Below are 72,089 nucleotides of genomic sequence, written 5' to 3' on the forward strand. Positions count from 1 at the left end.
GTCCCTCGCCAGGCCCATATCTCTGCAGTTGAATTCACTTTAGAGAGGTAAATTGGAAAATTTTGTCTTCCTTGTCATTTGCCTTGATCTGACACATTATTATTAGGCCAAAGGCCATCTGAGCTATATACGTGTCAGCTCATTTTTCAGTTTTTTAAAATTCTCTTTTCTATAACTTTTAACGATGACTTGAGTGCAAGGCAAGAAAGTCCACTCTGCAGTACCAAAGGTAGATGAGAGAAGAGGCTGGACTCTGACATGAGACTGAAAATCACTGTGGCAACTAACTCCAGAGAGACAGCTGGGGTTGGCTGGGAAGTGAGAGGCTACTGTGTTTGTGCAGCAGACAGGAGTCCATGGGGTTCCCAACAGCTGACATTGGGAAAGGTTTCAGAAACAGCATGGGCTGCTGCTGGGCTGGGGCAGGGAACAAGGGAGGAGGACAGGCACCTGGAAGGCAAGGCAGAAGGGTCTCTAGCGATCAGACTGAGGATCAGGGCAGGGCTGCCATCCTGAAGGGGCTGGGGAAAAGTTAGAGTTAATAGTTAGAGTGAACAGGTCAGGACAAAGGAATAGGAACTGGGGCAGAGGCTAACATGGGTTTGGGGAATGGGAGAAAATAACATCGCTAATAGTTCATTTAACATGGATTTAGCAGAAAAATCACGATATTTCTTTACCATCCAGAGTAAATTATCCCAGGCACAGGAAGCAGATGAGATAGGAATGTTTCTTTTGGTGTCTCCCATGTCTACTTTCAGAGACTCCATTTAGCTCCCCATTCACCCCTCATCTCACGCCTCATCTCACCCCTCTCTCCCAGGCCCCCCTTCCCCTCTCTCCCACCCTCCCTCCCTCCCTTCCTTCTTCAAATGTTTATCAGGCACCCACTATGTGCCAAGGGTATAGCAGAAATTCTCTTCTCTTTTGGATCTTATATTCTAGCCAGGCGAGCCATACTACAAACCAACATAACCATAAAACACATCAAGGGGTGAAAAAGTGCTATGAAGGAAAATAAAGTAGGTTAAGGGTGGCCAGGAAAGACCTGATTACCAAGGTGACATTTGAGCAGTGCCATGGATGAAGTGAGGGAAAAAGCCATCCAGATTCATGGGGGCGAGATCAGGATGGGCAAAGGCCGGGAACTGGGAGCATGTTTGGCTGTTTGAGAATCAGCAAGAAGGCCCGAGTGGCTGCAGCCTAGTCAGAGTGAGAGGGGAGTGGGAAGAGATGAAGTCAGAGGTAACTAAAGGCCAGATCATGTGGTAATAGCTAGTTGCAACTAATTCAGCTTCAGGAATTTGTCTTCCCAGGGTAAATTTTCTTGGTGGCTTCTTAAATATTGAAGAAGATCAAAACTGAAGTGAATGAATCTAAAAAGAATAAAACTAAAAGGAATGAAGGTCCTTTCAAATCTGGGGGAGAAATTGAACAGGGGCCCCTCTCTTCAAACCCCACTATGAGTATCTGCCTTTCACAGCTTTGTTTCCCTTCGCCTCCCTAAAAGTTGTTTCGAGGCTGAGGCTGTGGGGGTGGCAGGAGAAGGGGGACTTCCTGGAGCAGGAACAGAAGACATCAGACTGTGTTCTCTGGCAATGGGCCTCTTCCCACCCAGTGGATGTCTCCAGGGAGGGCTGCAAGGCAGGCGGGAGGTGGATGACAGGCCAAAGGTGGCCTGGGTCCAGCTGTCCCTGCCCTCCTCATAGTAAGCCATATCTTCCAGGGCCTTGAAACCTGTCCAATGTCAACCAGTTATTCTTCCTAAAAGAAGGGCAAGCCTTGGGATTTTGGGAGCCTTAAAAAGAATGCGCTCACAGACTTTTGGTAAACTCATGGCTCCTACTTGCTCTCTGGAACTCTTTCACCTTACATCTGTGGAGTTGAATCACCAAAAGATTTTCAGCTACATTTGAATGTTGAAATGAATTATTGACCATTTTGTTTTTCTGCTGAGAACTGGGGAACCAAGGGGCCAAATGGCATTTAAAAAAATATGCATATAATCTGTGGAAAGAGAGAAAGTTTCTAGTTCCAAACAGACAAGTCATTTGGCAGTATTTAGTCAAAAAAGAGAGAGAGAGTTCACACTTTCTTTCCTTTCTATTTTTTAAAAAAATCAAATATTTGACTGAAAGTTCTGTTTTAGTGAGGAATGAGGGACTTTGTGAAAAGAAGGATCGGTTTTTCCCAATACTTTGTTCCTTGACTAATAAGCTATCTGAGAGCTTCTATCTGTCATTCTACTTATGTGTGTCTGAGTTTACAAAATCACACAAGAATCAGGGAAAGAAAACATCACATGAGGAGCAAGTATCTATCTATCTAATTTAATACAAAATGCCTCAAATCTGACTAGTTTAATAGTCAACAAGACCAACTTATCCAAGAATATTCTGCCTTGTGTTCCAGACTAACACATCCTTGTCCTTACTTGCCCCATGATACTTTTCTGTCCCTGACATCCACTCTATCTACTCCTTCTAATATCTGGGTTGTCCCTTGTATCTTTGTTCACCTTTAATTTTTTATCCCCAGACCATGTACTGGATTTCCGCCTTCGGAAGCCATCATCACTGTCTCTGTAGTAATTGGTGGCATCAACTCATTTCTGGCCACCAGTCATTGTTTCATACTTGGTCTTAACAATTACCTCCACTTCCCCAGGATTATCCTCTTCTATATCACCCCAAAGCATTTCCTGCTCTTAGAAACACTGACCCTGTTCCACCGAGACAATTATAGCCTAGTCCAGTCAAAGGCTTGACAATATAGTAGGGAATCCCTTGAAAACATAACTTCTCATGTTAGAAGTGAAGCATTAAAAAGCAAGTAAAGACCCAGGGCTTCTGATCCCCTTGATGACAGAACAATTTTGATGGGCTCTCATGGCTTACAGGTAGAAGGACAAACTGAGCCACCTGTACCAACAGTAGACATTTTTTGATTATGGTTTTTAGTTTATCTTGCTGGTACCAACATATCAATTTTAATATTCCAGTTCCATCTTTAAGGAAGAAGTAAAGAATTCTTCTTAGAAGCCTAATTGCAAGAGACCAACTTATTTTGTTTCTGTGTTACTTGATTTTCTTGCTGCCTTACCAGTTCCTTCCTCATCTTCCTCTGCTTAGATCATTTTTTAAAAAAGTAGAGATAGAGCTAGGTGAAATTATGGAAGAGAACCATGGAAGAGCATTTTTTATTCATTTATTCATTCAATTGTTCAATAAATATTTATTGAACACCTATACTATGCTTCATGCTGGAGATATGACTGAGCAAAAATGGATGTACTTTTTGATTTCACAGAGTTTAAAATTCAGCAGAGGTGTCATACATGAATGAAATAATCATGGAAACTAACATAAAACTATAACAGTTATAAGCATTACAAATGAGAGGTACATTGTGCCAATGTGAACAAAGAAGAGTGAGATTGGACTCAGTCAAGGAGTTTGGGGAAGACTTCTGGAAATGGACAACTGATTTCAGATCTGGAGGAGGAGAAGGAGTTAAACAGGCAATGAGAAAAGGAAAGAGCATTTCATACAGATGGAAGATCACAGGCAAAAACCAGAGGCAGGACAAAAGCTAAAGGGCTGAGACAGGACTGGGATGACAGAGAGGCACAGGGCAAGGAAGGCATGGTAAGATGAGTCAAGAAAGGGCCAGTCCATGTTAATAATTTTTGTTTTTATCCTAAAAGTAATGGAAAACAATTGAAGCCTTCTTTTAAACTGTGCGTGTGTGTGTATAGACAGGCCAGAGAGATCACGAGATTAGTTCTGAACTTATTAAGTTTGATGTACCATTGAAACAAGTAGAAGTTAGCCTGGAGCTCAGAGGAGAGGTCTCCACTAAATTTATATGGGTTTTGAATCATCAACATATAGGTGGTAATTGAAGCAGAGGGTATAGACGAGATTGCCAAGGGAGAAAAACATAGTGCGGTAAAAGAAAAGCATAAGAGTAAGCCATAAGAATTTCTAACATTTAAAGATCAAGTACCGGAGTAAGGAGTGTTAAAGAAGGTGGACAGAGTACCAAAGAAGTAGGAGAAGAACCCAGAGATTATTGTGCCACAGACGCCAAGAAAAGAAAGTTTCAAGTATCTACAATGCCCAGCATATGACAAGAAATTACTAGATATGTGAAATGGTAAGAAAATGTGGCCTTTATCCAGGAAAAAACATAACAGGAAAAAGAAACAGACTCAGAGATGAATTAACAAAGACTATAAAACAGCCATTATGAACATGTTTATAGGTTTAAAGAAAAAGAGAGACATAATGAATAGACAGATGGTAACTTCAGTAGAGAAATGGAAGTGATAAAAAGAGAACTAAATGGAAATTCTAAACTGAAAAATAAAATATCTAAAATGAAAAATTTCACTGGATGGGCTTAATAGCAGAGTGAATACTGTGAAAGAAAAGATCAGCGAACTTGAAGGCAGAGCAACAGACAGCATCTGAACTGAAGCTCAGAGAGAAAAAGGGCTGGAAAAAATGAAAAGAACAGAGCCTTTGTTATCCCTGAAACACTGTTAAATGCTCAAACATAAACGTAATTGGTGCCCCAGAAAAAGAAGAGAGAGAGATTGAGATAAAAAATCTTAAAGAAATAATAGTCAGATTTTTTCCAAATTTTATGAAAAATAAAAACATAGAGATTCAACAAGTTCAATGAATGAACACCAAACAGGAAAAACCCAAACAGACGAAGAAAACCACATCTAGGAACATCATAATCAACTTATTGAAAAGCAAAAATAAAAAGAAAATCTTAAAAGCAGCCAGAGACTAAAGAAATACACTAAGTACAGAGGAATAAAGACAAGAATAACCCCAGACATTTCATCAGACGCAATGAAAGCTGAAGACTGGTATAACATCTTTACAGTGCTGAAAGGACAACTCTCAACTCAGAATTTTATACCTAGGAAAAATATCTTTCAAAAATGGAGGGAAACCAAAACTAAGAGACTTCATTGTGCATGGGTGTACACTAAAAGAAATGTTTAAACAAAAAAGTTCTTAAAGCTGAGGAAAAATGATGCCAAATGGAAACTCACATTTACACAAAGGAATAAAAAGCACTGGAAATGGAAATATGTAAGTCTTTTATTTTCTGTTTCTTAACTTATAACTTACTGACTTCCAGGTGTGGAAAACAATAGCTGCCTAACTTTGAATCTCCCATACAACTCCAAAAAAGAAAATAAATAAATAACCAAAGCCCCCAAAACACCAACCCATAAAATAAATAAGGAGAGAAGACAGAAAACACCCTGCCTACAGCATTACTAAGAATCAGAGAATATTATAAGCTTAAAATTATCTGCAAGTAGAAAAATTGACCCAAATTCCAACAGAGTTGCCTTTTGCCACAGCTTCAAGCCTGTGGTATAGACAGTGGAGAAGGGGAATTAAGGGACTAAATGAAAAGAGCAGAGGGACATTAAGGATTTACATGAAATATAGACAGTCTCTAGCCCAAAAAGAGAAAGGCCAACTAAGTTAAAAAATACTGAACACAGTTTGGAACCTGGTAGTCCACAGGAACAGCTACAGGGAAAGGAAATGGAAATGAGTGAGACCAGAAGCAGCAGCCTTGGAGACGTATTGCTTCTTGGGGAGAATAAGAGAGTGGTGGTATCCTTTGGACACACAGCAGTGAAAGGAAAGAAGGCAGTAAGAGGATAAAACTAAAGATCTTGAGGGAAAAAAGATACATTAAACCCCTTTCCTTCTTCCCACCCTCACTATCAACATCTTGCGTAAAAGAATCTTCACAGAAAAGGGCAGAATTAGTAGCAGATGCTGCCCTTATACTGAACCTCTCGCCACAAGATGAATAGGAATAGGACAAAAGAGATCATATCCAAACAAAATGGGTGTTTAAAAAACTGTGGCTCAAAGTAACTCAGCTGAAGAAAATACCCTCCTCACAAAAAACCCCGTGAAACTAAAGAAAACTGAGCAAAATACTCCAATAAAAATTAGTTATCTTTAAAGGTGAGTTTGGAGATATATTAGAAAGGAAACATTTTGAATGAGAAATATAAAACCTAACAACACAATTGGAAAGGAAGGAGGAGGAAATAAAATCACGGTTATTGAACTTAGAAAAGATACAAAAGGAAAAGACAAAATCATACCAGAAATGAAAACTAAATTACAAACCCCAAGGAAGAATACGTTTAAAAAGAAATTTAACAAAAAGCATTGAGGAAAAGCAGGAAAACAACCAAGAGAGTAAAAATGAGATAAAGAAAGGGGCTGTCTTATCGGCGTAGTGGTTAAGTTTGCAGGCTCTGCTTCAGTGGCCCAGGATTCATAGATTCAGATCCTGGGTGCAGACCTAGCACAGCTCATCTAGTTGTGCTGTGGCAGCATTCCGCATAAAATAGAGGAAGATTGGCACAGATGATAGCTCAGCCACAATCTTCCTCCCGCACATACAAACACACAGAACCACAAAGAAAAAAAATGAGATAAAGAAAGAAGTAAAAAGGGTCAGAGGAAAGTAATTGAAATGGAAGTCAGGCAAAGCACGTCCAATTGGAGTTCCTGAGCAAGGATATCAGAACAATGGAACACAACTAATATTAAAATTATAATCCAAGAAAAGTTCCCAGAAATAAATCACAAACTGAATCTACACAGTGAAAGGGTTCACTTGGTAAAATTGACCTGGAATGATCATCTCAGAGACATATCCTAGTAAAATTGCTTGGCTTTAAAGAGGAAGAAAAAAAACCCTTAGGGCCTCCTGATGAAAATATGAAATAGCTAGAAAGGAGGAGAGGATTGGACTGGTATCAGATTTCTGAAAAACAACATATAAAGCAGGACAAGGATGGAGCAGCATTTTCAAGAAACTTAAGAAAATACAAACCAAGAACTTCATATCCAGCTAAGCTGTTCTTCAAGTATCAAGGATGTAGAAAAACGACTGTGAACGTGCAAGAACACAGGAATACTGTGCACATGAGGTCTTCCTGAGGAATCCACAAGAGAATGAGCTTCATTCAACCAAGAGATGAGTGGAGACACTTCAGCAAAAGGACTGAGAGTGAGCATTTCATATATTTAATTGTAGAGCTAGGACTAATACAAGGTTGGAGACATGGGTATAAGAATGATAAGTCAACATTGTATATTCTGACAGAGTAGAAAATATGCAGTTTTTAAAAATGGGAGAAGGGGATGAGAAAGGAGGAAGTAGAATAAGATTATTGACTTTACACCTGTAAGTAAAAGGTTGGAGTCAAAAGATACCATTTAAAACTGACAGACCAGATAGTAAAAGATTAAAAAAAAAAAGAAAAACTGGTTAAGAATACTGCAAAGGTAACCACAGAAAAAAATTTAAAATTTTCCTAAACACCAAAGCAATTTTCCAAAAAGTAAAGAAGGTATATCAAATAGAAAAATGAACTCAGTAAATATGACATAATGCTCATAGTAATGACAACATAAGATAATATAGCAAAATTGGGTCCCAAAATATCAGTCACATCAATAAATATGAAAAAGCTTAATTCATCTATTGAAAGGAAAACAGAGATTTGCATTTCCAGCCATAATGGAGGAAGAGGGACTGAAATGATCCTCCTGCCTTGAGTTATTAGAATACTGGATGAATATATGAGATAAAGGTTTTTAGACATTGGACAGCAGGCACAATTTGCACAGTTGCATCACCAGAGGGCAGTGATTAAGAGGAGGAAGACAAGTGAAGTGAACTCTGATTGCCCCTGCTTACTGCCAGGAGGCCATTTGGGATTGCAGCACAGAGGGAGAGCCTAAGCAGAGCTCTGCCATCTTACTGGGATGAAGAGACACCCACTGAAGTGTGGTGAAGCCAGGGAGTATTATCAGATATGTTTTTTAAAAGAACATTTCATGATGATAAAAGAGCTGATCAAGAAGATGTAACAACTCTAAAGGTACATGCTCCTAATAACAGAGCTTCCAAATACATTAAGCAAATCGGACAGAACTTAAAGGAGAAATAGACACCAGGCCAGAGCGAGGGCAGTGACCAAGCAGCCAGGAAGAAGGGAGATTCGGAAGGAGCATGAGAGAATCACGGATGTGCAGGCACCAGGGCAGAGGCAACAATCTGCCTTGTAGTGGCAGATGTTCTTGTCTTTCATCTTTGATCACTCTTCCAGTTGTGTAGATGGTGAATGTGGTCGCTGTCTAAGGTCAAGCGGCAACTTGGAGACCTTAAAATACATGTTATCACCTTCTGTAATAGTGAACAAAAGGTGTCTAAATGCTTGTCGCCCAGAAGAGTATGCCCTATGACATAGGGTCCCTAAACCCAAGGATTCCATGGGGGTTTTTTTGCTGAAGTCACCACTGATAGGCCTCACAGAGAAGGACCAACCTCAAAGCCCCACATAGAAGGAGAGGAATTAAAGACAGAAATTATGGACAATAGGAGTGTTATGGACTGAATGTTTGTGTCTCCCTGAAATTCATATGTTGAAACCCTACCCCCCACCCATGTGATGGTTTTAGGAAGTGGGGCCTTTGGGAGGTTAGGATTAGATGAGGTCATGAGGGTTGAGCCCTCATGGATGGGATTAGTGCCCTTATGAGTCACGAGAAAGATTGCTTCCTCTGTTTGCTCTCCGCCACGTGAGGAAACAATGAGAAGTCAGCAGTCTGCAACCCGAAGACGGCCCTCACAAGAACCCAGCTGTGCTGGCACCCTGATCCCAGACTTCCAGCTTCCAGAACTGTGAGACATAAATTTCTGTTGTTGATAATGCGCTTTGTTTATGGTATTTAGTTATAGCAGGCCCAAGTTGACTAAGACAAGGAGTTTGGCTATAAAGAGGGGTAGAGATATGGAGCAAAACCCAAACACGTTCTCTCATAATTTGTGTTTAGTGTGAAAGAAAAGGGCAGATAAGCTGGCATCTGTGGCCACATTTTGTTTTTAAAAGAGAAAGTCCAGAGGGCTGCTGAAGAATAATTGAGAATGACTCTTTACCATGAATCACAAAAACTAAGGAAAGAGAAAAGTTAGTGAGTTAGGGTACCACTGACCCTCTGGGGCCCGTCCCCAAGGAGCTACCACGGGACGAATAGATTTTCACTGAGCCCTTCCTTTCTCCTCCTGCCTCCCACCGCAAATCCACATTTCTGAAAAAAAAATAACTTATATGCCCCAAATTTCCAGTGTGACTAGTCTCAAACCAAAGAGAGTGGGTTTTTTTGGAAATTATGTTTGGCCATTTCCATGTTACAAAGAACATTTAAAAAATAATTTTGGAGATAAAATTCTGCCAAAAACAAAGGAGCTGATTTTTTTAGTTGCTTTTGTACAAAACAAGAAAATTAAACACAAGTGGTAGGCTCCCACACACCAAGCGATTAACTTAGAAAATTAAAATACTCCTGGAAAACAACTTTTGCTCAGAGAACAGCCGAATAGTCCCAATAGTACATCAGCTCTAGGTGAGGCCTTAAACTGAATGAAAACCTAAGAAAACTGACAGTAGCTACTTTGCACCAGTTTCCACTATGTCCAGCTGCCTGCTGGCCACTTTATAGTAAGACTTCATGGCAACTCAGAAGCAGGCTGTTTTTTTGAGGAAGATTCGCCCTGAGCTAACATCTGCCACCAACCCTCCTCTTTTTGCTGAGGAAGACTGGCCCTAATCTAACATCCATGCCCATTTTCCTCTACTTTATATGTGGGATGCTTGCCACTGCATGGCTTGCCAAGTGGTGCCATGTCCGCATCTGGGATCCGAACCGGCGAACCCGGGGCCGCTGAAGCAGAACGTGCGAACTTAACCACTGCGCCACTGGGCCGGCCCCATCAGAAGCAGGCATTGTTTTTATAGATAAGCAAATTGAGACTCAGTGAATTTAACAATTAGAATTAGGCCATTTCAATAAGTGGCAGAAGCAAGCTTTAAATATAAACGTGTTTGACCCCAAGGCAGCACATCTTTGCCACTTTGTGGTAGCACCTTGTTTTTCTTCATCTCTTTCCTTCATCTGGCTATAGCCCAGAATAGCGGCCATTTTTGAGCAGCTCACCTCTACAGGTCTTCGCAGCGTTGAGCGAGATTGTGAATTTGCCTGTAGCTAACTCCGTGGAAGAGTTTAGTCCATCAACTCTGAAGAAATCAAGATTCCCAGAAGAAGCCCACTTGCCTCCCCCTTCCTCAGATGCCCATCAAATCAGAGACCTCACTGGACAATTGGACAGGACAGCAGCAGAGCTCTGAAATCCCTGCCAGCAGCTCCGGGCTTCAAACTCTGCAGCACAATGAGAGAGAGTAAAGCATATTCTGGGCCTCCGACAGCCCCACTATTGTGCCATGACACTGTGGTGAATCAGATCCAATTAAATGAGGACCAGGGCAGTTTGGAAGGGGCTCTTTGGCCACAAGTTGGGGAGAGGAAGCAGGAAGGCCATGGGACCTTTGGTAGGAAGACTGCACAGCCTGAGTTATGGAACCCAGCTCCCTTCTGCTTTCCAGATGATTCTGGGGCATCAGATCTATGGCAGCATTAGGGTGTATTCTGAAAGCATCCCCCTCACTCCCCAGTATCTCTGATTTCTTCTGGCTTCTTGATGATATCACACCAAGAGAATATGACTATCCCCTTATAGCAAATGCTGTACTTCTAAAATAGGTCACCTATAGACCCACGTTCCCTTGAAAACCAAGAAAATGGAAGAGGAGAAGGCATTACAAGTCGGGTCTCCAAAAGAGGTTTGACAATCGCACCATTTAAAGGACCTCAGGAAGTCTCATGCTACGTCGTTCCTAGAACAGGGCGCCTGACCTCAGTGCTCCAGTGAACTCATTTCTTTTACCCAACTCCCCACTGCCTGAAGTCTTGAGCTCCTCGGCCTGTGAGACCCTGTTGAATATTATAGGCAGATTGGCACTCCTGGCCCCTTTCTGCTGACATCACCCTGCTTCTTTGGAGACCCCAGGCCCTCAGCTGGAGAGGATTCAGCTCAGACTCACGTTTCTCAAGCACGCTGCTCTGCATGCAATGCTCTGCTCCCTGAACTCTGAGACTCCTGTGGATTTTTGTCTTGCTCCCCCCAACAGTAGGCCACTCCATCCTCTGTGGCCTCTGCACAGCCTGATGGAGGCCCCAACATGTGTGCCACAAACCAGACAGGCCCCCAGAGTTTGGCAAAGTGTCCCGCACACACTAACTTCTGCGTCAGTGGCGCCCGCCTATGCCCCCCACGCCCAGCATCTGCAGTGTCTTGGCGACTGCTAATGAACTAATGTATCTTACGTATTCATGATTCTGGTGAATATGAGCTCAAAGAAGCTTATTTTGTGTATTTTCCAATTTGTGCTTCCACAGACGCCCTGCTGCAGGCGTTTACATTTACCGCCATCAGAAGGGCAGCCAGCCAGAGGAAGGACGGGTCAGTACGTTCCTGTCCTTGGGTTCTGCACAAACAGTACCTTCAGAGTAAATAATAAGCTTAAAAAAAACAGAACTTAGAGGGTAATTTCCAACCTCTTTCACCTCTCCTCTAATACTGTACATGTTCACTGTATTTATTGCATCTCCAGGCAGAGTTCATATACTACCTGCCTGGATTCTGTTTATTTTAACTGTTTGGAAAAAGAAGCACATTGAGGGATGCCTCTGAGCTCATTATAACTCCTGACTTAGTTTTAAGGCCTTCCCTGCAGCAATAACTAAAGAGATTCAATGAAAACTTGCTGAAAATGTTTTGAAACACGGAAGCCTTCAGGACATTCTGTAAGAGGATATATGCCAAGCTGGCACACACACTCGCTTTTTTGTTGCTTTTCTGAACAGAGGGGGAATGTGAACTGCTGGAAGAGAGTCCCAAACAAGGGGTGCTCCCCCAGCCCACATAGGAGCGAGGGAGGCAGCCTGGGCACAGGTCCTGGGTGGAGCTAGGTAGACAGATAACAGGACTCTTGGAGATAAGTGGTCAGGAGAGCACAGGTCACTGCTGGCGGAGCCAGTGTCAGGCAGGTTGAAGGAGAGATCCAGAAAAGGACAGCTACCTGTCTGTCATAACGTCAAGATCACACCCCGAAAGCTTCTGTCTGACTCAGCATTGGCAGGAAGAGGCTCATAGTGTTTCTCTTTAGAAGAGGACGATGATACACGGGACTGTGGATGCCACCACTCACTGCTACTGCCAGCCCCACCCCAGAGCCAGGGGCCCCAGCCTGGCAGGGTGTCTGTGGCTCCCATGCCTCAGGCCAGAGAACTTAGGGGATTAGGATCTGTTGTTGTGCCAATCTGGAAGGTGAGGCTGTGGAGGGCACTGGGTACCCACACTCTGACTCCCACTCCCCTCGCCCTTTTCTCCCCAGGCCAACACGTGGCTGGTACCCAAGACCCTCCTGGAGACCAACACTGACACAAGTCATTTAGGAGGCACGCAATATCAGCTGTATGAAGCTTGCCTTCCCCTATTTTCTGGACCAATTTTCAAGCATAGAACTCGCTAGTTCATAAAGGGCTTGTCTCTTGCAGGGGCTGGCAAACTACGGCCTGTGGGTCACAGGCCAAATCTGACCATGTCCTTTCATACAAATATATTCTCTAATGACTGCTTACAAATGGCAGAGTTCAGTAACAGACACTGAAAGGCTCGCAAAGGCAAAAAGTATTTAATATCTGGCCCTTTAAAGTACAGTTTGCTGGACCCTGCTTCAGAGTAAGACCAGTTCTGGAGGCCAGGGACTGTCCTTGCTCCTGGCCAATGCCAGTGGTATGGGTGGGAGAGGGAAGCCATCTCTCCAGTTGATTCTGATGAGCAAAACCAGAGTGGTCCGACTGGGACCTGTAACGCTTTCGGCATTGGGATCTGCATCTTGCACACCCAATCACTCCACAGAGCTGGAATAGAAGTTCCTCACAGTAGGGAATCTTGACTGCTTGGGGGCCACTCTAAAATAAAAACAAAAAGAACAAGGGGTTCATGTTTGTGTTTCATATAAAATGAACCCAGTTCCCAATACTGTTAAGTCTATCACCAATCTCTTCGACACGGATACAGCTGTGATCACATCTGAGCATCTGTGGTTCGGAATTTCCGTACAGCAGGCCTGTCTTCAATCAGAGGGAGCCCAAAGGACAAAAGCGCGAACCCGTTCCACCTAGAGTGGCTCGGGAGATATCAAATAACCTTACCCCGTTAAGCTCCTGCCTATTTACCATGCCTGAACCTGGACACAAAACCTAAAGCAAGATTATCACAGCAATTGCCATTATCGTATCGTATTTTCCCCAAAGAATCATGTGTTAGAAGAGGATGATTGATTTCTCAGTAGTCATCAGTGCCAGTTCCTGTGTTAGCAACGAGTCTGGGTCAGAGCTTCAGACTGGCGTGGGAAGATATTTTCAAATGCAGCTCTGTGCCTTTGCGTGATTATACAACAGCCTCCAGAGAGGGAACCAATATAATCGTCTGCTTTTCTCTCATACTGATGAGGCATTTTATATTCCGGAGGAAGGCGGTTGGTTGAAGACAGGCAAAATGGAGAAGAGAGACATTTTAACAAAATTTTCATATTTATTTGGTCTCAACATGAAGCCTTCATATTTTTTTCCAAAGAATATTTTAGCAATGAATATTTCTTGGTGTGCTAAAAAGTGGTATATTGACTGAATTATTTGTAAGTTAGGAATAACGCTAATGTAACAACATTATTTTGAAGTTCACTGGGATCAAAAGATCCTTTATCACCAGGCAGATAGTTTCCTCTTTTATGGATAAGGAAATGAGCATCACAGAAGCTATGTAACTGCTTAAGGACCCACTATATCCTCTCCTACCATTTACCACCAAATCCTTAGTCTAGTTGCAGAAAATGGAAAAGATTTCTCATAAGCCAACTTTGCTAGACTATATTGACTCTATGAAAAGAATTCCAGAATCAACTATCAGATTCAACTTTTTCTGCTTATTGCCACCACCATGTTCTACAGCCGTGTGACGAGAGTAATGTGCAGAAGGAAGAAAAAACAGAAATGGACTACAACAGCCTTTCTATGCCCTTCCTGCCCTCACCCCCATTGGTGGCCTTCATGGTGGTTAGTGGCCACATTAAATAGTTGCCCATCTCCAGAGGTGCCCATGGCCATTGCTGCTGGAATTACTTATCCTTCTCCATCTGTAGCCCAGGTTTTTCCCCTCTTTTTAACTTCCACAAGAATGCAATTATAGAGCAGAGCTTCCTCTAGTGGACAGGACCATAGTCCATCCCGGAAATGTCCTGGATCTGGTATAAATCCCTTCACAGGTGAAAACAAAATCCAGTTAGAGATAACATCAAGGGCAAACTCGAAGGGGAACAAGGGTCACAGAGCAGTATGATTATGCGAACTGGACTAGTTACATCAGTCATTTCCTCCCTCCCACATTCCCTTCTTCTAGAAGCTTATCTTGCCCACTGTTTCTGAGGCGAAATCATATGACTGACACCCTTGGCCATCAATAATCAAACCAGAAGTGGACATCTGACTCGCTTTGAGCCAATCAGATCTCTCGATCTAGAACCTGGAGTTGGGACACCAAGAGCCTGAGGCTGTTAGTAGTCTGTGGGCGCTGGACCCATAAGATCCTGTGGGCTCCAGGTGTGAGGCAGGCAGTTATCTTAAGTCATGCGCAAGTGAAGGAAGCTGGACTAGAGGGAGGAAGCGGAGCAGATGCTCAGAGACAAAGAAAATCAAGAGAAAGGGAGCAGGAAAAGTAGCTGCCTGGGGACTGTAGCTCTTTGGTGCCCCAGGAGTAGTTCTCACAATTGGGTTTCATAATATTCCCTTATAAATGTACAAGGAATTCCCATTTACTTAAGTTATTCTGGGTGGGTTTCTAGCCATAGAAACTGAATGCTCCCCCACCCTAAAATGAAATGGCTGGGGTAGAGGTGGGGGCTAGTGAGTGAAGAAGCCAGGAAGAAGATAACTCTGGGCACTTTTCTGGGGACAGCAATTCTTAGCATCTAAGTACATGCACAACATCCACACGTTCAAATTTTATGAGACAGCCCTGTTTCCATTGTGTCAGCTTACCCAAATTTCTGTTTAGAGAAATATGATCTATCTGTTTAGATATATAATCTTCGCATTGAGAAGGCCTTCCTAAGCAAGATACAAACCTGGAAACCATAACGAAAAGATCGACAGATTAGACTACCCATCCTCAAATTTTAAACAGCCTTTGATAAAAGATATCATGAACAAAAGTAAAAACGAAGGATCTACATTCTAAATGACAGCTGGGGACCACCCGCACAGTTCCAGACTCCCTCCCACTGAAGGTCAGACAGTCCCTCAAGGCTGCTAGATGGGGTCCAACCCTGGCTGCCATGACAACTGAGAGTGTTGCAACTGTGGGCAGCAAGATCACAACCTCTCACTGTCCCAAAATGAGGAAATGAAAGGGAAGAAAGAGGAAACGGGATGAAATGAAAAATGAATGAGAACAACAGAGGGAAAGTAAGAAACACTGAGAAAGATGAAAGAAATGAGCTGTTTATCTCTCCTCGGCTTCTGGGTCTTCTCATTTGTGATACCCTGGTCATGCATTGACTCACTGAGCTGTTGTTATCTCAGTCATGGCCTCACTTTAGAAAGGGAGTTGTGGGAACTAACAGTCACTGAGTGGTCATAATGGTGGCTTAGGAATTCAGCCCACTCCTTCTGACCCCAAGGTGTGCTTGGGTAAATTAAATCCATGGATTATCAGAAAGGCTTCTGAGCAAAACGGTTAGGTCTAATATTCCTTCCAATTCTTATCATTTCCTCTTCCCATAAACTGAATTCCCTTTATTTTTAGCACTCACCAGAATGGAGAATTGAAATTAGTTTCTTTTACTTAATAGCTTGCCAAACTATAAACAACTCTTTCAAACTAAGCCACATCTCATCTAGGGAGAGGGCAATAAAAATAATGATCTATGTGGTCAAGAGTCCAATAAGACATCTTTATAGCATCACAGATGGTTTTCCAAATTGCAGAGCCGCTTTATTTCTTTCTGTATGTCTCAACTCCTCAGAGCCTAACTTGAAAATAATAATAGCTGCCCCCTGCCTACTTCTCAGGTCAATTGGTTAGATCACGAGGGTTGCTATATAAAAGCACTTTGAATCTTAGAGAGAAGATGGGAAAATCATATGGAAACCTCATATAATGAGAAGGCTAGGCATATTGCACTGTTTTGGAGGAAATGATCTGGCCTGGAGAACACTTAACTCCATGCCGTATCAAGTTGCTTAGGAGGACTCGAGTCTAAACGGTGCACCATCATTTCAGATACATCTTCAATAGCTCTAAAGTAACTACTGGATGGGCCTGTGGGGTGGGATGGTAAGAAAAATGAGATTTGCATTAATCTAGTCATCTTATCAATTTTAAAAACAAATTTGCTTGACTTCAGTGTTCATCATGGTGCCCGTCTGGCTATGGCCTCAGCCCTGGCTCTGCACACAGTCTCTTACAACGGCAGCCCTAGGCGTACATCAGATCTGTTCTCAGGATATCTCCGATCCCTTTCCCCTCTGGCCAAACCAGGGGTGCTAGGTCTCTGAAATTTGACAACTCAGATCAGAGGCAGAACCTACAGTGATGAGAAACACAGCCCCTAGAGCAAGGCTGCCTGGATGTGAATCCCAATGCCCCTCTCTGACCTGGCCCCTCTCCTCACCTGTAAAATGAGCATGGCACTAATATACCTACTCACAGGGCTATTGGGATGATGAAATGAGACAGGGTCCAAAAAGCACTTAGCACACTGCTTGGTATAATAAACGGCAACTCTCATTCTTTTAGGCGTATTGTGAAAAATGTGAGATGGGCAGCTTAAAATAATTGGATTGGCCACTGTAGAAAAGAGTATGGAGATTCCTCAAAAAGTTAAAAATAGAATGACCATATGATCCAGCAACCCCGCTCTGGGCATAGACTCAAAAGAACTGAAAGCAGGGTCTTGAAGAGATATTTGTACATCCATGTTCACAGCAGCACTGGAGGCAACCCAAGTGTCCATCAATGTATGAATGAATAAGCAAAATGTGGTATATACATATAATGGAATATTATTCAGCCTTTAAAAGGAAGGAAATTCGGACATATGCAATAATACAGATGAACCTTGAGGACATTACGTTAAGTGAAATAAACCAATCACAAAAACACAAATACTGTGTGATTCCGCTTATAGGAGGTACTTAAAGCAGCCAAAATCAGAAAGTAGAATGGTGGTTTCCAGGAGCTGGGGGGATGAATAATAGGGAGTTACTGTTTAATGGGTATAGAGCTTCAGCTTTACAAGACGAAAAAGAGTTCTGGAGATGGAAGGTGGTGACGGCTGTGTAACAGTATGAATGTACTTAATGCCACTGAGCTGTACACGTCAACGGTCCAGATGCTAAGTTTTGGGTTCTGCGTATTTTGCCACAATAAAAAAAATTTTGAAAAAAAATTCAATTAGCGGTTCTTCCACAGACAGCATTCAACATTTTTCTTTGCTTTTATTTATTTTTTTCTTCAAGGAAATTTCCTCTTTTAAATTGTGGCCAAACAAATAGAATTATTACTTATGGCTTTACAATTTACATGACTGAATGAACATACTTTTGATAGTTCTATTGTGTTTCTGATTGTCACAAAAAAATTTCTTTTTTCAACTTCCGGGATTCAGGGCATGACAGTGGAAAATAGGTATTAAATTGATATGGGCCAGGGGCCATGGCATCTATCCTCTAAACCCATTTTCTCCACACTCTTACATTATATTTACATTAACCCATATCCTTGAACTTGGGACCAATCATCAGATGCTACGTCTGAGGATTCCTAGAAAAAGAATATAGTAACTAAATATGAATTGAACATTGTCTATGAGTGTGTATTGGACTAAGTGTTTTCCATGCACTATTTAATTCAATTCTCAACCCTATGAGGTAAGTACTATCATTAGCCCCATTTTACAGATGTAGAAACTAAGCCTTAGAAAAGTAAGTAATTGCCATACGTCCCACATCGAGGAAATGATGGAGTCAAAATTTGAATCCAGGGCGTCTGGATCCAGAGCTCATGTTTGAGCAACTTGCTGTGGCTTTACTGTATCAGAATGTGGCCCTGCAGGCCTGCATGGACTAGTCTTGGACTTTGTTGCTCCATCATCCCACAGTGGTGACAGGTTCATGTGAGGCCACTGGCAGCTGGTGCCAAACTACCAGGTGCGATATCTACTCTGAGTCTGAAGGTGGTAAGAAAATCAATGACACATGGAAGAGATGAAGAAAGATTATATCAGATGGAATGTGCATGTCCAGACTATATGTATACATTTAAAAACATGCAATGTCTAATACTTAAACTCCACAGGCAGAGAAAATGCACATGCATTTCCCTAAGTGGGAATGTAAGTTAGCTAATTCATTCCTTCTCTTTGATAAATTGGTTAGAATTTGCTAGAATTGCCTTTCATCATAAAATAGAAATTATCAGCATTAATCTTCTCATTCACCACCTACTCTGATTCTTTTCTTCTTCCTTGAATTCTCATCCATCCCTGCTCTTTCTTTGCCTCTTCTCTCACTCTACGCCTTCCCAAGAATTTAAACAGCTCATTTAAAGGTTGAGTCAAATGTCCTTCCTGTTGGGTAGAGATCACTTCCTTCCCCCCATGACCGGCTGGGCGTGTTATCTTTAAGTAAGAATTTTGCCACAGATGTTGGAGAAAAGAGGGATGGCATTTTCTCTTGGAAATCCAGCCTGTGTGACATTTACCATCTCATGATGGTTTTATGAAGCATGCTGACTCTCCAGAATAGGGGCCCACACAGCTCATCTTTACTGAGTGCTCACTAGGTACTAGGCATGGCGAAATTTTTGCCCAAGGTGATGTCTATGTGGCAGATTCAGGATTCGACTCAGGTGTGTCTGACTCCAGAGTCTACACTCTTCACTGCTATACTGTATTCTCTTTCTAGCCAAGGTCAGGCTCAATATGTTCCTCTGAGGTAACTTTCCCTAGCAGTGTAGACAATCATGGTAGAGCCACTGGGTGTCACTCGCTATAGCTAGCTCTTAGAGGCGGCAGCAGGCTGTGGCTGGGCTTTGTGTTCCTAGGGCAAAGAGGAATGAGGGTGATGTGGAAGTTTCCATATGTATAGGCTGGAGAAGATAAAAATCCCCAAGATTTAGAGAGAGGAATGTAGTCAAGTATGGGGCATCTGATCATAGTATTTTAGAGCTGAACTGATTTTAATGATGATCTCCTCTAACTCCTTTATTTGCAGTTGAGGAAGTTGAAGATCTGAGAAGTCAAATGACTTGTCTAAGGACACACAGCCAGTTAGCTAGATGCAGTGCCAAGAACTATTTTTTTTTATTCAGAATAAACTGCTTTTTCCATTCCTCCTTCACTCTGCTTGGGGTTTACTTGTTATTAAGAAGTCTCAAAGATTAGAAAATTAAATAGCTTTTAGCAATATAATTTCATATTATACAGTTCTGCTGAAAGTAATTATAATAAGAATGCAAGCAGAGATCTCTCAAATCCAGGGGTTCCAAGATGTTTCCGTCTTCTGCTAAGCTAATGTATAGACATCGAAGGCCATATTTATACTGCATAAAATTTCCAAAGAGCTGGGCAATTTCCTATAAAAACTCAGTTGTGGCCTGATTGTCAGGTTGGAAAACTCAGGGTTTCCTGGCAACTTCCCCTTCCCTTGTGCTCCAGGGAATGCCAGCCCCTCAGCAAACAGCCTCTTCCGATTTCCCTCCTCACAGCGGCCATGACCCAGGTCCGACCGGCCCTTTCTGGCGGTCCTGCCTCCCTTGCTGACCTCTCTTAAGAGCCTGTAGTCTTTCCTCAAACCAGTGCCAGCTGAATAAGCTTGATAGTAAATTCCTGGGAGGAAGGGTCCATGTTTCTCTCACGCTAGAAGGAATATTGTGCTGGAACTCAGGTGAACTCACTTCTGGCGCTGGTTCAAACACTCCTCAGTCCTCTCACTTCCTCCATCCTTAGTTTCTTCATGAGTCAAATATGGACAAAAATCCCTGCCTGCTTACCCTTCACGGGTGTTCTGAAGATTTTGAAAGTTACAGATTCACAGAATCATGGAGACACACTGGGCCTACTGAGTGCAGCCTCTTAGGTTAGAGTTGAGAAAACAGAGACCCAGAGAGTCTGTGACCTTCCCCCCTGCCCGGCCCCTGCTCAAGGTCACCGAGGTCTTGGTTAAGGGCAAAGTCAGGACCAAACTTCACATCCTCCAAATGCTCTTTCGCGGCTCAGTGCTGCCTGTGAGGATAAACATGAGAGCATGCTTAAAATTATAAAGCATGAAACTGGCAACATGTAATTATTTAGGTATTAATTAATAGACTATGTACAGAGTCAGCACTAATAAAATTTTTTTCATGCCTTAACAGAGCTGTAGGTTGTCAGGAATTTCTAGAGATGGCAAAGATATTACTTCTAAAGAGAAATCCTTGCCCCTCCAGTAAATAAGGAAAGCAGGAAGTTTAACCGGAGATATTCGAGCTCAGCCTCCTCCAGCAGTCATCTCTTGTTGCTTTTTAAAAAATTGTGATTACTGAGATACAATATCACGTACCATAACATTCACCACTTTAAGGTGTATGCTTCAGTATCTTTTAGAATGTTCACAAGGCTGAGTAACTGTCAGCACTATCTAATTCCAGAACATTTTCAGCATGCTGCCACTTTTCAAATGTCAATCAGATCAGGCTGAGCCTAGCTTCACTGAAGCTTGGCTGTTGGCTCATGCAGCCCTCATGGCGTGATCACCTCGTCTGAGATGATTAGATATCCCATGTTCACTCTATTTGTAGAGCTTGGTGTCTACTAAAGGTCTGACTCCCTGCGAGATGGGCCAGGAGTAGGAATGAGATAGGCACTGAGCCTCGAAATAAGCCTTAGCAATGAGAATCAAAACCTGAAAAGCAAAACTCAGCCCCCAGGCTGATTTGCAGCACTAAAATAGGCAGAAATCTCAGGAGCGAGTGGAACTGCAAGTGGGAAGTGTGATTTGTTCCCAGGCTCAGGGTTCAGGTGGCGGAGGGCTCTCCACAGTGTCATTCTCCCCTGCCTCGGGCTTTTACACGTGTTGAAACAACCCTCCCCCCTGAGCGCTTGATCCCTGGGCACCCACTGCCATAGGTGCCTGAACTTCCCCCATCATAGCCCTTCTTACCCTCTGCGGACTGTGATTACCTGCACACATGTCTGCATTCCTGAAAAACCGCAAGCTTCAAAAGGGAGGAAGTCCTGCCTTTTCTTGTTACCTACCCACTCTGCTCTCAGCATCAAGTGGCACCATGTACAATAAAGATTTCTCAAACAAATTATTAATTTATCCACAAGTCCAAAGTCCACAAGTTCTCTTTCTACATCCCTGTAATACTCATATTAAAATTGAGTACCAGCAATGTACCCAAGCATCCCATAGTTCTTCAAGGTAGATACACAAAACAGTAATACTGGGTCAAAGCTGCCTTCCTGTAGTTTCACTAAGTAGCCCAAGTTCTGGTCCAAAGAACAAGAGAGAATAAATCTCTGTCCTCCTATCTGTGATAATCCTTCAAGGATTTGAAATGAGCTGTCATGTCCTCTATATCTTTTATTCTCCAGGTTAAACATATGTACTTCCTCCCACAATTATGCATAAAATACAGATTCATTTACTCGTTCATTCAACAAACATTTTTGAGCATGTTCTACGTATAAGTGGGTACAGGAGAGGACATGACACAGACCCGGCCCTAAACAAGTCTAAAGTCCATGCTGGTCATGTTCTTTCCACTCTGTGGGGTTTCTCTGATTGGTCAATGTCTCCTTCCAAATGTGGTTTCCAGAACTTGACACTACATTCCTAAGTAGCACAGAAGTCAGAAGAATTATTGCTTCATGATATGGACCCTGTGGTTCCAAGAACGTTTGATTGCTCATATCATTCTTAGGAATTGCTCAGGGTGTCTAATGTGGTGTGAGTGTGCGGGTGTGGGTGTGACATAAGAAGACATTTTGTTAAACCTTTTGTAAGACCGTCTGCTTTTTGGGATTACACCAAATATGTGGTCGTACTTCTGGTGATAAAAGTTCAAGGCAAACACATCCCTATCCTGTCCCCTACCCCACAAAAAACAACTAACTCTTAGGAAAAAGCAGATTGCAATCTTCATACCAGACTGGACCTATAAGGATGAACAGGTTTTTTTTAAAAGGACATTTCACACTGACACTAATGGTTCTTTATGATGTTTCTGAAAGTAATTGGAAGGGAAGCATGGACATCTGGCAAGTGAGTAAAACTGTTTCTAATTACGAGGGGCTGTTTGTCTTCAAAGCAGAGCAGACAGTGGGGTACCTTTGGATGTGCTCCTCTGTGAGGATATTGTTCAGGACCTGGCAGTCTCCAACTTTCACCTATTTGAAGAATGTGGGGTGGGCCACCTCATTTTAGCTTCTGACCTGAATAACTTTGGTCCTTAAATTCCTTCAGGCTTTAGACATTTTTTCTTTTGGGTTTTGCTTTGAGGCTGAAAATGCAAATTTTTTAGTTATGCTGTTTCTGGGTACTTTCCATATGTGCAGGAGACAGACTCACCAGGGGCCGAAGGTCACCAGAAGAGAAAGCGCTTCTCATCTGTGACAACTGGGATAAATGTGGGAGAACTCTGCAAGACTTGGGTGGTCAGAAGACCCAGGAACCATTCCAGAAAAAGCAGAGTGTATGAGAGTCATTCTGTCCTCTACTGTAAAATAATTTGTAGAAAGCATGGTGTTGGGTACTTATAAATTAGTGATTTCACTGTTTAATATTTTCAAATAATGTCTCTTGGCCTAACATCTCTTCATTTACCCAATATTTACTAGGCACCTAAATATGTGCCAGGAACTTTAAACTTTGGAAATAACTATTGTCATAAGTGTTGTCTTAAGAAGAAGCTGTAGCTTTTAGCTCTCCCCATGATCTCCCAGGCACATACTGTGCTTCGCTCACTAGCCGCGGGTCCAGTGCCCACTCTTTGAAGGCAGCTGAGGGTAGAAATCTTAGAATCCATCCAAGTGCCATTTCTTATCCTAAGATTTCATCAGCATTGAGGCTGGCTCTGAGGAGGCTGTGTTGCCATTACTCTCCGTCTCTATTTCCAGAAATCCCTCGTGGAACTCTCTGGTACCTGGCAGCTATGTCTGAAAACCAGTGTTCCAGTGAAAAGGAAATTATTTAATTAAAAAAAAATTTTTAATAGAAATAAAGGGCTTTTTCCTTTTTTTTTTTTTAAAGATTGGCACCTGAGCTAACACCTGTTGCCAATCTTTTTTTCCTTCTTCTTCTTCTTCCCCCCAAAGCCCCCCAGTACATAGTTGTATATTCTAGTTGTAGGTCCTTCTGGTTGTGCTGTGTTGGACGCCACCTCAGCATGGCCTGATGAGCGGTGCTAGGTCCATGCTCAGGATCTGAACTGATGAAACCCTGGGCCACTGAAGCGGAACGTGCAAACTTAACCACTCGGCCACGGGGCCGGCCCCTAAAAAAAGTTTTCTAAACAGGCATTTTTTTCTGATTATAATGTTCTCACCCAAGAAATCCTTTGTTATATATTCTCACCAAAGAAATTTGGAAAATAGAGAAAAACACAACATAGCAAATTAAAATTATCATTTCTCCACCATGCAAAGATAAGCACTGATAAAACGTTGGTGCATACATCTCTTCATTTTCCTAGTTCTGATTTTCTTTTACAGCAGTTTTAAAGCCTACTTTTTATGTGACAATATATTGTGAACATTTCTCCAGGCTACTGTTTTTTCTTCTACAATATAATGCATGCTATTCCATTGTATGTATGTATCATCATTGATTTAACTAACAGCACATTTTAGGGCTCTTGTGTTGTCTACTTTTTCACAAATATATATATATATACTGGGATAAGCATTCTTCTGTCTAACTCTTTATTCCTAATTCTTATTCATTATTTTTTTTATGATAATCCCCAGAAACAGACTTTCTAGGTAAAAGGATAAGCCAAAAATGTAAGCCTTTTGGAATGTCCATAGAGAAGTCCTGGATTCTGAGTGGGAAGGTCTTTGTTCTGAGCTCTAACCCAACTGTGTGACCTCGAGCTTAATTACCCTATCTGTAAAATAGGGAACATGGTCACACACCCCATTGTATTTCAAAAGATGAGTCTGGAAAGAATGCAGTAAGACTTTTGAAATACAGCATGTGGTAGGCACTGATGGTTTCTGCTCAGCAGTCATTCTGTACTTCACCATTTCAACAAATCTTGACTTTTCTCTAGTATTCCCCCCTTTCCCCTTATAGCCCTTGTACCTTTAGGGTAGGCCTAAATTGTCCAAGTGTAATCTCATCACTCCAGCCTGTCATAGGTTCAGGAATAGGCATACGAACCAATTTGGTTTCATGAGATTCAAGGGGAACTTTGCTGGGGGCTTCTGGAAAATTCCCCACCCTTAAGAGAGAGCCATACGAAGGGAGAGTCTCTCACCCTGCACGTTGTCACATGCAAACATCAAGCTTAGCCATATTGACGCAATAGCCATATTACCCCAAGCCTGAGAATTAAGCTGAACGCAGAGCTGTGCATCATGGGGCAGTGGGACTGGAGCCACTTCAGTCAAACCTGAAGCCTGTCCTACCTCTGAATTCCCGGTATGAGACCCAATTCTGGTGTCAGTCAACTTGAAATATAACTCCAATTCTAATCGTTGTCTTTTTCATTTTTTTCTTAACTGTAGGAAATGTTTTTTAGTCTCTTATAGGTTTCCTCCCAGCTTTTTGTATCCTCCCTTTCCCAATTTTCCAAAAAGTTATTCCTCAAGAGAATATTTGAGTGAAGAGAATAGTGCTTATGCCAACAATCCAGAAATGACTCACTTAAATCTGTGGAGCTGAAAGAGCCTAACTCTGGCCTTCCAATTTGGTCGTAGAATCAGAAGATTTGTCACATTGGAAGAAACCTTTGGGCTCAACAAGGAAACTGAGGTTCAGAAAGACTTATGATGATTTGCTACAAGTCCCTGATGGCTGGGTGTTCCCCAGGCAGCAGCTGCAGGAGACTCACCCAGACTGCCAGTTTGACTCTGACACGTTTCAGAGGGGAATACAAGCCAAAACATATCAAAATTGGCTCTTCCTACTCTGTTTCCTGGTGCATCAAAGCGTCCCATTTGTAGCAAGAACCCAAGAGCAATACTCCTATCCACCACACTGGAAGTCTACTCTTCTTTTAGTCCTCTCTAGTAATCTTTTCTAGAAACTCCTGGGGAGAGGTCTCACAAATAATCCAGACTTCTTCCTGCAGTTCTAAGGCGTCTCTGCTCTTGGTCTACACCTTTTGCTGCCCTTCTGCTACTTTACCCATCATTTCTTTGTACTCCCGGGTCACAGTCCACGCTGCTGCCAAACTCCTGCAGAGTCATCTCTGTTCAACCCTTGGGTCATTGTCCATGCTTTTTCTGATTACCCCTGGGTTGCCAACTACTGGTGTTCTTCCTCTCCAGCCAACAAGACAACTGTTGTTTTACCTGGCTGCTGATTCCCAGTGGGTTCCCCCAGCAGAGCTGGAACCTCTAGTGGGTGGTTCTTTGCTCTTACTCAGCCTGCTCCTCCCAGGAGAACACATGTACTCCGGGAATGAGTTTTACCAGGGCTGGTTCTGACACAGCATCACACCGTGTGTGGGACCACATCGGCTAGGATCCAGCTCTGCTAGGCTGCTTCTTCATGTGTGGTGTTTCTCAGAAACCTCACTTCCAAGTTACAGAATGGGAGTAGAGCAGGAATGCTCAACCTATGATGAACCTTGGGGTGTGGGTTGAGTACCCACGAACACTTTAAAATCGTATTCAAAGTTTTGTGTAAAGTAGCCTTTTAGGGGACGAAAGCCTCTAATTTATATCATTGTCAAAGGGGTCTGTGACTGTATAATGGTTGAGAAGCACTGGTCTGTAGATGGTCTCTAAACCAGTTGGTCTCTAAGCTGTTTAAGTCCTAATGTTCGTGACCCATCTTGTAGCAAATTGACCAAACGCACAATCATTCAGTTGCTCTCCCAAACTGCTCTGTTATATTCCTAAGTGGGTACAAGAGTTTATGTGAGAATTTTTAGCCTTCTTTGTAACAAAGGATTAGGAGTTGAAGCTTTTCTTAGCAAGATATTGGTACTCCATCCCGTAAAAAGACTATTTATTCTGACCTCACGTACTGTAAATATTGAGAGATCTTTCTTTTCATAGAAGCAAGATCTTGGAAACTACGCTGACTGGAAGAACGGTAGCAAAAGGGTGGCACTTAGGACAGCCTCTCTCTATGTGTTCCTTCGAGGAGCAGAGGCCTGGGGGAGGGGTCTTCCTCCTTTTCCTCTGTGGACCCACCTGTAGTTCCACAACTGACCCCTAGACGGTGTTGTCGTGTTAGCAAGGGGCATGGTAACCACTTATGTGGGAGCTCGTGGGGACCGATTGCCAAAACTGGCGATTAATGAAATTAAGTGAAATAGTGATTTTTAACCACAATGGAAGACAGAATTCATAAAGTGACACAAAACTCTTCCTATACTACTTATAGTGAAATTTGGAAATTTTTAACATTAGCCCGGTCTTTGAAAATGTGATTTGTGTGATGTCCAGAGGAACCTGTCAAAATCTTTTTAAATTGTGGTCAAATGCACATAACATAAAATTGACCATCTTAACCTTTTTTAAGTGTACAGCTCAGTGGTTTTAAGTACATTTACATTGTTGTGTAACCAGTCTCCAGAACTCTTTTCATCTTGCAAAACTGAAACTCTATACCCATTAAACAACTTCCCTTTCTCCCCTCTCCCCAGCCTCTGGCAACCGCCTTTCTACATGCTATCTCTATGAATTTAACTACTCTAGGTGCCTCATATCAGTGGCATCATACAGTGTTTGTCTTTTGTGACAGGCTTCTTTCACTTAATATAAAGTCCTCAAGAGGAACCTATCAATATTTATACCAAAAGTTTTTTTAATTTGTAAATAAAAATTGGTAATTAATAAATACATATTATTGGACTATTGACTGAAGCAGACAGCTTCAAGGTAAAAGCTTTTGTTCAAAGCACTGAAAGTCAAAACCTCGCCTGCAACGCCCACCAGAAGGTCTTCGTTGGAAGACTCTACTAGAGCTCACAGGACTGCGATGCCACACTGGGCAGCAGCTGACTCGGCAGGAGGCGTAGGCTGGGCCGCAGAGTATGTCAGCAGGGCACATCTGGCACTTCTCTTCCGTGGGACCTTGCAGCAGATCACAAAGCCATCCTCATCGAGGTTAGAAGTTATCCTCTTTGATCCCCAAGTGGTGGCTCAGGTGCAGAAATGAGACTCACATCAGGGGGTTTGGAAGTCACCCTGGATTGGAAGCCCCATACTACACAGCAGCTGATATCTTCTGGAGGAACTCCCTTGGGCATAATTTCTGTGGTTTCTGCAGCGTCATGCCAATTACAAGAGTCACTGGACTTTGGGAACCCAAAGACATGGCTTCCAATCTGTTTTTATAGTTGTTCCGGTCCAGACAGAGTTTACCAATCAGGGCCATTTCTACTTTCTTTTATCAGGTTTCAAGGGAAACAGAGCTAGAAAGTTAACCAAAAGTCAAATGTTCATGCCAAAGGGGGAAAGGGTTTCGTTAATCCTTTAATCATAGCACTTCAAATGGTTGATTTATAATTTTTGACCAAACATCTGGTTAAACAGAAAGGAGTCAGAATGACAAACTAATATGAAGAATTAAATTACACAATGAAATTTGCCATCTCTTACTGTTAACAGTTCTCTTCCCGAACTCACACAGATTGCTAGTGATGGAGCTATAATTACAATTCAGGTACCTGACACATGCCCATCAAACATCACATTCTTTCCTAAGAAGGAAGAGGAAGCATGTGGAAAGCGAAGAAAAGGGTGCTGATCTGTGAAGAAGGCAGTAGAGTGAGAAAAGGGAAGGCATTTCTTCCTGGCAATGGCTGTTCTCTTGGTAACAGATTTGCAGCCTTTTGAGATGCTGGACTGGATGCCACATGGTTAGGAAAGAATTTAGAATTTAGAATTTAGAATTTAGGCAGTAATTTGTGAACTCTCTGATTTTGCTAGAGAGGAGTCTTTTTTTGTCTTCAAGAGAGGAAAGTAGTTTACTATATCAGTCACCCTGCAGGGGCTTTGAATTGCAAATAGAAAAACTATGACCTCCTAAGAGGTAATGGCTCTGGATTAGGACATTCCCCTACCTGTCCCTACCCTCCAGTCTTTTGTAAGATCAGCATTTGTAGGCAAAATGAACTAGATATATTGTCCTCATACGTCTTTCTCTTTCATTGAAGACAGGAGTCCCTATCTATACATTATGTATTTAATATACATAAAGACATTTCTGGATCTTCATTTACCATAGGGAGGGCATGATGAGGAGAAACCTGAAAGATGATTGCAAAGCCACTGTCACACTGTGAACAATTAGAAGATGAAGAAGAGGTTCTCGAGAAGCAGCCAGTCCATGAGCGAGGGAAGAGGCAGTGTGAGGGATGGAAGAGGAAAGCTTGGCCGGACTCAGAAATGTCCTCTGTGAACAGTGAAGCCAAAATAGGTTTCCTGTTGGACTGAACTCAAGAGTAGGGTCTGGAGAAAGTGAGCAAAAGAACCTCCTTTCTCTGGCTGAAGGAACTCAGAGCAAGAACTCCAATACTCACTGGGATAAGAGCTGGAAACAAGAAATAAAAGGAGATGCCTGTGCTAGGAAAGGCTTGTAGGGGGAGCTATCTGCCACAGCTAAGCAAGGTCGAACATCTACTTGAAACTTGTATAGACCAGAATGGAGTTCCGGTCCAGAGCTCCCTCATACCAGACGAGTGGAGCCCCACAGAAACGGAAGTTTTCTTCTTTGTAACCTCAGTCCCTGGAAGTATTTAGCATTGAGTAAGTTATTCAGTATGTTTGGACAAATATGGCCTGTAATGAATGCTGCTTGATGCCTCACTATTGAGGAACCAATTTTCCCAAAATCTTCCAGGGCATTCTTCATTTCTGACTCCTGGCCAACGGTGAAGTTGATTTTTGGTTTGGAAAATGTGCTTGCTCTAAGGATGTTAAGAGTTGTGGAAAGTCATAAACCATGAGATGGACCCACAGGGTCTTGGGAGGTGACAATAGAGGTGATATTTGAAGAGAGCAGAAATCTCTTGCCATGTGTATACGCATGCTCACATGCACGCATCCTCCAGGGTCCTCTCTTAGAACCCAGTTACGTTTGTTTTCTTAGCTTGGTGACATCTGGCAACATTCAGTCTCTCCTCCAAGCTAATGCTCAAAAAAACTAGGGTGACCTGGTGTCACTAAATTGTCACCAGCTGTGTCCAGCTTTAAAAATCTGTTATTAATATCAGAGCTGAATGTTACTTATTAACCAAACACTGCTTATTAATCAGTTACAGGTATGTGGTGATGGCTAGAGTTAAGCCCCCAAAGACAATGCCCTGGCAGCTAATTTATGGACTTTTACAAAGAGAATAACAATGGAATGGGGGAAATGCCACCGGGACACAAAAGGAAAAGGGCACAGGAGAATATGAACCTTTGCCTAATACACTGTTCTGCTTAAACTGCCTTTTAAAACGCTTAGAGAAAAGGGATGGCACCACCCTTTGAGGAAAGGAAGCAGTTCACGTCAGAAGAAACCCAGACCTCTGAAAGTCAGGATGGAAGCATAAAGCGGGGGCAGCAGGCAGTTAGTCCGTTTCCTCCCTCAGCCGGTGCCAGGGAAGGTGCTCGTCGGGCAGAGTCTTTCTTTTCTCACGTTCCCGGAGCTCGTCAGTTTTAGGGTTCAGCTTTCTGAAGGTGTCTTCTCTAAGTCTCACAGAATGTGGCCCCACCTGTGAGCACTTCTGCCAAAGTGCATATAAGCAAAGCTGAAGGTCAGCAAATCACGGTGTCCTCCCCCCCATGCCCACAGAGCCACAGTAGAGACCAAAGGCAGGGTCCCTGGTGGCCTTATTTGAGCTGAACTGCGAGTAGCCATCTGCTAGAAACCCTGGTAGAAGGCTGGGGGTGCAGTACTAGGAGATTGTCTCTCTAGAAATGTGGTCTGAGGTTATATATATATATTATATATATTCGAGCTCACTAGAGACATAAAGGATGCTAGTTGAGATGGAAGGAGTAACCCAGAGCATTGGGACACACGCATGTGTGTTCACACACTCGCAGACACCGCCCCCACCGTGTATTCATACCACATATGCATGAGAACGTACATCTGTGGAGAAATGTTCACAATTATGGAAACAGCTCATCTAACCAAACTGTTCTGTGTCATATTTCTGAGATTACAGTAGAAACATATGCTCATTGTAGGAAAAAAATCAGAAAACACAGAAAAGTACAAAGAAGAAAATAATCCCATCACCGAGGAAAACATTTAACATTTTGTATCTGGCATTCCGGTCTTTTCACTTGGCAGATTGAGAGTTCTTTATTTTGTCTTTCAAAATTGGGATCCTACTCAATATACCATTTTATTTATGTTAACAATGTACTGTGAACCTATTTTAAGTTAAAGATGTCTTGTGAACGTTCCCCAACGTTCCCATGACTTTCAATGTTGGTCTAGTATTCCCTGTCTGAATGAACCCAACCAGACACTTTCACTACAAACAGGATAAACTTATTTACTTATTACCTTGGCTCAAGGCATAAGGAAAAATTAGATCTCTACTTGGGCCCTACAACCTCCAAAGTCCCACGACACCAATATTTTCCTGGGGGCTGAGGGCACAGAGCAGGGCTTCCTGTGTTCTTTTCTTGTGTTTCTGGGAAAAGAGACCATTTTCTTCTCTCCTGTCACTGGATTTGTTTTCACTCTCTCTGCTCACTTGTGGTCTATTGTATGCCAGGAACCCCCATGCCTGTTGCTTTAGTATTTCTGAGCCGGTCAGAGCCATTACAGGGAGATGGGGTAGCTCCAGCACTTAGAGAAATACAGACCGCTCCTTCTTGAGGGCCTGTCAGTCAGCCCGCAGGCATTCCCTGGGTCTGAATAGCAGCCCTCACCCTTCCAGAGCTGGCGGCAGAAGAAGAGCAGCCCTGGAGCCAGGGAGGCCTGTGGTGTGGGAGGGGAGCCCTAACTCCTCCTCCTGTCTGCTACCATTTAAAACCATCTGGGGGCAGGGAGGTAATTTGCTGTCCTTCAACTTGTGTGACCACACACATTCTTTAAAGAGATGTTTACTAGCTTCACAGGAAAAAAAACTTCTCTTTGGAAAAGTTCAAGAAAATATTCTGTCTTCTTTGCTTTCCCCTTGTCTGATTCTCCATAAGAAACGTATTTGTGGCTTCTCTAAGCCATACTTCAGATTTTCGCTTGGGCTTTGACTTTTCCCTCACAACTTCCTCTTGCTGCAGTGAAATTCTGTTGCCTAAGGTGGGTTTTCCTTTCTTCCCTCCTCTAATTCCCAAGATGATCCGTGGGTCGTTGTCTCAGAGGGGAAGAAGGGAAGAAGATACGGCTGAAGTCCTTTATAGGGTCATTCTCCTGCGCTGACAGTCCAGCCTACTCAGTCCGGCCTGGAGGAGGAAGCCCAGATCTAGGTAAGGCAGAAGGTCCTGACGGACCCACTGAGGACAGCACCCCTGCTGGGCAGAAAAGCACGACACCTTTTCTTTTTTAGAATTCTACCCTGCCTTTTCTTCTTATTTCTTCTCTGTGTCAATGACCCAGGAATAAACCTAGGGAGAAAGAGAACATGTGATCGTTCAGGCCTAGGGAAGGTGAAGAAAGGCAGGAAAGGAACAAATAACGGATAATAATGAATAATAACACATTACAATTGATAGTCCCAGTTTACAAAGCAATTTCATATCTATTATGTCATTAGCTCCTCAGAATAGCCTGAAGAGGAATACACAACAGACACTATGGTTATCTCTGTAACTGTAGCCTAGGAACTGCAGGTCTGTAATGGATGCTACGGTGTGCCACCCAGATGCCCCTTCAGGACAGAGGAACTCAGGCCCCCAGCTGTGGGGAGTGTGGGCTGCTGATGGCCACAGCTGAGGCCCTCACTGGAAATTGCCTCCATTGAAAGGATCTGCCTCACTCAAGGTTTCACTCCCTCCCTGGGTCCTTGCTTTGATTCCAGACAACTCTAAAGGGCCACCCCAGCTCCAGAACACTCTGTAGGATCAACTGAGAACTCCATAGCAGCTGCATCAGAGTTCAACAAATGGGGTTTTACTTTATGTGCTGCTTTGATAACTGCATTTTTTTTCACTCAATAACTTTTCATGGCTATCTATCCATATCAATGAATGTAGGCATATAGTATTTAATAGCTGCAGAATAACCCATTGTATGGCTATCTCATAACTTATTTATCCAGTCTCTTATTGTTGAATATTTAGGTACTTTCCAATTATTTGCTATCAATTACAAATACTTTGTTGAATATCTTTGCATATCTTCTCACATGTCCAACTATCTTTAGGATGAATTCCTAGAATGGGATTGCTAGGTCAAAGGACGCTGCCCTCTAGAAAAGTGATAACAGTTAACATTCCCACCACAAATGTTGGGAAAATCCCAAGATCCAACAGTCTCAATTCAAATTTGTGAGATAAAATTCAAATGGACACTTAGCACTGCAATCCTACCACACATCCCTACATAATTTGCTTTCCTACTTTTCAAGATGATTCTTTTAAATCTTTTCATTTCTCCTTAACCCTACCACATCCCTTCCCCCTCTCACATGGCCAGTTGATCTCCTGGTTTCATACCTAAAAAAAAAAAAAAAAAATAGAAGCCAAAAAAGTAGAGAGCAATACTCTTTTCTGTCCATCCTCAAATCAATACACACACACCCTATATGCATTTTGTGCTGGAATCCATTTTCTCTGTCTTCACTGTGGCAAAGAGTCCACATGGCTGGCAATGGTCAACACTTTACTAGAACCACATTTGCCAAACTCCTTAAGGACTCCTCTCCTGTAGTATTCCCTTTCTCTCCTATATCAGCACCAGCGGCATCTCTTTCTCTCTCCTGGATCATTCCCAACAGCATAAAACAAACTCTGTCATCTCCTACTTTAAAATACAAACAAATAAAAAATGAGAAAAAAACCCAAATACCGTCTCTTGACCCCATGTTTCCTCTAGGTGTCACTCCAAATTGCTCAAACTCCTTGAACAAGTTGTCTACGTTCTTGGCCTTCAATTCCTTGCTGGCTGTCCACTCTTACCCACTCCCATTGAGTCCCCACCACTCACTCCAACTGTTCTTGTCTAGATCACGGATCCCTTTCATGTTGCCAAATCTAGTGGGCATATCTCGTTCCTCATCTTAATTGATTCTCAGCCGTAGCAGCACTGTCTACAACTGACCGCTCTTTCCTGAAACCCTCTCCACTCCTTCTTCTAAGAGAATGCCCTCTGCTGGTTTCCGTTCTGACTTACAGGCTTGTCCTACTCAGCATTGTTTGCTGGCTCCTCCCGTCCCACCTCGTGAACTCTGAATATTGGAATGCCCCAGGGCTCAGACCTTGGCCCCCTAGGCCCATCCCCTCACTCCCTCTTCTTAGTAATCGGCATATACAATCAATACCAAAACTTGGCGAAGAAAGCCCACAAAGAAAAATAGATACAGATGAATGTTGTATCATTCATCCACTCAGTCAATACATATTTATTGAACACCTGCTATGTGCCAGGAACCAACGGAAGAGAATGGTGAATGAGACAGACAAGGTCCGTGTTCTCAAAAGACTAAACATCTAGTGGCAAAAACAGATATAACCAAGAAACAAGATAAGTAGTTTGTGATGGATGCCAGCTAGAAAAGAGAGAGGGTGATAGGATTGAGAGCAGTGGGGTAGGGATGGGGTACTACTCTAGACAGGAAAGCCAACGAAGGATGCTCTGAGAGGACAGATATGATGAAGTCAGCCATGCAAAGATCAGGCAAGAACTTTCCAGGCAATACAAAGAAACAAAACCGAAAACCTCCAGCAAACCCAGAAACTCTGAGGCAAGAAAGAATTCTGACGTTTGAGGCTCTGCAAGGAGACCAGTGGGGCTGGATAGTAGCCCATGAAGAAAGGCAGTAAGGTCCCAGATTGGGCAGTTCACAGTAAGGAGATGGGATTCTAATGTAAATTTATTGGGAACACATTAAAGAGTTGACTTTCCATAGAATTCAATTTCCACAGGTTAGCTCGGGCAAACTTTTTAAAATGAAATTCCAAGTATGTTGCTTGAAAAGAACTGGTTGAAGAATGGTCTCACTATTTTTTTTATATTGAGTCATACGAAACTCCAATCATACAATGATGTATTCATTAAAAAAAAAAATCCATCCCAAAGGTGCATAGTATAAAGTGCAAAACTCGCACACTCAAGCTGCGGTGAGTTAACTGTCATTGTCAAGATCCCTGGGTGGTGTAATTGCCTGTGAAGGTCTCTCTCTCTCTCTCTCTCTTTCTTTTTTAACATTTGGCTCTATCAGTGTTGTTTTTTTTAAGGGAAAGGGAAAACCAGGCTTGTGCCTCTGAGAAAAAGTTTGGCATAGATTCTAAACAAACACACGGAAGATTCTCTAATCTTCTTAGATTCATAAATGAGCTATTTTCTTACTTAAGTACAATCAGGAATGGCTTATTTTCTCAATTTTAAGTGAGTTTCTGAAACATATCATGTGACACAGAGGATGAGTGGAAATTAGAAGCTGTCGCTGCACTTTCTAGGTCATGAATCATACCATCCTGCTTTTCCTCTACAATTTGCTGCGAATAATGTTTGAAATCTAAGCCCACCGCCATGAATTAACTTCTAATTCAGAATTAAAAGGACGTTACCCAACCCAGCACTGGAGGTGATTGTTTACATCATCGTGTGGTGATAAACTGGGAAATCCTTTGCGTATTTAAGAGCCTCCTCTCAGAACATTTGAACATCCCTGTAACACGGCCTTTAGGATAAAAATAAGATGGGAGCTGGGCTTGGTCTGGAGCTGTTTTCAGGCATCAACACACATTTGGACCAGATATGTAGAAAAATATCATATATTTATATGTACATAAATTATTCCACTTTCAAATGGCAACGGTGAGGAACATTTTTGCACGTACACACACTTAGTCTACTGGCTTTCTGTCATTGGCTTTCTCTCCCTTTCAGACTTTGTGGGGGCCACTGTGTAGGCATCTTAACTCACAAATTTCCTAAGCTAATTATTCCAGAAGATTTAAGCCTGTTGGGCATTGAGGCTGTGGTTGGTGTTATTAGTACTCTAAAATAAACTTTCTTTCCCATTTCACTATGCTTCAGATCGCTAAGAAAAGGTTTTAAACCCAAAGAAATGCCTCCAGGGCCCTGGGGACTTAGGGAAGGCCCTGCTTCTCCCTGTGTCACTTACACCCTAGCAACCTCTCATTACTGCAAGTTGTTTTGCAGAGTTCTGCAAAGCAAAGCCAATCTCACAGTGTTGATAAAACAGACATTTATCTAAGGCCATTTTTAGAGCAGAGGTGAAGGGACACGTGCACGCGGTGTCACAATCCTTGTAGAAATTGTTGCGAGAAATTTTAAGGTCAGAAACATACAGATACGGATACACAGACAGATTTCACATTCCCGGCATTCCTGGCGGCTTTGCTTTCCCTCCCCCATGACTCCCCTCAGCTCGAAATTTCCCCTCTCAGATTCGGAAAGGAAAACTACTCTCCCTCCTCACCCCGGGCCGCCTTTCCCCAAAGTTGTTCAGGCGGAGCTTTCATTTCTCTGCTCTGGTCTATTGACCTCACCGCTTGGAGTCCCAGCAGCCGGCAGACACAGACATGGTCCTCAGGTTCAGAAGTTGTCTTTCTTCCCCCAGCTTTCCCTAACTGCCAGCTCCCAAATGCCACCACCTTTCTCACTCGCCTTCTTATCTTTGAAAACCAGCTTTGCCCTGTTCGTGATCATTTCTGAGATGTCTTATTAAAAAATAAAAACCTGCGACCCTCCTTTTGCTCCAAGCCTGCCTGCAGCATTCCAGCCAGGCTGGGAAGGGAAAGGTCAGCTTTTAGCTGCCTCTCCCCTCCGGGACCTGAGATTTTATTCTTTTCCCCTCCATTTCAGGAATGTTGCTCCCTCATCCACACTTGCAGCAAACAGATTTTATCTGCTTCATTTCCCAAGCCTTCATCTAGCTTGTCTCCCTCTTTTCCAGCTCTCTTCTCACTCTCTGAGAAGGTTTTGTAAAGTTGCATTGGTTATGCTTATACCATTAAAGAAAAAGGACGCTTAACTACCATCCATTGAATTCCCAGCAGAGTGCTCTCCTGGTCACCATAAACGACCTCTAATCCTTCTCTGGCCCTCAGTGAGCCTGGCAGTAATGAAATTCCTAACTTTCCCTACTGTTAGCGACTACGTGCTATGTACAACCACACAGATTCTTCTTCAAATAGCTTTGGTGAGATAGTTCAGATATTTTAAGAAAAAGTCACCTCCAAGGACACAGTTATCTTAGCTCTTAGTTCTTTCAATAGCTAACAATATTTTTACCGAGATCAGCAGCTTTTCAAATAACTTGATCCTTTTCTGAAGAAATTGTTCAAAATTTGCAGCATCCATGACTCCATTCCATGGTAGAGCAACAATCAAGGGTGGGTTTCAGAACTTGTTTTTCGTTTTTTTTTTTTCTACCGCTCTTCATTACAAAATTTTTCTGTTTGTTTTCATTGCAAAAAAGCTTTCCTATACCATAGCTCCTCCTTATCCCTCTACCATTATGTTTAAAAGCACTTCATCTAAACTTTTCTTAATTAGGCTAACTTCTTGAATCCTCCTTCATTTTAAAGTGAGAATCAGATTTTTTTGCAAAATCTCTAGTAAAAAATCAATGAACTTGCTTTAAGTTAGAATTTTCATTTGGCAAGAAAAAGACAAGCCCACTCAGGGTTTGATGCCTCCAAACATAGCTTTACACCAGAGGCAACAAAGGCAGAGATGCCTTTAAGGGTCCACCTTGGAGAGGGGGTGGGGCAAACGGGAGTGTTCGGAAGGGATCTACACGTGCGGGAAGAAGGAGGCTGGATCAAGTCTAACTGAATAGCAATTGTTTCTTGAAGTTTCAGAAAAGCTCCCAAGTAATCTGAGTTGGGTGCTATTGACAAAACATGCTAACAGGAGGGTCACCCAGCTGCTTCTAAGCCTGATTAAGGAGAAGGGAGTATGTAGCCCCTCTTATCAGCTGGGGCTAGACCAATCTTTGCCCACCACCAAAAAGCCAGCTTTCTCCTGGGCCCCACAGCACACGCTCCTGGGACCTCCGAGGGGCACCCCAAGCCACAGCTCCCTCTGCTCCCCAGCCTAACAGGGCTGCCTTGAGGTGCAGGGATCAGTGCTGTTCAGCCCAGGCTGTGAACTTCTAACCCACAGAGCATTCTTATTCCATTGTGATGAAATCTGCAGGGTTCAACAATTTAATTCTTCTGTGAACACTGAACGTGTACCAGGTGCCGGGGGAGGGAGAGGGGGAGGCGGGTGAAGAGGCTGGGCTGAACAGATAACCAAGTCCCCGCTTTCTGGGTCCTGAGGGTCTAGTTGAGCAGAGAGATAGTGAATATGAAACCAAAAATAACACCAGATAGAATGAAGTCAATGGAACAATAGTGCACAGTGCTCACGGGACCCAGAGGAGAAAACAATCCTTTCCATAAGGAGCGGAGGGAAAGGGAATGAGAATTTTCACACAGAGAAAGGGAGGGGGCATTTTTGGCTGAAAGAACAGCCTTGAAATGTAGGCTGTATTTAGAGAGCATTTTTAGCAGTCTGGTGTGGCTATGGGGGAAATTCGATAATTCAATGGGGAATGAGACAGACATAGAACCTCCACACCAAATCCTGTCGGGCGGCCTAGAATCTTGCTTGCTTCATGTGACTTAGGCAAATAAAAGTATTTTTAAAGAAGAATTTTAGAAGGAGATTTGCCTGACTAGTGAAGTCTTTGGAATTATGGAACGAAATCACAGATAATGATAATAATAGTTATAATAACAATTGCTATTATTATTATTTTTGTCAAACTGGAAGTGACTTAGGACATGCAAAGTATTTTAGAGCTGAAGGAACTTTAAAGACCATCTCATCCAACTCATTTATTTTACAGATGAAGAAATTGATGCCCAGAGAAAAGTTCTTTATCTCAAATCCATAGCAAGTTAGTGGCAAAGCAGGATTGGAGCTCAGATCTCTTTCTTCCTAAACCAGATCACTTTCTACTAAATTGTGTCAATCTGCACCTATCCCCTGTTTTTTTCAGAGAAGAAAAAACAGTGGTTGGAGTTTAAGAGGGTTGCCTGGAGTCCCACAGCCACTGGTGGCTCAGATGGACCTTAAACCCACAACATCAGAGACATCGAGCCAACACTCTCCTATAAACATTCTTAATAAATTAAACCCGTTCACGAGGAATGAAGCACGAGACAGAAGAGTGAGTGTGCCGATTAAAACTCAAGAAGGCACATTTCTCCAATCATGACCTGGGTAAGAAATACAGGGCTGCAAGGGGTCTGTTTTGCCTCAGCTGCCATCCAGCCCAACCCCACACCAGCCAGGCGGCAGGGAGCTCTCTTTCTGCACCAAAGGCTTAGCTGCAATGTGGTTTAAATTAGACATTTCTTGCCTGAGTAGAACAAATCACTTAGGTTATATGCTGACAAAAAAGGAACAGTCTGCATGCTTGGAAAGCTTAGAGGGAATTAAATTATGTGCTGTCACTTCAGAGTTGTTCCTCTGTCCTCTCCACCACCACCTCTCAATTGCCTGCAGGAGTCCTGGAGCCTTGCGTGCAAGCTGAGCCATAACCCAAGGCTTAACATAAACTTTGGACTCTCAGGTCATTGGGAAATAACAGGTATATCCGGTTGGGCCTTTTGTGCTTGTCTGCACGCAAATTAAAAGCTCGTGCAAAGCTGAACTCCTTGGAGCCTCTGGTTAGGGAGAAGGGAGGGTGCCTTGGAAGAGAATTCTCACACGATCTCCCTGTTTATTTTTTCAGGGAATCAGGGGATAGAGCTTGTTTATGAGGAGTTTGCACCTCTGGGAGGCTGAGCTCAGAAGGGGCGGGATGTGGTGGTGGCCTTGAGCCAGATGGTCCGTGGGGGAGCAATGCTCCAAAGGATCCCAAGTCAGAGCTTTGAAAGGGCACAGTTCTTACAGACCTTCAGGGAGCGGGTGGAGGTGGGGGGCCAATGCCCGTGCCTCCCTGCTGGTGGTAACAGTGGAAGAGAGCTTGCAGGGGCAGAGCTGAGTGGGGAGGGCCACAGGAGGGGGCCTGAAACCAAGGGGCCATGCACCCAGGCACCAAGAGCTGTCACCTTGGCTCCCCCCTTCCCTTTGGATGACCCCAATATGATGAGGCTCTGAAGCCTCCAGGGGGCCGGTTGGAGTGGGAAAGGAGTGTCCACTCTGTGCCCAGGCTTCCTCCAATGGGAAGCTGAATGATCACGTCTCCAGCCCTTGAACTGCGGGGATTTTCTCCATCCGGAGTTGGCCCACCTGGTGTGGCTGGGAGGCAGAAGAGAGTTTTTGGGGTCTGGAAGACCTGAATTCAAGTTTCAGCTTGGGTGTCACAGGAGCTGTGTGACTTTGGTTGATAACTCCACCTTCTCCCACCTTGCTGTATTTGTTTGTAGAAAAGGGATTATGGTAATAGTCACCTCCAAAGGTTGGTTGTGAGCGATTAATGAGATGATTTATGTCAAGTGCTTGGCACACTGCCTGGCTCAAAGTGCTAAATAAATGGTAGATCTGACATTATTAGTAGTATATTATTATTGCTACTATTGCTGTTATTGGCAGAGCTGCCATTCAAATTGCCACTGCAATTACAGGCTGTGGCTCAGATGCCCTAAGCCCTCTAAGATCACACCTAAGGGGGACACCCTCCCACCCCGACCTCTTGCACTGTGCCATGCTCAGACACCTGATTCAGATACTTTCAGGGCTCTGGGCAGCGGAGATTTGGGTACCTTGGTTTCTCTCATCTTCCTGATCCTGCTTAGGGGTTAAGGTACAACATCATCCTGGCCAGCCCCTGCGGGTGGTACCACTGCAACAGCCTGGAGGGGTTGCAGCGCTATTTAAATGTGCCCACACTTGTCTCCAGGGCTTTCCTCCTCAGATCGGTAGCTGGGGCATCACTCCCTCTGAAATCCATCCCCACGCCCACCAACTTCCCATACCAAGACTATAGCCCTTTAGCTATTTCTTGGATGGAGATACTCGCAAGAAAAATCACACTTTTAAGCTTAAAGAGCTGTTCCCAAAGTGTGGTCCAGGGACTTCTTGGGAGAGTGGGTGGTCCCTGAGACTCCTTCAGGAGATCCACAAGGGTAAAACTATGGTCATAAGGTATTCTTTGCCTTTCTCACTCTCTGTCACAAGTTTACCAGGGGTCTCCCAGGGGCCACATGATATTTGATATCACTAATGTTGAATGCAGAATCAGATAGGGGTCTTCAGTTGTCTTCTGTTAAGTCAGAAATTAAAGAGATTTGTAAAAATGTAAAACAATGCCACTCTTACTAAATATTTTTGGTGTTAGAAAATACAGTTATTTGCCAAATGTTATTTATGTTAACATGAACTAGGTTTATTATTTTTTAATGAATAAATATTTTACATTTTGTTCCATTTTCATTTCTAAAATTGTAAATATCGACAGATTTAACTTAGACAAACAATAGCTCTTTGGGTCTACAATAGTTTTTAAGAGTATAAAGAGGTCTTGGAAACAAAACATTTGAGAAGCCTGAGCTAAGATTTTGGCATTGGGGCCTATGAAATCATCGTTTTGCTCACTTATTCTAAATAAAACTGTCATCTCTGGGGACTTGGAATAGTGTGAATTTTATGGTAATGTCAATATAATGGGTTTGAGTGTAGTAGAGCCAGTCATGAAGCCCATGTGGAGGCTTCATTCCAATTCTCTGCATGTTCCAGCCACTGTTTTAAAGGAACATTTTCTAAACCTTCCCAAGATTGGAGTGTAAATTACAGAGATTCAGTTGTGCTGGGCAGCTACCAGAGACACTCTCCCTGGGGAGGGGAGGGTGGTGTTTGCAGCCACACCCAGCCCTGGAACCAAGATGGCTTTGCCTGTTGGGCCCTCTGGTGGGAGTCAGCTCTCCTGGCTGGGAGAGACTTGGGGTCACCCAGGTCCTTAACAGACATAAAAGTGCCAGAGAAGTCTGTACTTAGTGTAGAGTTAGAAGGGGGGGGAGGGGGGTGCTTCTTAAGATTCAGGATGATAGGCAATAAGTTAACAAGTGTTTACTGCTGGGTATGGATGTGCTCTGGAGCCTGCAGAGCTGAGTTCAAATTTCAGCCCCCTCACTTGCAACCTGTGTGACTTTTGGCAAATAGTTCACCATCTCTGAACCTTAATCCCCTTATATGTAAAGTAGGCTAAAAATAGCAATACTTTTAGGATGATTGGAGAAGTAAGTGAAATAGTAGCTGTAAAGAATAGAATACAGCACTGGCACCTGGGGGGAATACTAGCTCCTTTCCTTTCTTTGTCCCAGCCTGCTTTGTGGTGTTAGGCATGCTAAGAGAGCAGAGGAGCATGAGCCACGGGCCCCGGCCTTTTGACTCTAACATCAGAGAGGAGGATCGTCCCCTGTGTAGCTGGGCACAGTCCTCTGCACGTGGCACTAAAAATTGATGGTGTGTTTATTCCTTGTTAAATTAAATGCTATGTGTAATTTGATTTTCACCTCTCTGATCTGCCTCAGGGAGCCTCAGGTATTGTACTCAGAGCCTAGCAGTAAAAAAGAAAAGAAAATAAAAGAGGGCTCTTGCTAGTCCAGAGTCCCTCGTGTGTCCTCGCTGGGCACGTAGATTTCCATTTTGCCCTATTGCCCCAGGTATTCCATTGGGGTGTGGCGCTGGTAACCTGGGAGCTCAGGGCTCAGTGACATCCTTACTGCATCTGCAAGTCCCTGAAGTAGCGGACTGACGGAGGGCAAGGTGCCTGCAGGAACAGCTGGTGGTAAGAGGCCCAAGCCACACCCAAACAGGCCAGGATACCCTGCTTTCAAGGTTCAGAAACTGACAAGCCCCTCCTTCCTTCTGCATTTAAACCCTTAAAATGAATAAGCCGCCAGGGACTGACTCAGCACAATGAGAAAAGGAAAAATAGAGGTTAGTCACCACCAAAGTACAGACTGTTGAATTTAACTTTCCCTTTTGGATGGGGGAGTATTCTGGACAATTTCCTTCCTGGTATTTAAGAAAGGAGAGCTGAGAGCTTCCCTGTCCTGCCTTCGGGTACAGGCTCCCAAGAGGGCCTCAGTTTCTCTGGTGTGGCTGTTAGACGTGCATATGCCCCAGGTCTGAGGCCACAGTCCACTATCACCCAGACCTGTAATGTAAGAAAAGAAGGCGGTATCTTCTGGGAAGTTGATAGCATTGCTTCATCTGTACAAATCACTGCGAGGCCTCATGACAGCACTCCCTGAGTTCTCTCCCATTCACACTTTGTAGAGGGTTGTTTTCTCAACTCTCCTTGGCAGGGAATTGCATGAGTGTTGTCCTGGAGCCTCATTACTGCAGGGCTGCAAAGCACTCAAGAAAGCCACAGAGGAACTGGCCCAAAGCCTTGCTTGGAGAAGGAACCCAGCCTGGCCTCACCCTGGATCTTTTGGGAACGTGGCATCCTCCTGCCTAAAAAACTGCCTCTGTACTAAGGGTCCTGAGGTGGAGCATATCCGGGTGAGGTGAAATGAGGTGAGGAAGAAGAACCACATAGCTGCCATCTGGGAGCTGGAGGAAAAACACCAATTGGTTATTGGCGCTGAGCCCTTCTGCCAAGAGCAGATGGCTCTGAGATCAGCCTTTTAAAGGCAGTGGCAAATGGCCTCCTACAGAATCACCAGAATGGCTGATGCTGTCTGAGCCCCAACCAGGTGCCAGGCACTGTTCTAAAAGCTTTACACGTATTCGCTCGTTTAGTCCACACCACGACTGTGAAATAGGGACTGGTATTATCTCCATTTCACCTAAGTGTGAACTGGACCCAGAGGATTCACTCTACAGCAACTGAAGTCACTCGACTCTGAGTGGTAGAACCAGATCCGGACCCTGGCTGGTTCTGCAGCGGTCCTACTAACCACTCAAAGCACTGCCTCAGAAAGACAAGGAGGAGGTGATTGGTGTCACCTCAGGCTTTCAGGTGTGTCACCTTGCAGGTGTGTCACCCTGGGAGCCATTACCCTGAACCAAGCAGACAATGTCTTTATTCCTCTGAGGTCCAAATTCTTGCACGACTCTGACTTTAGTGGACAGGAATAAAGACTTAGTAGTAGTAGTAGCAATAATAATAATAATAATAATAATGGCTAACTTTGATTGAGGGCTCACTCTGCCATCAACTACACTAACTGGTTTCCTCACAATGTCTCATTTAGTCCTTACAACTACTCCCTGAGGTTGTGATGTTATTATCCCTCTTGTATCAATGCGGGAACCTGGGCTCAGCAGAGTTACATAACATGACCAAGGGTACTGCTTAGGAATAAGAGAGCTGGGTTTCACATCCAAGAGGCCTGGCTTCACAAGCCAAACTCTTAATGATTGTGGTATGCTGGCTTTATTGCTTTTAATCTCCCGTGGAGGATTAGACAAGCCCAAAAGGCATTTGAGTCTGTGCCTAAGGGCCTGTAAAGAATTGTCATCATCTCAGAGGGGTTATTGAGGCGCTGAAGTCACTCTCTCACCTTGGTTTCTGTGATGTCTCCCACAGGGATGTGGAGATCCAGAATGTTCCCTCCTAACATCTTACTGGCTTTAGTCTGGGGATTTCCCTCATCTGTCAAGAAAGGAGACAATCTAAACACAAGGAAACATATTCTTTAAAGTGTGGAGTAAGGTCTGAAAGACAAGTAATATTTTTGTTTTGTTTGTTTTCTTTCTACATTTGCAAAGCTAAATCAAAGCACCGATTTGTTATAGAAGGAAAAGTATTTAGGCACATGCTACTTGGTACAAAACCCGCGGCTCATGAGAATACAAGCTGGTGTGTCTTTTTGGAAGACAATGAAGTGGTATCGAGATCCTTTAAAATGCATATCCCCTTGGTTCAAGCATCTTTACTGGGGAAACACTTGCAAATGTATAGAGAATTGCACAGAAGTGAAGTCACTGCAGTGAAGTCTGTAATAAGTTGGAAACAACACAAACGACCATCTGAGAGAAATATTAAATAAATTATGTTTAGTCATACTATGCAACAGCATGAGGTAGCTCTATACTTTCTGTTGAGGTCCCCAAGATAATTGTTAAGCTAAAAAGCCCCTCAGTACTGAACAGTAATTCTGCTATGATCTCATTTGTATTACAGATACATACATGTGTAATCAAATATACGCACGTACATAAATAGAAGGCACATGGTTCCCGTGATTATATCTGAGAAGGGGTGGGAGTGTGGGCTTTCCCATTTTTCTGCATATTCTTATATTCTGACTGAATCTTTTGCAACTAGTCAATTTATGTACTACATTGTGTATTTTAAGAATTTATATCTGCCCCAAACAGAAAAGTAATATATTATAATATATACATAAAATGCTGTGGATATATAATAATGTGGATAGATAATATAAACCACAGTCCAAAAATTTTTGGCCTAGGAGTAGTCCAGAGTAGACCAGTGGTTACTTGGCCACTTGACATGCTTTCCCCATATTGTTTTCCTCCTCCTGTTCAGGTCTCTGACCCTCAGGGCCAGCAGGAGTATCAACAAGGTCTCCATGGGCTGGAATACTGACCCAAAGCCCAAGAAGCATTTAATAAGAATTAACGTAAAATCTCATATTTAGTTTTTCTTCAGTCAGTTGCACAAGCGCAATTAAAGATGCAGAATGGTATCAAGTCTTACAATAAAAGATGAAGACTTTAGTTGATCACAAGCTTAGGATGGGTACAACAGTGAGATATGTTAAAACAGTCCAAAAACTTAGTTTGCATTAAAAGAAACACGGCATGGCTGATGGGAAGTAACTATGTCCCTCTGGGCCGGATAAGGTGTCACCTTAGGGGTATCAGTTTTAGGTACATATTTAGGCATATTGAAAAACTACATTGTTTAGAAGGCACAGATAAGCTGGATAAAGTTCTAGAACCAAGTTATTCAAAGAATGACTAAAGGAACCGGGGCATTTCTTAGTTGGTGGAAGGATGTCTCGGCATCAGCACAATAGCCATGTTCAAACATGCGAAGGACCGTTACACGAGATGGAAATTAGTCTTGGTTTATGACGCTCCCAAGGGTAGCTCTAAGTTCAGCAGAAGACAAGAACATTCACTCCAGATTCTTTCTTACTGTTCGGAAGAACCTCGTAACATCTAGAGCTTTCTAACCAGAGCAGTCCAACAACAAGAAAGGCCATAGCTGAGACATGAACACTTCATTGTAGAATGGAAAAATCCTGTTGGAGGTCAACGGTCAAAAAGCCAATATATAATTATCCAGTCCTCGTGTTGTCTTCTGAGAATGCGTAGGGGAGGAATAACCACTCAAGTTATTTAACTACCAATTACGTTCTCAAGCCCTGGATGTGACCATAGGTTTTGACCTCAATTTTTATCCCTTTGTGGAAAGAGAAGGACACCTGTGAGGGAATACAGATTTAACCCTAAAAACATAAAGGTTAATGGAGAAAAAGAAGACTGGAATCCAAATCCTCAGCCAGGAATCCATCCTAAATCTGGAAGGTCTACCAGTCCTTCCAGTCCTTCCCATGGCTGGATGCTGTGCTTTATCTGAATGCAAATGTACATTCTGTCTTTTTTTTTTTTGTACTTTACTTGTTGCTTTATGCATTTTCTTGGTAACCTCGTAAATATTTATTTTTAGGAAATGAAACGAAGAACAATATTCTTCATCTGCCTAAAGATTTTCTGAGCTTGATCAAAGAATTAGGAAAGTAAAGTTTTTCTCTGTTGACCAAAGTAGAGGACAGCAGCTCCCAGTTCCACTGTTAGAAAGGCGAGTCTCAGGAACCAGATGGGGTGGTAGTCAAAGCCCAGGGAACAAATGTGCAGAAGCAACCACAGACCTTGATGTCCCTTCCATTCCTATGGAATCTTCGCTGTGCTGGGTTAGTGAGAGCTTCACCCCACAAATATAGAGCAGGAGGGATCCACGTGTTGGCTGAGAGACTGGACTAAATGACTGATCACTGAGTTTCTTTTAGCCCCAGCGCTGGATTTTTTGCTCCTTTTTCTTTTCTTTGTTGTTCATCTTCCTGACTCCTTTTCTTGCTTTCTTCACTCTCACTTTTCTTTTCTGCTCTTCCCCTGTTCTTTAGTCTTCTGTGAGAGACAAAAGGTCAGCAGGGAAACGTACAGAGAAAGGGAGACAGAAGCGAGCAGAGATGGGGCAGCTTGAGAAGAGAATGGGGGTCTCTGAGGCAATGCAGGTGAGGGAGAAAAAGAATGAACCCAAGGAAATGGGGAGTGAAAGAGAATGGGAGAGAAGAAAGAAGGAGAAAGGAAGAGCGAGGGGAAGAAAAAAGGCAGAGAAGGATGGAAACTACAGGAAGTAGGAAGAAGCAACTAGAGAGCTGTGCCATGCTGCCCTTATGAAGCACCTCAGACTTAAGTGGATTCTCTCCTTAAAACAAGGACACGGTGAAACGAAGGGCAGGGTATTGTTTACATACATCCCTTCGATTTTCAGAAGGAATTGAAGGAGGCTTACAATAAAAGACACAGATCCAGTTAAACCAATCAAAAAGCAAGGAGAGCAAAGAAGGTAAAGGTTTTATCAGATCGGGATGAGGAGAAGTACTGCCATTGAGCACAGACTCCTCAGCCCCGAACTCTAGGAGCAACGGACCAGATGGAGGCCACTGAATGACACATCAATCCCAGGGGCTTTTCATGGTCCTTTCATATAAGAGACTACCAATAAAATCCAAGAGGACGATGTATGATCATAGTGTTAGGAAGATATTTCTTATGCACTTATTTTTTATTTTTAGTAACTTTTAATTTTGATATAATTTCAAACTAATAGACAAATTGCAAGAACATCACAAAGAACTCTCATTTACCCACATTTTCCAATTATGAACATTTTACCACGTTTGATTTATTATTTTCTTTTCTCTCTCTCTCTTTCCCTGTCTTTTTTCCTTGAAGCATTTGAGAGTAAGGTGCAGAGATTGAAAGTATTTTAATGGGACACTGGAACAATACAGTGTCATTCTGTGGCTTTCACTAACACCAGACTATATGGAAAGAGCTTGGGGCAATCAGGTTGGAAGCGGGCAGGGCTAAGAAACTTGTCTTAAGCTGCAACGATTTAGCAGGTGACTGTCTTTTTCTGAGATTTACTTAGGTTGATAAAATTAGCAAATTCTTCCAAAGCAGCTTCTACCTACACTTTACGTAAGATTGAGAAAACCTCAATTGTCCACATCAAATAATATGCACAGAAGGGGGGATGGCTTTGGTATGTAGTTCTCCAGGCCTCAACTGCCCCATCCAAGAAAGCTCAGGACCACGGCTGCTTAACACAAAGGTAGAGAATCTAGAGGATCATTGCTGGCGAGCATACTGCTTTGTTGACTCTAAAACACACTTTAAAAAAATTTTTTTAACAGCTCTGCAATCAGAATGTGTCTTACAATCAATAGCGTAAACACATTTGGCAGCCCCCCTGCCTTTATATTAGTATATAAGATAATGGTTCATCCTACAAATGATAGCTGCTTAGATTAGCTCTGTGGTTCTCAGCCTGTGTATTACCAGAGGGAAGAAAGCAAAAGCAAGTGAGGTTCGGCGCACAGTTTTGGTATTAACTCCTAAGAATTCTCTCAATTCCCAGCACATGACGTGCAATATCCTACAGTTCCTTTCTCCGCCATGCTCTTAGTAACCGTGGATACTTGCTGTGTCTCCTATTCCTCTTTCTCCTGCCTACAAACATGTGTCTGATTACTGATTCCTGCCCAACCCACTCATCAAGGACTTGCCAGATTGCTGTTTCTATTCCACTCTCCTCTCAGTGCATGTGTGTATGTGTGTTTGGAGGGCCTGGAAGAGCCCATAAAATAGGAATTAGGCTAGAGAGAAAGCCCATGAAGAAAACCAACTTCTAGCTTGATGATATAGGGCCGAGCTTTCTTGGCTCAGGCACAATGTATCTATCTCTTTTGCTGACTCAAACTAATAAACATAGGTCGGGGTTATCCTCCAACATGAAAGAGAGCTATAAACAGGGGTGGGATACATGTGGACTGACAGAGCTGTTATCTTTGGCTTCCTAGCATGATTCCTCCAGCCCCCGTCCCTCTTTTTCTGATAACAGACCTAGCCCACTGGCCACAGGGGTGGCCTGATGCTGGGCTGGCATGTCAGAGTCCTTCCAGGGGCCTGTATAATGACCTTGGAAGGGAGATGGTCTCTTTTTCTTGGGTGGTTAATTTGAGACTGCCTATAGCCAGCTTTCTCACCATGTGGAGCTTGCAGAACAAAGCCCAAGCAGAGACCAGCATAATAGAGACCAGGGAGAGCAACCCTAGGTCCTTCCATCCTGTAAGGTGCCACAGTTACCTTTCCCTGTACATGAGCTAGCGCATTCCTGTCCTGCTTAAACAAGCTGAAGCTGGATTTCTGTTCTTTGGAATCGATACAAGACAAGATATTTTAAACCTCTACTTTAAACTCTTTCTCTAGCTTAGCTATTCTTTTGAAAAGTTATTTGCACCAAACAGTTCGAGTTTGAGATTTGGTTGGGTGATTGGGCAAAAACCCCATATTCCGTGCCACTGACTGAAAGGAGATCCTGGGCCTTAGATACTGGCTTTGATGGAGAAGTTGTGATATTGAAAGAGCCTAGTGTGGATTCTCCCCAGAGGGAGGGCCCCACCTTGAGCTGGATCAGGGGTACCCACAGGCTGCTGCAGATTTACACTATGTCTTCATCAAGTACCAGACGCACCCTTCAACAGAGATCTATCTACACCACAAAGCCTGGGAGCACCTAAGGCCTGCAGATTCTGAAGACGATGTTACCACAGCAAGTCATTTTGGTCTGCCATGATGGATAAGGGCCTATTTTTCTGACAGCATTTGCCCAACTGGTTCCTCAGCTTGTTTAAGGCATGTTCTAGAACAGGAGCTGAGCCCAAGGCACATAGCTTGAAAGATATGCTTGAACTATTTGCTATGGCAGAAAGGCACGCATTTAGTTTACTTAAAAACTATATAGCATTATTCAGGAACTAAACAGGAGGTCTTAGGAACAGTCTTGTTTTGTACTTTTTAAGGTAGGAATTTACTTGGTTTCAAGGCAACCTCCATCCACTCTGATGCTGGTAGAGATACTGCTAAATTAAAGTCTAGTGAGAGACTGATGCATGCACAGTCTTGAACTATTAGGCAAGGGTCTTGCTAAAGCTGGACAACGTAAGGCTGTTACGAAACTCATTTCAAAGGATATGTAAGCCAATACAGTGCTGGGAAGCCAATGCTTATCCACCCAGGCACTCAAAAACTAACTTCATCCTGGATCTGAGTACTCCATCACAGTTTGTGAAATCATTTCCAGAGAACCTCTCAAAAGCTACTGAATGGAGACTTGTACAAAAACACATTTTTCTTATCAGGTCAGATATTTCATTGTTGGTTTCCATCCCTCAGGAAGTCAGACTCTTTTCAGACGCCCCTTTATTTTTCTTTAAAATCAAACCGGTTATTCCAAGGTCAGCTATGAGGCACAGTCCACAGGCCCTCCTTCATTCAAAACCAATTTAATTGCAAAAGGTGGGCATGCTATTTATTCTTTGCGATCCTCAGAATCCTTAATTCTATAAACAAAAACTATTTAAAAAAATTCTTCCATTTTTAAAAAAAGGCAAGCAGGAAAGAAGGCATTTGTGCCTATTATCTGGGGATTTCTTTTTGCATAAATTTGTAGGATAGATCTGGAGTGGGACTTCATGGGTTCAAATCCTAGCTTTACTTCTCGATAGCTGGTAAGAGGGAAGATGGGGAGGGTAGAAAACTACCCCGCTTTGCCCATGCAAGCATCTCAATCATTTCCTTGAAAGAAGAATCATTAAAGATTCTATTGTATGATTGTAATTGTATTATAGTGTGTGTGATCCTGGGTAAGTCACATAATCTCTCTGAACCCGTTTCTTCATCTATAAACAGGGAAAAAACAGAGATTCACAGGGCGGGTAAAGCTCAAAGCACAGGGTTGTCACATGGTAAACGTGCAGCTTTTATATTTACCCTTGATGACCCCGGAGGAGGCCCGGAGGTACAATTCCTACCTGCTTAACTACCATACAGCTCACCCTTCCCCTGGGCTTGCCCTTTCCCCAGTCTTGCGGAGAAGGCTTTTTCTCTCCAGGCTCTTGAAAATACCCTGTACCAGCCAGTAGGGAAGGGCGAAGCCAGCCGGGGAGACTACTGTTGGCCCGGCCCGGGCGTCTTCGGCTCCCCCTTGGAAGGAAGCGTCCCCATCTCGAGCGCCTTCGGTGGCGGCCCGGGCGGCGGCCTCGCTGGCCCTGGGGGTGCGGCCGTGCGTGCGCCGCGGAGGGTGGTGGCGGCCCGCACCCAGCCCTTGGCCGCCGCCCCCGCCGCCGCCTCGGCGTGTCAGGTGCCGTGAGAAGCGCCAAGGGATATGACTGGAGCCGACTTTCCAGAAGCCGCGCACGCAAGGCACAGCTCCGCACGCAAGGGGGAGGCGACAAGAGGAAACTTTTCAACCCGACAAAGTTCGCCGGCGCGCGGAGATTTGCCTCCTCCTCCTCCTCCCCGCCTCCTTCCCCCCAGGATGCTTCAGAGCGCGCTCCCTCCCCTCCGCTCCCCAGTGTTCGCCCCAGCTCGGCTCAGGGCCCCGCGCCAAGGGCCTCGGACTCGGCCAGCGCGGCCCGGCGCCCTCCAGTGGGCGGTGCCACCTGGAGGAGTTTCTACGCGGGAAACCTCGGGGCCAGCTGCGCCCCGCCAGTGAGGGCCTTTGTGTGCCAAGGACGGTCGGGGCCCCGGGGCGGGGGAGCGGCGGCTCTCAGGGATTCTTGATCTTGCTGCGCGAGGTGGCAGAACTTGGCTCGCCAAAGGGCGTCATCTGAGTGGCCGATTTGTTTGCACGAACGTTAAGATAAAATAATAAAATAAAGTACAATAGGGAGGCTGTAAGGCAAATCGCCAGGTCAAAGCGAACTTCTCTCGTTTCCAAACTGACAGGTTTCCTTTCCTGGCTCGGGCGCACAAGGATCGCGAGCGGTTTTCTCTTGGGGAACGAAGCTAGAGGCACCGAGAGGGAAGGGAGGCTCGGGGCACGGGGCGCGCTCCCACGGAGGGCGCCGCGGGATGGGCAGGTTCAGTCCCGAGCGCGCTTCTGGGGAAACGGCGCGGCCTCGATTGGAGGTGACTATGATAAAGAACGGTTTTGGGGCAAACGAAAAGCTCACGCTGCCGCTTCTGGTAAAGCCGCCAGCTCTTTGGCCGAGACCCTCTGGGCACGCCAGGGCCGCCTCGCGTGACAACCCGCGTGCCGCAAGCCGGGTGGGGGTCCGAGCGGCGTGGACTGTCGCCGCGCCCCGCCCCCCACTAGCCCCGCCCTGCCAGGTCCCGCTGCCTCCTCCCTCTACACAGACCTTAAAAACGGGATGGCGCGTTTTGACTCTCTGGAGTGACTGTCCAAACCGGCCACGCCTCTGCGATGCCAGCTGTCAGAGCCGCACGGGGGGCGTGAGAGCTGGAAACTGACTCCACTCATCGACCCCCCAATCTCAATCCCCACGCTGTGAGAAAAGCCCGACTTTGCCGAGGCCCCAGGTGTAGCGGGGCTAGCCAAAGGAGGCACCTTTCTCCGTCCCCATTCCATTCCAGCGCCCCTGGCTCTGACGACGCCTAGAGACTCCAGAGTGGGTGCTAAAGCTCCCAGCGCTTGCAGCAGGTGTCCAGGGCCGGCCTCCGACTGCCTGGAGACACACAGGTTGAGGTCTTGCCCTCCACAAAGCCCCAGCCCCTTCTTGGAGCCCGCCGTCCCGCGCCGCTGGAAACCGCGCCTCCTCGCAGGTCAGTCTGTCCGCGGAGCCACCTCTTGTGATAGGTTCTCAAAGATCGGGGGTGGAATGTGGTGCAGGGGCAGAGGTGATAAGCACTTAGAGAGAACTGAGCGCCACCGCTTCTCTGCCCACCGTGTTGTCCCCGAATTGCAGGAACCGTTACGCGACTGGTGGGGACGGGGAGGCTGGGTCCCTTCCTTTTTCCTTTGGGGAGTGGGTTTGGGATGGAAAAGGGTGTGTTCAGCTGCTTCTCCAGTGAGCCAGCCCTGACCTGACTTACGCACTACCTTCTCCGTACCCCAAAGCTCATGGTAGTCCGAGGCTGGGGGTAAGGGCGTGGAGCCTGGTCCTTTCTCTGCACACCTGAGTGTCACTCCTTCGCGCCTCTCTCTCCAGCATGGCCACTAGCCTCAGCCTGGACGATCCTCTACTGCCGATCTCGCTGTCCACCCAGCAGACCACGCTCCTGCTGTTCCTCTCGGCGCTAGCCGCCGTGCACGTGGGCCAGTGGCTGCTGAGGCAGCGGCGGCGACAGCCAGGGTGCGCGCCCCCCGGCCCCTTTGCGTGGCCGCTGATCGGAAATGCGGCGGCTATGGGCCCTGCGCCGCACCTCGCATTCGCGCGCCTGGCGCGACGCTACGGCGACGTCTTCCAGATCCGCCTGGGCAGCTGCCCAGTGGTGGTGCTGAACGGCGAGCGCGCCATCCGCCAGGCCCTGGTGCAGCAGGGCGCTGCCTTCGCCGACCGGCCGCCCTTCGCCTCTTTCCGCGTGGTGTCCGGCGGCCACAGCCTGGCTTTCAGCCAGTACTCTGAGCATTGGAAGGTGCATCGGCGCGCAGCGCACAGCACGATGCGAGCCTTCTCCACGCGCCAGCCGCGCAGCCGCCGCGTCCTCGAGGGCCACGTGCTAGGCGAGGCGCGCGAGTTGGTGGCGCTGCTGGTGCGCGGCAGCGCCGGCGGCGCCTTCCTCGACCCGGTGCCGCTGACCGTGGTGGCCGTGGCCAACGTTATGAGCGCCGTGTGCTTCGGCTGCCGCTACAACCACGACGACGCCGAGTTCCTCGAGCTGCTCAGCCACAACGAGAAGTTCGGGCGCACGGTGGGCGCGGGCAGCCTCGTGGACGTGCTGCCCTGGCTGCAGCTCTTCCCAAACCCGGTGCGCACTGCCTTCCGCGAATTCGAGCAGCTCAACCGCAACTTCAGCAACTTCGTCCTCAACAAGTTCCTGAGCCACCGTGAAAGCCTTCGGCCGGGGGCCGCCCCCCGAGACATGATGGACGCCTTCATCCTCTCCGCTGGAAAGGAGGCGGCTGAGGGCTCGGGCGACGGCGGCGCGCGGCTGGACATGGAGTACGTACCCGGCACTGTCACCGACATCTTCGGCGCCAGCCAGGACACTCTCTCCACTGCGCTGCAGTGGCTGCTCATCCTTTTCACCAGGTAACGCTTCCAGGAGGCGGGGGTCGGGCCTTCCTTTCCTCTTCTGTGAAAGGCGGAGTGGGACTAGAATATGCTTAGGTCGCAACCAGCTACCTAAGTTTGGGTTTTGGGTTTCGCCCCAGGTCCCCACCTCTCAAATCTGAGATCGCGTCCCGAAAGCGCACCTCAGGAAGGCACTGTGTTCACGCACATCCACCCAGCGGTGCCCCTACCGGTCCGCATCTCTGATCTTGTCGCTGCCTCTCCGAGTGGGGACAAATTTCTGAGAAAGCTCTTGGAAAAACAAGATTTTTTAGGTGCCGGCACATTGGCCCTCATCTCTTCCTCCCTGGCACAGCCGAAGCAAAATTGGAAGGGTCCTGAAAGAAAGGGTAACGCAGTAAATATGTTAAAGAAACACAGCAGCCTAATCGGCTCGGCGCGCATGGGAGGCCGCCCAGCCCTGGCGCTAAAAGCCTGCGGTGCGCCCGGGCTTTGTTCCCTGGCAAAGGCAGCGCGCGGAGGCCGGCCCGGAGGCCAGAGGGTCTGGCCCAGCGGACAGCTAACCGGCGAGGAAGCTTTAGGAAAGCAGCCAGAAACCAGCGGGTTGTGCTAGATTTATGAAACGGCCGCACTAGGAGTCTGACAAGTGTTAGGGTAAAAAAGCAGGGAAGCAATCTCTTTTACCGAGGGCAGAGCAGCATCTAGAAAGGCAAACAGGGTATCCGGGAGGCGCCGCGGACCTCTCTGGCCCCTGGGCCTGGCTCGGTTGGTTAGCTGGTCCCTAGTGCCCACCTTGATTAAGATCGCGGACCTCTGCGAAGCTCTGTGCAGGAATCAAGCAGGTTCCCGGTCTCGAGTGTTGCCAGATTTAGCAAGTAAAAAATAAATTTTATGCAGTACGTACTTATACTAAAAGGTTAGCCATTTTTCATCTGAAGTTTAGGTTTAACTGGGTGGCCTGTATTTTATCTGGCAACCATACGCCAGGGGCCAATGTCTTGCTCCAGGCAAATCCTCATTGCCTTGGGAGGCCAGAAATCCTGGTTGTGTCATTTCTTGGCGCACAAGTAAGGGGCAGATGCTGAATTTAATGGCGCCCCAGAAATTGGAAGGCAAAGATAGCTTCTTTTCTTACTAGAATCCACTGCAATCTGTATTTCCTTAGATACTGTACAACTACTTTCACAAATAAATTTTTTCGTATATTTAAAATCGCTTTTCCGTGTTAAGAGGATAGACACACGAATGAGGGAGGGGCAGATATGGAATAAAGAGACGTCAGTAATAGGGCAGGAAGACTTCCCAAAACGGAATCAATAGGTCCTTTGCATCCCCAGATAAGCATGTTATCTTTTGAAACAGGCTTTCGTTCTTTTTCATTAGAAACTGAATCGGGCAGTAAAAGAAAATAAAACAATTTTGGATCACTTTCGACTCAATATGGCTGATAATTACGTTTTTCTTCTTTTTAGTGAAAAGACACCATGACGGGTTGGCAAATTATACTACCTATTTTTGTATACAAGTTTTATGGAAATAGAACCATGCCAGTTCATTGTCTGTGGCTGGTTTCACACCACAGCACAAGGCAGAGTTGAATAGTTGCGACAGAGAGGGTTGAGTTTGGTCTACAAAGCCTAAAATATTTACTATCTGGCCCTTTATGCAAAACTTTGCAGACCCCTGAGATACGGTGATAATGAAGCAATTTATAAATCACCCACACTTTCATCGCATACGTGCTTACATTTTTTTCAGAGTTGCAATAATTATTTACATTTTTTCCACTTCTGACATTTCCACTTATCATAATGGACATTTTCCCATTTTTAAACTTTATTTGAGTGATTTTTGATAGCTACATATTTTGCCGTAATAACATATTGCTATATATAATTATTTCTTGAGCTTTACGATTGCATTTTTTAACATTTTCAGCTGTTGTTGTGGTTAGATATTTTTCTACCTGTTATTTCCTGAAAATACATTTCTAGGCATGGGTTTAAAAAGAGTGGGGAGAGGTTACCCTTAGGGATCTTTCTTCGTACTAAGATTTTGTTTTCCAAAAGGATTGCACTACATAGTGTATATCACCAACACCAAATAAGTATTATAATTTGTGCCATAATCTCATGAACATTGGGAATTTGCTTAAATTTAGAAGATATGTAGCTTTATCTATCAGGACCAATTATCTCTGTATAAAATGAGAACAGTATGTCTGCTGGAATCGTCTAGGGAGATGAGGGCAAAAAGGATCCACTTTCACGGCTGCATTTTAACTTTTGCCGACCCAGGGTGCTTTTGCCTTGGTGGACTCTCTTGTTCCTTAAAATATTTTCAAATTTATATTTTATGACTACATTGGTATAAAGATAAATACATTAAAATTATATATTAAAACATTTCCTTGACCTAAAAGATCATTTTTTCCTTCTGATTTCAAAAGAAATGAAAATATTTTCATGGGCCCCTGAAAAGTGTTGTGGGTCCCAGGCACTGTGCCTGCTGTCCCTAACGGAGAAGTCGGCCTCGTTTATTATCGTGCTTTTCCAGACTGAAAATTTCGATTCTTTTTGACTTAGGAAAGAAAGCATTAGCCATGTGAGGCTTATTATGGGAAATTTAACTATTAATTCATCCATCCTGTAATTTAGTGAGAAACTGGGAAACTGCTCTGGATGGTTTTTTTGCCCTGATGTGTTAATTCAGTCACTGATTCAGATAAAGAAAGTGGAATTAAATTGTAATGTGCTTTCTGGATGAAAGGAGAATTAGTTTTCCTCACTTATTTTCTCCCTCTGTATTAAAAATCAAACAGGTATCCTGAAGTGCAGGCTCGGGTCCAGGCAGAATTGGATCAGGTCGTGGGTAGGGACCGTCTCCCCTGCCTGGATGACCAGCCCAAGCTGCCCTATGTCATGGCCTTTCTCTATGAAGCCATGCGCTTCTCCAGCTTTGTGCCCGTCACCATTCCTCACGCCACCACTGCCAACGCCTCTGTCTTGGGCTACCACATTCCCAAGGACACGGTGGTTTTTGTTAATCAGTGGTCTGTGAATCATGACCCAGTGAAGTGGCCTAACCCCGAAGACTTCGATCCAGCCCGCTTCTTGGACAAGGACGGCTCCATCAACAGGGACCTGGCCAGCAGCGTGATGATTTTTTCAGTGGGCAAACGGCGGTGCATCGGGGAGGAGCTTTCCAAGATGCAGCTGTTTCTCTTCATCTCCATCCTGGCTCACGAGTGCAATATCAAGGCCAATCCAGACGAGCTCTCGAAAATGGATTTTCATTATGGCCTGACCATTAAACCCAAGTCATTTAAAATCAATGTCACCCTCAGGGAGTCCATGGAGCTCCTTGATAGTGCTGTCCAAAAGTTACAGGCCGAGGAAGACAGCCAGTGAGAAGCCAGAAGCAAGCTGAAATTTTAGAACTACTCAACTTTTGAGGGATGGGGAGTAAAATTTTCTAGCTCCTCTGTGCCACTTTCTCAGTTAGCCTCTAATGTAAGCATAAACCAACTGTAGACGACATGCCTAGGCAGGGGCTCCGGGAGGATTTTTGGAGTCAAAGAGTAAAGCGCCCAAAGAATTTTTATACATATGTGAAATGCTGGTAATAATAATTTCTTGAGGGAGCATTCTTTGGAATTAAAACACACATGTGCACACGCATAAAACTACCTAATGAAGAGGTATTTCAGGAATTGTGCTTTCGTGGGTGGGATCCCAGATTGATGTTCCGTGTGCTGAAATCTCCATAGAAAACTGTATTAAGCAAATGCTCCGAATATATTGTTGAATCTGAAAAGGCAGGTAATTTCAGTGTAAGACATATGATTGAGGGTGATAAGGGAAAAGGTGAAGACCAGAAATTCCCTTCTCACCTTTCCAGTAAAATCGCTTAGTTAGGCTCTAGTATCTGTGGGTGGATTTATCGTTTTGCCTGCTGATGTGCTTTCTCTCACATCTTTGGATGAGTTATAAAATCATTTGCTCAAATAGAAATTAACAGTAGTTAATGTAGTGATTATAGTGGGTTTCAGTGATTTATCAAGAATTTTAAAGTATAAGTTGTTAAATTATAAAAAATTCCAAGCTGAAGTCATATCTATCTTAGTTGCCAAAGTACAGAATTTCAGTTATGAGGGAAAAAAAAAGGATTTACCAGTCCAGCTGAGCTTTAAACGATGTGATTATAATGCACTGATTTCAGTAAGTCTCATAGGTTAAAATAAAAGTCAACAAATAGTATTCAATATGTATACACATATATTTACTCAGAAGCAATATGTATTAGCTACTTTATTGTTAAATAGTATTAATTATTTGGGTCAAGGAGAGGATGAATAATGTATGTCTTTCATAATGTCATAGCAAATCTAAAAGTACAACCAATTCAACCAGTTTTGGCTCAAATACATGAAACAAGCTTGATTAAATCAACTCCCTGTTTTTTGACATCATGGAAACCAAGTTGAAGCAGAGTCTCCTCTCTCGTCCAGAGCTTGAATGAGAACTGAAAAAAATCTCAAAATTGGATCTATGAGATATCTTCCTTATTACTTTACAATATATTTGTTAAAATGATATTCATAATATAGAATCTCTTTTTGACATTGTTCTAGTTAATATATTAAAATTCCAAACTCTTGCCATGCTTAAATTTTAATTTTAAAGCCATTTTGATTATTGAGTTCTGACTGAAGTTAGAGGAAATCTGGCCGTTATCCTATGGAAGGCAGAGAAATTTAACCTGAGAGTGAAAAATGCAATTAATTATCTGGATGTTCTCTTTATTAGGCAACAAGGGGGGAAATTCCCATTATAACTGACCTAGTTTCTCTTTTAAGTGATTTTTTTAAAGTAGCATGAATGTCTGTGTTTTGGGAAGTCAGAGTTAGAAGACAGTCTTGGGCGGCTGTTTTGAAGATGGCATTGTGTTCCACTGGAGCTGATCAGACCCGTTGTGCTATTTGAGATGGCCAGCCGACTGAGCAGTCACTTTGGTAACCTACAAACATAAAGCTTGAACAAAATGTATACATTCAGTTTATGTAAATCACCTGACAACCTTTAAAAAAGCAATGGAAGATTACGAAAGAACAAAGTGAAGTTTGAAGTTTGTACTTTCATTGTGTGTAAACAACCCAAAGAAGCTGTACGGTGTCCTAAAAGCTGACTCCTTGTTACATTTTATGAAGCTTTTTGGGATCTTTTTATCAAAGTTACAAAGGAAGGAGTGTATGATGGTTGTGTGGGGGTGGTAACAGAAAAGAGTGAAAAAATGAAAAGGAAGAAAGATGGGTAAATATCTCCCCACTCATTCCAAATTAATTCATTTGAAGCACAAAATTTGAAGCATGAACAGTTAGAAAAATGATGTTTCATGTGACAATGTCAAATCCCAAATAGACTTTTTTTTAATCTACAACATAGAGATCTATTTTGTAATTTGGGACTTTTTATTAATAACATTTTGACGTAATTTTAGTTAATAAAATCTCATAGCTGTACCTCCTGAAGATGAAAAACTGTTTGTGCCAGTATTTTTAAGGCACTAAAGTCGACTATAGAAATCACGCTTACCCAATACATTTAAATGTTTTTGGCACCTGTATTGCCCTGCCCCCAGCAGCGTGGAAACCGTGACTTTGGGCTGCCGTAGCCCGCTTACTCTGCTTCAGAGCTGTGCAGCAGTAAAAGCAATCATGTCCCAATCTGGATGCCTCATTAAATCAACCAGGACCAGATGTGCTATAATCTGTGTCGGGCTGTGTAGGCTCAGTTCATCCGGCACTTTCAGCTGTGGGAGAAAGCTGTGCTCACAGAGGCGAGAGTAAGCTAGGCGCTTGGAGCTTACGTGGCTTATTTCATACGTTTATAACCTAATTAAAGGAAGGAAAGCAAAATCAAAGCAAACAAAAATAACCGAATTTGGGGGCTACAGTAATCAGATTACTGGCTTAATCAGAAAACCTCATTTTACTTCTACCAGAGAAAGAATGTATTTGAGGTTACCCTTAAAGTCAGAACATCTATTCTACGTTACTGCAATAGCTAAGGTATATTGTTTATGAAATGCTTCACTTACATATTAAAGCTTGACTTTGTAAGAAAATTGCTTTTTTCCAAAACAAAAAGATTTCTCAGGTTTGTTTTGTGGCTTATCAAAAAGCTTTCATGTCTCAGAACTTAGCCTTTACCTGTGAAATGTTATTACAGCCTTAATATTCTCATAATAGATCTATATTAGATCAAATAGTTGCATAGCACTATATATTAATTTGTATATTTTTAGCTATGACACAACTGTGTGATAAGAAGATACACTTTAGTAGATGTTTGTAATTCAAGGATAACTTCTTATTTAACCTTTTCTTATTTTTATATTTTATCATGCATGCTTTTAATACGTACAGAGCAACTATAATACATAGTTGTAACTGAAATAGATTTTGAGGACACAGCATTAATATGTAGCTTTTACTATTTGTTATACCAGATTAAAAACATTCTGTATCTCTAATCACCTATAATAAAAGGACACCATTACCAAAATAATAAAAATCACTTTCATAATCTTATTATGAAGTTTTACTTTTTGTTGTAGCAAATATAGTCTAATGCATCAATTCATTTCAACTACTATTTATAAGTGCTTAAATTAAAATGTTGCATGGTAAACATTTTATTTGGGCATTGTACATTTTAGGATTTTAGGTAGCTTGCTTTATTGTTTTGTTTTTTCAATAACCTTTCAGTATCCAGTTTCCTACCAAATTTCTGATCTCTGTATTTTTGAATTTATAAGAACCAACATGGAAGTTAAATTTCAGTGGCAAACAATCTAACAAAGTGGGAATCGATTTGTAATTTTCTTTTAATTTGTAATTGTGAAAAATTGAATAGATCGAGACTTTAAGACTCTGAACTTATATTTCTGCTTCACCCAAAAAATGCAAAAATATTTTCTTCCCCTCAGCAACATACCAATCCTTTCCTTGAGTATTGCATTCATTCTTTTTTTTTTTTTTTTTGACATGAAAGCCTTTGTTTTTCATCTGGTGAATACACATGCATTCATTCATTTTTTAAAGGTACATGTGCCTTAATTAATAAGTGCAATTAATGTCTAATAAAATAGAATATATGAGAGTGTTCTGAAATATCCTATGTGGAAATATTTTTCTGCTGACCTTTTTACCTGGTAAAAGATGACTCCACAGGGCCCCTGCTGTTGCCTCTCCAGGCTTACGCTGCCCCCGCTGTCCCCCCCCAACCCACCCACAGACGGCAGGGCCATGCAGTGGCAAGGGCCCGCCCTTCTTCCAGAACTCACATTACTGTGAAAACAAGAAAAGAAATCATGAAGGAAAATTGCACACAATGTTATTGATACTTTGGCTTAAGAACATCACTTTAGCAGCCGAAAGGTATGGCTCTGAACTGGTTTAAGAGAAGGGTGTTTTGCAAAGGTACTAACATAGGCTCTTGGAAATAGTCATGAAGGTTCAGGACAAATGAAGTAAATATTTTCACAGGAAAAAATATTTTAACAAAATCATAATTGGGGTCAGGTGTCTGCAAAAATGTCAAGCAGAGTTGGATCCTACCCAATCAATCCACTAAAATATAAGACTGGAGGGGCCAGCCTGGTGGTGCAGCGGTTAAGTACCCATGTTCCGCTTCGGTGGCCCAGGGTTGGCGGGTTGGATCTCAGGTGCGGACATGGCACTGCATGGCAAGCCGTGGTGTGATAGGGGGCCCACATATAAAGTAGAGGAAGATGGGCCTGGATGTTAGCTCAGGGCCAGTTTTCCTCAGCAAAAAGAGAAAGATTAGCAGCAGATGTTAGCTCAAGGCTAATCTTCCTCAAAAAAAAAAAAAAAGAATATAAGACTGGAGTGCAGGATGGCTAATGAATGCAACTTTGAACATAAGATGGGTGTGGTTGTTGCAAACTCATAGAGGTTGTTTCTGTAATCTCGAAGCCAGTCAATTTTTCTTCACAAGTGCTACAGAAGTTTTGGCTGTTAACTCTCCCTTATTTTGGCTCAGTGACTCACATACTCTATGCTCTCCAGTTTTGTTTTTTTTAATGTTTTTTGGAGAGGAAGATTGGCCCTGAGCTGACATCTGTTGCCAATCTTCCTTTTTTTTTCTCCCCGAAGCCCCAGTACATAGTCGTATGTCTAGTTGTTAGTCTTTCTAGTTCTTCTACATGGGATGCCACCACAGCATGGCTTGATGAGCAGTGTGTATATCTGCACCCGGGATCCAAACCCTCGAACCCTGGGCCACTGAAGTGGAGTGCTCAGACTTAACCACTTGGCCACTGGGTCCGCCTGCTCTCCAGTTCTGACCTATTAGCTATAATTCTCAGAGAAGAGAAAAGAAATTAATGTATTCGAATACATTCAGAAGCAATTATTTTAATGGGCAAGATTGGAGGAAAATAGTCCAGTTTAAACCACTATGGGCAAGCAATAGGTAAACAACAGTTTATGCTTGGAGCTCCTTTATTCACTTACCCACAGGTGTGTGGGCTTCATTAATGCTTCTCAACAGGTGTCAGGCATGAGGGGAAGAAATGGAACTAAAATATGCTCAGCACTTACCATGTTTGGATCACCATGCTAGGCACTTGAACGCATTATCGCCTAACAAAGCTATGAGGGGGGCAGTAATGTAACGTGCCAAAATTAAACATTTAAAAGTGGCAGTGTCTGGATTTTCCCTAGAGATGAACTGATTCCAAAGCCCGTTGTCTTCGTACTATAGCTTGTCACTCCGCCGACTGCCCGTGTTTGGGTATACAGTCTAGTCTGCGTGTTTTTCACTCTTTCTGATCCTTGGCGTTTCACAAGCAATATACTTCCTTTGTCTAGTGCACGTTCCACGCTATGCTCAGGGAGTAACTGACATTGTGAAGTGCCAGCAAGGCTCACAACACTCCTCTCTTCTGAGAAAAGCATCCACAAGCCTTTCTTTACACACACACACACACACAGAAAATCATGCTTTGTCTTATAATCCTAACACTTTTGTCCTATCATCAGTTTGGGCCAGGGATCCTTGCCTGAGCCAACAGCGATCTAGAGGTTGGACCAGTTGCTTGTGAAGTTGCCTGATTCGAGAACTCTGTCTGATAGGGGTGCACCACTGTGGATATTGGCTCAAGTGACCGGTCAGAACGTTTCCCGCTCTCAGAGACCTTGAGGAGGACAAACACTGAGTGTAGTGGCCAGAGAGAGAGCAGGGAAGCAAGCTTGAGACAGGCATGTCGATGGGAGCCCGCCTCTGAAAAGAGCACCACTGGAGCTACTGGAACTGGTTTGGGAGCACTCAAGGTCCCGTTAGGTGACAGAGAGGCTAAATGAGTAAACTACATAAATAGTATGCTAAATAAACAACACAAGATTACAGCAAAAACCTGACAGCCCCTGGGATCCCTTCAGGCCAGGGCTAAGAGTCACTCCACAAGCCTACAAAATCTTCCGGCCTCTTTTTAAAATTTTTAATTCAGTTTTTACTCTATTCACTTACTTGTGTTTCTCTCCCTCTCAATTGTTTCTGGCCCTCTCAACGGTGTTTAATGTGTACTTTTTGTTAGTATGTGTTCCAGCAAAATTTGTATTATTGTTTCGTATACATGTGTTTTTCATTTGCGTAAATGCTGTGCATATTTCATCCCGTTGCTTAATCTTAGCACAATATTTTAAAGTCCCTGTCTAATCCCGTGGCTTCTAACTGGTGCCTAGTAGTCCATTGTATTCATCCACCACATTTTCTCCACTTAGTCTCTTGGGAATGGGCACCCAGATGGCCTCCAACTTCACGTGTCCCCAGAGAATGCTGCAAGCAACATCCTTGTCCATGTTCCCCTGTGGACCTAGGAAAAATTTGCAATACACACCATACCCATGATTAGAATTGTTAAATCAGCAAGTCTTTGTCCCTGTAATTTAAGTACTGTAGACGTGTTCTCCAGAATGCCAGACCAGCCCGTACTCCCAGAAGCCGTGCGTGAGGGTTCCCTATACCTACCTCCCCACCAGCACATGGCATGACCTCATATTTTTAAATGAAATATGCCTTCTTGGGAGGGTCAATGCATTAAATAGACGTTTGAACTAGGAAAAAAAAGAGACCACTGCACTCATTTTCTACACTTCCTGTAGTTGTATTTGTGCTGCTATCACACTCCTCTATTAGATGGTACATTCATTGGAGCAGGGACTGGGTCCCAATGACTTCGTTACTGAATGATGTTTTGCATACGTGAAGAGGTAAGAGTGAGCAAAGGAGACTCTGTTCAGCCTGCTTCTCAGCAATCATGATATCTTGCCTTTCCCCAATTCAGTTTTCAGTTAGTACCCTGAAGTCTGATTTCAGAGTCTTCTCCTTGCTGTAGTGTTGAGCTTATTTAAGGTTTCTTGGTTTCCTCTCACTTACTCTGAAGCAAGCAGAAATGCCAATTCTAGGGTCTCCATCCCTTGGTATCAGCAGTGGCTTTCAAACATTTTTTACCTAACCCACAACATGAAATACATTTTGCATTATGACTTAGTGTGTACCTATGTATGTGATTGTGTGTACTTATATACATGTGTACTTACATAAAAACTACTTACCATTGCTTTCTGTGATGCAGTCTAGTTTCAAATCTATGTCATTGGTTTTCATTAAAAAATGCACCACAGTGAGATACCACTACAAACCTACTATAGTGGCTAAGTTTAAAAAAAACAGACCTGACAATACCAAGTGCTGGAAAGAACATGAAGCTACTGGAACTTTCAAATATTGCTGGCGGTAGTAGGGGGGGAGTGCAAAATGGTACAGAGTGACCCAGCCATCCTGCTCCTGGATATTTATGCTAGAGAAATGAAAACTCATTCACATAAGAGCTTTACATGAATATTTATAAAAGCTCTATTCATAATCATCAAAACCTGGAAACAACGTAAGTGTCCTTCAGCGGTGATTGGCTAAACAAACCATGGTACATCCATACAGTGGAATGACACTCAGCAATAAAAGGAATGAACTATTGGTCCATGTAACAGCTGGAATGAATCTCAAGGGAATAATGTTAGGTAAAAGAAGCCAGCCTCAACCAGTTATGCACTGTCTGAATCTAGCTACATGACAGTCTCAAAAAGACAGTGATGGAGAGCAGATCGTTGGTTGCCAAGGGTTAGGGGTGAAGGGATGCGCTACTCCAAAGCATGATGGAGTTTTTTGGGGTTTTCTGGTTGTGGCTATCATTTCAAGGATCTATAAATGTGTTAAAATTCGTCATAAAATAGATTGGAAAAATATTTTTAAAGAGGAATTGGTGCCAATGAGTTTAAATGAAACTGAATTGAGGTTGCCAGATGGCACGGCAGCTACTGGCAGATGTAGAAACACTGAACGAAGCAGGTCAAACCCAGATGTGTGAACCACTGTCGTGGCCTCTGTTGAGTCCTTGCAGCCTGAGGGAAAAGGCTGGTACCAGGTTCTCAGGGCAGAACAGGAAAGCAGAACACCAGCCTTTGGGATGGATGACAGCAGCTGAAGCTGTAGCTGGAACCTGCCACTCAGGGCAATTTTAATTCAATGCTATAAGTGTTAAATGAGCACCTAGGAGGTGGCAGCCACTCTTCTAGGCCCTGGACATACATATAACAATGAACAAGAAGCCCAGGCCCTGAGCTCTTGGACAATGTCTAGTTGGGTGGGGGTGGCAGGGGAGAGAAAATAAATAATATTTCAGTTAGTCATAAGTGCTGTAAAGACTAACACAGAGTGGTGGGGGTAGGGGTGGGGAGAGTCTCTTTAGAATGGATAGTCATGGAAGTCTTTCTGAAGGAGGTGACTCAAAGGGGTGGAGCATTAAAGACAAGCATCCTGCCCCCCACACCATGGGAAGGAAATACCAGCAGTGCATGATCAGACAATAAGTTAATTAACTAAAAAAAAAAAAAGCTGGTTGCAACTCATTAAATTGATTCTGTGGTGACAAATGGGTTGCAGTCCACAGTCTGAAATAATCTCAGCACATCCAATGGCAGATGTTGTAGGCAGGCCCTTAATCAGCCTGGGCTTCTGGTTTTGCCAAATGGCATCTCGACGGTCCAGACTGTTTCCTGCCCCTGACTGCACGCTCATTCCTGATCACATTCTCCTGGAGCACTGAAACAACTCCTGAAGAATTAGCAAACAGCAGGCTCTCTACGTACATAAGTAGGTTGGAGCTAACATTCTTGACAATGGTGCTTTGAAAAACACAAGTTAACATGGCCTGCCAATTCTTTAAGTTTATGTACACCGGAGGACTCCAGATTGATTCTTTGAAGCACTGAATGCATCTTCTTCTGGGAGGTTTCACAGACCCACCCTTGGTCCTTGAATGAAAGTTTTATTGTATCTGATTGAAAAGGATTTCCACCCTAATCTTAGTGGGGTTATTGAGCAGAGCAAGCAGCCTGGGGTTGCTGTTTCTGGGATCTCGCATCCTGGTGCTGTATTGCACATCCAGCAATGCTTGCCTTGCTTTATGGTTCACCACACAGCTCTGGTTATCGTCTAGGCCTTGGGACACCAGGCTCAGGTCACACCCAGCTTTGAGATCGCCACACAGTTCTACACCCACACTTAGAGAAAGCAGCTAATGTTCCCTCGGGTCTGGCAGGCCCCGTGCTGGCTCTTCCGATGCCTCCTCTGGTCCTTATCCTTCGTTCACATTTCACTGCTCCTCTCTTCTGTAGGCCAGAAGGCCACCTCTCAGCAGTCCCCATTTTAATTTCAGACTCCGCTTCTGCAATTTCCTTAGCTCCCGAGCAAATCCAGTTGGCGCTCTGCTTTCCTAGTGCTTGGCCTTGACATTGAGGGAAAAAGCAGAGAAACGCAGGCTGGACAAAGAGGTGGAGGAATAAGGCTGATTGTTTATTGTTGTGTTTTCCAATGTGGTTTCCAGAAACTTACTGCAATAAAAAGCAGAGGGAGCCTGCCTGCCACTTAGTTTTAATTTCTAACTTCAAGAGAAGGTTCTGGAAACATCTATCTAGGCTTTGTTAACAAAAACCAACAAAAACTGTCCTCCTTCCTCCATGCCCCACCAGGCTCATTTTCGTTGTGACTGTGTGTCAGTGAGCTCAGTTCACGATCTGGCTCTGCAGAGTTCAGGAGTTTCTCACTTGCTTTGCTCAATCCCCCTCACTTCCCTGTAGGCCGAGCTCAGATTTCACCTTCTGAATGAAACCTTTCTTGACCACCCTGTTTAATACTCAGCCTGCCCTCCCTGGCACTCTCACCTTGCCTTATCTTGCTCTACTTTTTCTATTTTTCTTTTCCATACCATGTATCTCCTGTTAATATAACATAAATTTAACCTTTTAATCTGGTTTATGGTTTATTGTCTGTCTTTACCAGACCCTGCTCCCCAGAATGTAATTGCCACAGGGATGGGCATCTTTATGTTGCCAGAGTAGTGGACTATCTAATCAGCCCGCTGGATTTTCCACACAATATCCGTGTGGTCTAATCGCTGCCTAAATAAACAATGCACTCGCAAAAAGAAGTTAGTTCATTGTTGTCCTATAGACCTGTGCTGTCCAATAAGGTAGCCATGTGTCACATGTGGCCATTTAAAGTAATTAAGATGACATAAAATTAAACATTCAGTTCCTCAGTCACGCTAGCCATATTTCAGGTACTCAGTAGCCACATGTGGCTAGTGGCTACTGTTGTGGATAGCACAGACGTAAAACACTTCCATCATAGTAGAAAGTTCCGTTGGATAGTGTTGTTATAGATGAATCAACTTATCAACTTAGCTGATTTTTTATTTTATTCGATGGCTAACTATATGTTTAGTATCTACTTTGAGTAAGGTGCCCTGATAAGAAATATGAGCTGTGCAAGGAAGACTCAGAGATCTTGCCTCTTTCAGGAAATAGGTCTGAAGATAAATATAATATGAAGATATGTATCAAGAGCCTTGAGGCAGATATAGATCAAGTGTTGCAGGAATTCAAAGGAAAGAAAGATTTGTATTTTCCAGTTTAGGGTAGGAAGTCAAGGAAGGCTTCTTGGAGGAGGTGGGTCTGAAATAGAAAACTGCCCATTACCTCAGTTCTGAAGCACAGAACACTCAACACTTTTAAGAAAACTAAAGGAGAGAACCTGTATAAAGTAATCTTCTGGTGGGAAAGTTAACGGCAAACAAGGAGATGCAAAGTTATAGTTCCCATGGCTTAGGAGTTCTGCTTTTGCTTCTCCCCCACCTCTGCCTCGGGACAAGCAGTCCCCACGTCTGCTGAAACAAAGACTTTTGGTCCTGGTGTCCTCTGCTTGCACAGAGCTGAGAAAAGCATGTGGGGACGAACAAAGCTTGGCTGGCTGCTTCTCGAATCCTTTCCCTCTGTGTCGGAAGTGCAACCCAAGGAGGGTCTTCTCCTTGCAGGACGAAGCTTGAAGCCTCCACCTAAAGAGCTGTATTGAGGGATGATGAGTGGTTGAATGCGGTTTTTCAGACACCCGAGATTCTCCACGCGGGGGCTCGGTCCCTCCTTCCCCCGAGCCCACAGGGGCTGACTCACATTGACCTGGCCGTCACCCGTAGGTGGAGAACCCAGTGCTCCCAGTAGAAAATAAACTCAGGTCGAAGGAACAAGGCATACGAGGAGAATAGTTATTTCCAAAGAAAAAAATTAAATATCCAAGAGCCAGTGTGGCTCTCTAATGCCACGAATACAAGTTGAATATTCTCTTGAATGTTTTTTCTGATACTTTTCAATGGGTTCCATCGGCCGCCGGTTATCTTGGTAGATGCATCTTCCTTGCTTTATACCAGAGGTCAGCAAACCGTGGCAAAGGGCCCGATCCGGCCCATTGCCTGTTTTTGTACAGTTTGGGAGCTCTGAATGGTTTCTGTGTCTTTAAATGGTTGGCAAAAGTCAAAAGAAGAATAACATTTCATGACATGAACATTTTATGAATTTCAAATTTTGGTATCCAGAAACATAGTTTTGTCAGAACACAGTCACACTCATTTGTTACTTATTGTCTATAATTGTTTTCCCACTACAAGGGCAGAGTTGAGTAGTTGTGACAGAGACCACATGGCCTACGAAGCCTGAAATATTTACTATCTGGCTGATTACAGAAAAAATTGGCCAACCGTGGTCTATACCCTCAACTTATCAAGGCCCCGACTAATAATGCTAATAATTGCCTCAGGCTTCTCAGACACTTTCTGGCTGACAAAGCACTCCCCCAGGCATCTTTTCCACCTCTGCCTTGAGTCACCCCGGACTGTGCCAGAGCTCTGGCAGGCTGATGCTGCTTCCAGAGAGACGTGAACCCACAAAACCAAGACCCCAAGGGAGGTCACCAGGGAGCAGAAAGAAGTCAAAGGCATTTTTCACAAAGGCAAAATGCCAGATGATTTGAAAATGTAGGCGTTTTATTACAGACTAGAGAATACAGCCGTAAAGTCAGACAAAATTCAGACCCATGCAGTAGAATAACATCGCCAAAACAAAGCCGAAAAACACATGGTGGCTTCAGGACTTGAAGTCCTTGCTCAATTTTCTTCCTCCTGAGCTGTTTGGTCTCTGTGATTTTATACGGAATGAGAGTGTGCCACGGTTTCACAAGTCTTATACATAGCCTAAGAGAACACAACAAGCAAATAAGCAAAATTCACCCTCTTATATGGTCACAGGGGAGACTCTGAAATGTGTTTTTGGAGAAATCTCGTCTGTCCGTAAGTGCAGAGCATAGCAAATCATGTTTTACTACACATTCAGGTCAGCTAGACCATCCTTAAGTCAAAGTCTAATTTGTTTCTAAACATTGTTAAACATTGTTAGATTGTCATAAAATAAAAGTGTTATAGAGGCCAACCTGGTGGCACAGTGGTTAAGTGTGCACATTCTGCTTTGGCGGCCTGGGGTTCGCCAGTTCGGATCCCGGGTGTGGACACGGCACTGCTTGGCAAACCATGCTGTGGTAGGCGTCCCACATATAAAGTAGAGGAAGATGGGCCCAGATGTGAGCTCAGGGCCAGTCTTCCTCAGCAAAAAGAGGAGGATTGGTGGCAGATGTTAGCTCAGGGCTCATCTTCCTCAAAAAAAAAAAAGTGTTATAAAAATAAACATGTTCAGAGGTGTTCGTTTTCTACTCAAGGAGACACACCCAACTCCCCTCACACAGTGTGATGGATGCTGTAACCGAGAAATGCATGAAGTACTATGGGAATAAAGATGAGGAAATACCTCAGCCCTCTAGAGAACATGGGAGTTGTGGATTAAGAAAGACTCCACAGAGGAGGTGCCATGTGAGCTGTACCTAGAGAGATACTTAGGAGTTGACCAGAGAGACACAATACTGGGAAGGGGGCTGAGAAGATCCTGGACAAGGCCCTGGGTGTGGAAGGGCATGGTCATCTGTCTTATTCCCTGCTGGATCCCCAGTGCACGGTATAGTGCTAGCATCTCATATGTTTCAATAAATATCTGTTGAATACGTGAATTTGATGTGCTTGTGGGTGGCGATAGTCCAGGTAGAGTGGGGCAGTGTGTATTTGTAGGCTTAGTAACATGCTATTTGGGAACCATTTTAGGGCCTAGATGAGACTGATTTTTAACTTAATATTTCAGGTGTCTGTGGGTAAATGAATGGCACATCTTGGGGCCATTGGAAGTAGCTTGTACTCTTTCTGCAGCAGCGTTTATTAGCTAATAGTACTAAGAAACCCAACTGTGAATGAAATGTCATAATGGCCACTTGTCGTTGAATGTTTGGTCGTAGGTAAGACAGGCTGTGGGTCTTTGGCAATTGTATTTGGAAGGCACTATTTTTTCTTTCACTCAAAAAAGCATATCACAATTCAAGTGAGAAAAATTATGTTACTATAGGGATAATATTAAATCAACCACTCTTACTCTTATTTATTTTTAAGGGACATTATTTGCACTTGCTGGTACTCTCTTTTTAGTAACAAATTACTTTCAATCTCACAATGAATTAAAATATAGTAACTGGGATTAAGAACCACTGCTTTGAACTACAGAAGAGCCTTGACATTGGCAGACTCGGCAGTCATGAAGTTAGTGTCTGAGGATTTGTTCCACAGAGTGATTTTGCTGAGGCACAGATTTGAATCCCATGGACAGGCAAGCCCAGAGTGAGAGCGTATCCATTAGCTAGTGAGCCCAGCCCACTGCCCACCCGCTCAGGTCAAAGTAGCGATAGTGTTTTCTACTTGACTTCAGAATCCTTGTAATTCTTGAGAACTGATAAAAAAAAAAAGTTTGTAGAAAATGGCCCCAGAAAAAACAGCAACTGCTGGTGATGGCAGTGAAAAGAAAGAGAAGCAGTGGTCTGACAAAGTTCAGGTTCGTAAATGCCTATAGGGAATCACTATGAATATGAAGGTCACTTAAAATTTTCATTTCCACTTGATTTCATTGTAAAGAGGAAATTTAAAATTCCGTAATCATTCGCAAACGCCTCCAGTCGTATCCCTGTTGTATATGAAGGGTTGACAATATCTTCAGTACTCCCCTGGCAATTGTTTTCCACCCTGAATTTGCATGACCCTGAAGAAAGGATTGGCAAATCAAACATCAAACCAGACTCAGTCTAATTGCGTAAATTCCAGATTAATGAAGCTAATGACGTTTCATGCCCTGAAGTAAGTCTTAATCCTTGTCACTGGTGTTGGTGACGTCTTTCCTGAAGAGGCTCGTTGCCCGGGGCACAGCCAGCCACACAAGGCCACGTTACAGCTTGTTCTTCTCTCTCTACAACTCCAATTCTGGCACTAATAAATATGTGCCCTTCATGATACTTTCCAGGTAATTTTTCCAGGTGGAAGGTTGCAGAAGCAGAGGATTACCCAGTAGCCTGCTTCCTCTCTCTCATTTCCTCTTGCTTCTTAGGCATCAACCATTTGAGGGTTGCCCATCTTGAGTTCTAAAGTTCAGTGAATCTCCTTCATAGCCAGGAAGCTAGACTCAGATTAAGAATTACTATTCAATTTCAAATTGTGATGTTTCTGTTAGAGCACATTGGGAAGAAGTCATAAACAAAAATCACAGGAATGATCACCAAAAATTAAATAAGAAGTTATTTGGATTCCTTAAACTTACGTCTTTTAAGAAGTATCTTGCTTTCACAGAGTGCTTCTAACTTTTTAAGATCTTTTTATATTCATTACCTGATTTTCTGTTTACATGGATCCGATTGATGATAATATAAATCATAATAATTCAATAGAATAACACATGTTGTTATACCAGTTCAAGAGATGAGGAGGTTAAAGTAATCACTCTGAGCCATATGGTGAAATGGCCCTTTGTTTTTACATTAAGAAATACGTGTGGAGTTCATGCAAATTCATGTTTTCTCTCCATTGCAAGTTCTTAATGAGGTGATCAGGAGCTCTGTTAGAAATTGAACCATGGTAGGATATCCGGGCCAGCTTTTCTGCCCAACTA

At 43.7% G+C, this 72,089-nt stretch overlaps 1 protein-coding gene and 2 long non-coding RNA genes across 3 annotated transcripts; 2 read left to right on the forward strand and 1 right to left on the reverse strand.

Annotated features, from left to right (window-relative positions):
- Positions 1–30,460: 30,460 nt before the first annotated feature.
- LOC138917883 (uncharacterized) lies at positions 30,461–39,880 on the forward strand. The gene is made up of 2 exons (XR_011426478.1): positions 30,461–31,675; positions 38,389–39,880. It is a non-coding gene; the product is annotated as an uncharacterized lncRNA (long non-coding RNA).
- Positions 39,881–45,008: 5,128 nt separating this feature from the next.
- On the reverse strand, positions 45,009–50,907 carry LOC138917884 (uncharacterized). Its single transcript, XR_011426479.1, has 2 exons — positions 50,423–50,907; positions 45,009–46,448 (listed from the first exon to the last, which is right to left on the reverse strand). It is a non-coding gene; the product is annotated as an uncharacterized lncRNA (long non-coding RNA).
- A 143-nt stretch (positions 50,908–51,050) lies between these two features.
- On the forward strand, positions 51,051–60,179 carry CYP1B1 (cytochrome P450 family 1 subfamily B member 1). The gene is made up of 3 exons (XM_001499765.6): positions 51,051–52,175; positions 52,562–53,605; positions 56,409–60,179. Exons 2-3 carry the CDS (start codon positions 52,563–52,565, stop codon positions 56,995–56,997), a joined length of 1,632 nt encoding a protein of 543 aa, XP_001499815.2. The 5' UTR covers positions 51,051–52,175; position 52,562; the 3' UTR covers positions 56,998–60,179.
- The last annotated feature ends 11,910 nt before the right edge of the window (positions 60,180–72,089 follow it).

This window comes from Equus caballus, chromosome 15, assembly GCF_041296265.1.
Source record: "Equus caballus isolate H_3958 breed thoroughbred chromosome 15, TB-T2T, whole genome shotgun sequence".
Classification (NCBI taxonomy): Eukaryota; Metazoa; Chordata; class Mammalia; order Perissodactyla; family Equidae; genus Equus; species Equus caballus.

Excerpts from the sequence above, each read along its gene's own strand:
- CYP1B1 (XM_001499765.6), top strand. The coding sequence starts at position 52,563 with ATGGCCACTAGCCTCAGCCTGGACGATCCTCTACTGCCGATCTCGCTG. Across the intron at positions 53,606-56,408 it reads CTGCTCATCCTTTTCACCAG|GTATCCTGAAGTGCAGGCTC; the intron begins GTAACGCTTCCA and ends AAAATCAAACAG.